General features: G+C 37.2%; 1 long non-coding RNA gene across 1 annotated transcript; it reads left to right on the top strand.

Moving 5' to 3' along the window:
- The first annotated feature begins 58,414 nt into the window (after positions 1-58,414).
- On the top strand, positions 58,415-71,813 carry LOC129148040 (uncharacterized). The gene is made up of 3 exons (XR_008555232.1): positions 58,415-58,496; positions 59,337-59,452; positions 71,539-71,813. It is a non-coding gene; the product is annotated as an uncharacterized LOC129148040 (long non-coding RNA).
- The last annotated feature ends 276 nt before the right edge of the window (positions 71,814-72,089 follow it).

Here is a 72,089-nt window from a genome sequence, read left to right as displayed (position 1 = left end):
CCTTCAATTTCATACTATTCTTTAATTACAAAGTTAATTACTGAGGCTAATATTAGCCTCAGTGGTGGCATGAAATCTAAAACATAAAAAAGTGAAAAAAAGCTACTGAGTTCTTGGAGGTCAAAATTGGGATGAAAGAAAGCTTCTTAAAATAGGCAAAGTAAAAATGTGAAGGCCTGGTACGGTTTTCTTTTTTTTTTTTTTTTTCTCAGTACTTAGTACCAAGTATACTTAAATGATTCCCTTATTTACTTAACATCCTCTGAAATTTTGAAAAGTCAGTTCAATGTCAATATCCACAATCCTTAAACCTGAGTTCAGAAGAGCAAAAGGAGCAGAGTCTGTGATTTGAGATCTCAGGCACAACTTTTCACGGTGGTGTCTTCACATGGAAAGTGAAGGATACTTGTGATACCACAGAGTGTTATGTGGAAATAAGAAAATATGTGACATGTATATAGTGCAGTTCATTTCTATAACATAAGTGCTCAAGACAAAGGCAGTTTGGCTAACTTATTGTATTTTATTAGTGCATGCCCTGTGTCTCAGGGGATATATAATGTAATTAAAAATTAGGCTGTGGTAAGAATAGCAAGCACTTATTTGAGCATAGGAGGGATTACAATCCAGATTCAGGGCACAGATTCAGGTAGCAAAATGCTCAATCATACTCTGAAGAAAACAAAAGCATGGTTTATAAAGGGCAAACCATGACAGCTATTCTCACTTAGGTCCTTCATGTAAGAAAGGATGTTGGCTAGGTCAGGGGCGGATTGATTAGGCCCATTATGTAAGTGAAGGATGCTGGCTTTCAAAATGGATTGATTCCTTTCGAGGTGAAGAAAGCAGATGGTCTGTTCACCATGATGAGAAGTCAAGTTCACATATGTCTGTATAGCAGTCCTTGACTCAGAATGTTGGTTGTTCACCATTGAGCTGAGTTTAGCAACATGTCAGTAGTTCAACAATAGTTCAAATACCAAGATATGAAACATGGATAGACCCCACTTCCTCAATGGCCTCCTGACTCCGTTTTATGTTACTTTCTTAGCACTGCTTATTCCTTTTTATTTTCTATATTATCACTAGATAACACCATGTTTATGAGTGATCAAATATGTTTGTTGCAAAGTACAAGCATTCTAGGTCTGATGTGGGATTCAAGAACACACATTTTAAATCACTCTCAGCAGGTGGTTCTAACACTGTTGAAAGACCTGTGATTAGGTGCTGAGTCATGAGATTTGACCTTCATGAGTCCATTTCATCTTTGATGCTTACTAACATGTTGCCTTGATCTAGTGATTGAAACACTCTAAGCTTATTTTAATACAGGGATAATTGAGTTGCATACTTAATATATAGTAAATACTAATCAAATCACACAATTAGAGTCTTGTGGGAATATCTACACTAATAAAAGAGAAAGATGCAAATTGACCATACCTTCACAATGCCCACCAGCCAATTGGGAGTGAGCATTCAAATCAACCCAACAAAGATGGCAGGTTAATTTGCATATGTAGGCACCAAGTGGACAGGTGTGGGGAAGGACACTTGCATCATCACCATGGTGACAATGCAGGTATTCCACACTGACCCAGCTGCTCAGGTCCTCTGGACAGCGTGGGAAGGTGGGGCCGGAGCAGAAAGAGGAGGCTCCGGGGCCGGAGCGAAGGTGGTACTGGCAGCCAGGGAAGGGAAGGCCCATTATTGCATGAATCTTCGTGCATTAGGCTTCTAGTTTCTACATAAAGAAATAATTTGATGACCTCCCCAGAGAAGACTATAACACCGAAATTAAAGAAGAAATCCTATTGTGACCAGAGATTATCTATGAATGTGAAAATGTAACAACTCTTCCATCCCCTGAACATTATAAATCCATACTTGAGTAGAAAAGTGTTTATCAAAGATGGGCTTCTAAATGTATTTTCAAAGCTCCTTTCTCTCATTTATGTGTGCTCTATGTTTTTTCTCTATTTTTCACAAAAGGATAAAACATACACACAGCCAGAGAGACAGAAAGAGATATAGAAAGAGAGACAGAGATAGACAGAGATGGAGAGAGACAGAGAGAAAGAGAAAGTTGGTCTTAAATGAATAATTGGAAACATTTGTAGTAAAATTGTTGCCATAAGAGAACATTAGGGAAATATTTGGAAAATTGTGTATTTTTTTTTAAATTTCTAAAATAGTGATATTCGTTTGATTTAAATTATCAGTGAGTGGAAAGTCTAAATACCTTAGTTCTATTTTATCTGTCCCTCTGCCCTTATAATTCTAATAATTATTTTCCAGCTTTTCACAAATAACTCATATATTGTGTAAGTTTTCTGAAAGCTATACTTCACTAAAAAATACAAATAAATATATTTTAATGACACTCACATGACCTATAGGTACCCAAATTTTAGCTATTACCTGTCTTTCTCTTAACCTGTTTTTCCTTTATGAGTCTGGATCAATACTACTGTCCCTCTTGAAAGAAGAGTACAAAGACAAGTAGAGAATGAAGAGACCAGTAGGAGAGTTTGCTCCATCATTAATGTTGTCAGCATCTAGTTAAGTTAGATATTGAAGAAGAAATAAACTACCTTCTCCTCTGCTATCAGCATCAGGAAGCCCGTGTCCTCCTGTCACTTGCTGCCCTCACAGTGAGGGAGAAAAGGAACTGGCATCAGCCAGCCTTACTGACTGTACCTCCTTTCGACTAAATAAAAAGCAAGCATTCCAAACCTGAGATTGATTTCAGTAAGACCAATCCTTCAGGCAGTACAAATGAATGGAGTTCCAGGATTCTAAGTTCAGGGGGGATAAAATTCCATGAGTTCTCACATAATAAGAAATATGAGCATGTAAGTATTGAATGGATATTCAGGAGCTTAATAATGAGCCTGAAAACAAAGGAACATTTCATGCAAAGAATTTGAAAAATACAAAGGAAATGTGACTTCTTTATAGTTAAAATTACATGTTGGCCTTGTGCTTTTACTAAAACTTTCTTCGAGATATGAGAAACTGAAATGACTAACCCAGTGAAGTGAAGTATTTGAGCCACTGAAGAGGTCAGACACATAAGCTGATCAGAGAATTAGGAGTGCCTTCCTTGGAACATCTTGCCTTTGTTAGCTTGTTATTTGTTTATTTGGATCAACAAGTCTATTCTTGTTTCACTGCTGCTGTTCCCTGGGACTGACATGATAGAGACTCATTATTGCAGATTAGTGTCTGAAAGTAAGCAACACTTATAGATAGCAATTCTTGTTTTCCTTTCCAAATATTCTCTTGAAGAAAAGCCAAGGGCTAGTTACTAGAGGAAAATTAAGGCACCTTAAAAAAAGCAAACGACAGGCTTAATCCTTTTTTTTTACTCTGGTGTTTAGAAGGAGCAGATTACCCATCCTTGGAATAGAAGTTCTGCTACTTTGCATTCTGATTATGGGAGCTGATGGCAAGGACGCAAGCATATTTCCCAAGTTTAACAACAATGCCTATTTCCATTCTTTCAAAAACAAAAACCTAAGTGCTCACTATGTTCAGCACTTTAATCTCTGCTGAGGTGGCATGCTTTAAATCCAGCAGAAAGAATACATACATCAGAATCCATGTGCAGAGAGATTTTAGCACATGAACATTTTATTACATGATGTAAGAAGTGATACTACAGGAGTTTAGCATAACGTCAAAACTCATTGTACAAGATCAGATTTAAATATAGTATCATGTTTTAATCTATTTTTGCCTTTGTCAAATTGACAATCATCTTTTGTCTTGTAATTAAATATCAGTTTGGACCCTCAGGCCTCTGAGACAAATTGGTTGTATTTTTATATGTTAAACACTGACTTAATTCAGTTCAATCTTTTAATTCTTCTTCCTTTAATTACTTAGTAGCTCAAACTAATAACTGGTTTTGTTTCTTTAAACTTATCATGTAGTCTTGCCAAAGCAAATTGCTATATCTGATTTCATGTGAATGCCAAGTTGCTTAGCAACTTAAATCTGCCTTATATTTCATCTTTTTGCATGCTCTTTAATCTCTAAATTTTTATCAGGGTATAATTTTAGTCATATATCTATATCTATTCAAATATTTTTATTCACAAAGTCAGCAGTTTGTTCTCCATTAACTTTGTAGGTGTGTGCTTGTGTGACACAGGGGTGAAGGGAGGAAGAGAAAGAGAAACAGAGAGAGAGGGAGAAGAGGCAATGAGAAAGAGGGAGAGACAGAGAGTTGATTAATATAAGATAGAAGTGGGAGTCAGAAGAGCAAAAGGAAGATAATAACATAATGCATTTATAATATCCTATTCTTGTTTCTTTTAGGCTGGTAAAATCCTATTCCTTTTCCACCTTTCATATATGGTTCACGTGTTCTGTTCTGTCTTCCAGGTCCCCAGGCTCTTGTTTCTAACCTCAAGAAGAGGGGGGTTAGTCATCTATTGTAATCCCTGCACTATTTCATGCATAATTGGCATTCGGGCTCAGAAGACTCTTAAAACAGATCCGAGCCAGAGCCTTGTGTGGCTTTATCCCCAGAGAGAAATTATCCCTTTGGGAGGTTTGTCATCTTTGGCAGGAAGAAAATGGTGTTACTATTCTGTGCTTTCATTGTGTCCTGGCAGACAGGCAGTGACTTTTCAGCCAGGTCTATAGGCTAATTGTAGAAATGATGAAAAATGGCAGAATTGAAAGAAAAAAAAAAGTGTCTTAAAGTAAGTGACAGTTGTCACTTTGCTTTTTTTCTGCTATTTGCTGTAATAGGCACCCAACTATAAGGGAACATTTGAAGGAGAAGAAAGGTTTGTTTCATACATGAATAATATTGAAAGGAAATGAGCTTTAAATATTAGGGTGCATTCCTTCAGAATGTAATTACCCTATATTACCCTATCAGTCACTCTTCTTTATCAGGGGCCAAGAGTAATTTCTCCAGCACCACCGTTCTTCCATACCCACTCTCATAAATGCATACTCAGAGGTGTGTTGCTTACAAATCAGGAAAACAAATGGCGACAGGGAGAGTGAGTGCCCATTAATTTTGTACTTCCTTTTTGAGAACAAATGCTTCAACCCAGCTATTATTTGTCTCAGGCATGAAAGCAACCTTTGAGCTTAACACTGGTGAATTGTTGGCTTCAACTTTATTTTCTCTATTTATTTTTTAGATTGGGGCTCAAATTTTAAATAGGCAGTGACGATTCTTGTTTAATGTGCACTCAATTAATTTTAGCTTTTGTTTATGGAACTTTCCAGGGTTTTTTGACATCCTAATGTTTTTCAACTCTGCTTTTTAAAAATTTCTGTTTAGAAGCTCTGCAATGTATGATTAATCCTTTTTTTTTAAATCAGATTTAATTTCTTCTGCATCTCTGCCAGTTGCAAAATTTCAAAGGTATAGTTTTTCTACTATTTTAAAAATGAATAGCACATGAAATTGTGCTTTCTATGTGCATTACAACAGAGCGCTCTGTCCAGCCCAAATGCCACCTAGCTTGACAGCTGTGTGTGGACAGCAGTCCTAGTCCTCTTCCTAACTGCCACCCTGGTGATTTGAGCAAGTAACCTAGAGGGATGTGTGTGACTTATTTTCCCTAAAGCACATTTGTCACCATCAGGCATCATGTGGTTCCTCACAAAAACCTATATGTATCTTCTTTTCTTGGCCATTTATACTTATCCTTTCTTCAAACCACTTGAAAAAAAAATTATATCTGCCATTACCTAATGTAAAACCTAATATACATCCAATGGAGCTGTATCTATCTGGATGCTCCCCAGCTTCTAATTCTTTGAGCACCAGAAAGGAGCTCTGTTATAAATGGGAGAGTACACTCTCTCCAACTTTATGCCAAACCATGCCCTTGGACCTCTACGTCTCCTTGTGCGACCCACAGGTTGAGAACCACTAGCAGGGTCGCCTAAGACCATCGGAAAACACAGATATTTACATTACGATTCATTAACAGTAGCAAAATAACAGCTATGAAGTAGCAACGGAAATAATTTTATGGTGGGGGGGTCACCACAACATGAGGAACTGGATTAAAGGGTCACGGCATTAGGAAGGTTGAGAACCACTGTGAGACTCACAATGTGAACATGCAGTATTTCCCTCAACATCCGTGTGGCCTGAGTAGAGACAGGCGCCATCCCATCCACCACTTCCCTGTGCCTTCGTCTCTTGTAGACTGAAACTTCTCTTGTTCCACCTCATACTACAAAGGCTTCCGTGCCTATGACTTGAGATGAATAAATTCTGGGGCTTGTGTGTTCAGTAGGGATGAGGGGAAGTATGTTACCTATTAGTAGCAACTGGCCCAAACCGTGCTCAATACAGAAGCATCCATATCTGTTTGGTGGTAAATGGAATTCAGCTACAAAGAAAAGCTGGAGAATGTGAGATTTAAAATGTTTTTCCCAAAGGAGTTTGGCTTTCAGCTTGGTGATGAGCTGTTACAACACTGAGTGACAAAAGTTGCTTCTGGTTCAGGATTCCAGGTCAGTTGAAAGGGTCTGTCCTCTCTGTTAGAGAGGGACACATGCTAGGAGAAATTCGCTGGGGTGAGTATATCAACTTTCTAAAAGTGCTTCCTCTCAGTGAGGATATTCTTTGTTGTAGGTTATATTTCTTTCTTATACTCTCTGCCAAGACTTTTCTGGGCTAAGACATTGTTTTTACACTGTTTTTACCTTGTAGGAAAGATTCACCAATCAGACATAGATGGTTCCAGGAAAGTCTGTTGCTAAGAATAATCAGTGAAATTCCTGGGTGGATATTTGGCACCTAAACTAAGAACATCCTGGTTTTTAAAAGTTTTAGTATCTTTATTTTTTTTTTAAAGAATATAGCTGATAGCCAGCTAGTGAATGGTTATGGGTTAGAAAAAAAATCCTTCAAACTGATATGTTTCCCACTTTTCAAAAGTGGATTTAAATATCCTATATAGTAAAAGGGTAATATGCAAATAGACCGAATTGCAGGACAACCGAACAACCAATCAAAGTGTAATATGCTAATGATATGCTAAGGCTGCTCAACTGCTCACGATGACGTGCACTGACCACCAGGGTGCAGGTGCTCCGACCAGTAGGTTAGCTTGCTGCTGGGGTCTGGCTGATAGGGACTGGGCAAGATGGCCGGACATGCCCTGGAGCCCTCCCGCGGTACCTACCTGGCCTGATCTTGCACCAGTGGGGTCCCTCAGCCTGGCCTGCATCCTCTTGTAATCTGGGACCCCTCAGGGGATGTCAGAGAGCCAGTTTCAGCCTGATCCTGCAGGCCACTCCCCTTGGGAGGGTGTCAGATGCAGGGCTCATGGCTGGCAAGCGCTGCTTCCGCAGCGAGAGCCTCTCCTGATCAGGACTGATTGGGCGTGAGCCCAAGGCCAGGATGAGCAGGAGTGGCAGGTAGGAGCTGCACAGGTGGTGTTAGACTGTGAGTTTCAGCCCGATCCCTGCAGGTCATCCAGAGGGACCCCACCCATGCACAAATTTGTGCACCAGGACTATAGTATATATTAATTGATTCCAGAGAGGGATAGGGATATAGAAACATCAATGATGAGAGGAGAATCAGTGATTGGCTGCCTCCTGCATGCCCCACACTGGGGATCAAGCCCACAACCAGGGTATGTGCTCTGACCAGGAATCGAACCATGTCCTCCTGGTTCATTGGTTGATGCTCAACCACTGAGCCATACTGTCTGGGCAAAAATGGACTCTTATAAAGGATTTCCTTTGGTTTATTAAAGCGGTCATTGTGTGCAGAACCTGGCACTCTCTGAAATGTCTCCATGCCTTCACATGTGTGCAGGGGATATTCTGTTAAAAAATCACCTCCTCTTTGACTGTTAGGCTGTACTATATGCAATTATTTCCCAGAAGTCCATTGCTTTATCACATAATTTGAAGTTGCTGTCCAGTGTATCTTTCAAATATTTATTCTGATAACTAGCTTCAATAACCCTGCAGTAGACACAGACAACAGTGTGGTGATAGCCAGAGTAAAAGTGGGTGGGGGTAGGTGGAGAAGGGCAAAGTGAGGGAAAATGGGAACAGAAAGAGACTTTGCTTTGAGGCAGTGGGAGCACATGCAGTATGCAGATGATGTTTTATTGAGTCGTACATTTAAAACCTGTATGGCTTTGTGAACCAATGTCACCACAATAAATTCAATAAAATAAATAAATAACCCTGCTGTAACTCACTTAATAATGGGAGAAATCCTGAACCTAGATATACTGTGAATGTGGCACAAGAACGATTTATTTCACTTGGCATTTGTGTTTCTTCCTAGAAACTCATGTAGAAAACCTGATCTGACAATATCATGTTAGATATTCGTTACATCAAATACAAATTTAACAGTAGAAAATAAAAAGTTCTATTCCCATAATCCTTCAAAAGATGGCCCGTTTGGGGTCTAGCTTATTTACACATTGCCCTCCTTGTTTTCATGCTTCTTGATATAGGTATGTTGTGTTTTACAGTGGGGGCTATGTAGAAGAAAATCTGTTCTAGTGTGGGAAAATTATCAGCAATTTATTTTTACTTTCAACCCATCTTATTTTAAATAGATTTTTATGTGTATTGTAATACCCATAATTAATAAGTAGGATAGTGTGTGTGTGTGTGTGTGTGTGTGTGCTTTATAAGTAAAAGGATGCACAGGTGGAGAGTGGGTAGACATTTTTTTGCTATGAATGTGCAATTGGACAAAGGTAGGAAACAAAGTTAAAGACATCTTTCAAAACTGTTTTACTAAGGGAATATATTGATATATATCCAGCACTCCCATGATGGTATCAGATTTTTGGAGCATGGCTTAGATCTTTGCTCTTCAAAGTATTTTTTGAGGAAAGGTTCATATAATTTAACTAAACATCACGTTCTATTATCTCTTATTTTTTATTATTATTTTTTTGTATTGGTCTATTCAGCATTATTCCTGAAATAACCATCTTAGGAGCACTGATGCTGTTTTCTCCAGTTGAAAAAGTTTCCCAAAAGATTAAAAAGTTGGAGGATAGAAGAAGCCAGGACAAGTGGTTATGTTAATTAAAACTGTATTATCTGTGTTTTGATTATAAATACTTGTTGATACATTGAAAAACTAGGAAACAATGTGCACAGATCTCATTCCTGAGAGGTCTAATTATTTTTAGGGAAGTTTAGTAATTCTGATTATACTGTCAGTCATAAGCCGTACTTATTCAATTGGCCTCTGGTGGTAATTTCTTTAAAGTAGCCAAAGGACCTCATGATGCAGCATTATTCCAAAATATGTACAAAGATTCAGTGAAGCAAAACTTTTCTTCTCCTTCAGCTGCCATATTTCCAAATCCATTATGAATTTGTCTTATTTTTTAAGAGATAAGTCCATTATTTTGTCATGACCCTAGGCACAAAATTAAACTACCAACTCCACAACTAATAGCACAAACCAGTGGAGTCAATTGCAATTATTGGTCTCTTTGTTGATTGCATTTTCTAAAGTGTAAAGTACAGTATATCAGTTTCCAGTATCCAGTTATAATTGTTTTTTTAGCATGTAAGCATATACTAATTAGTAGAAAAGTGCAAATTTGCTTTATTTCTAAAAGAATAAATCATATAAAAGTATACATTTATAGAACTATGATTTTAGAATAGTATATTAAAATCTTCATGTAACTATTAAAAATGACAAAATAGAACTTAGAACAACTATGAAATTAATATAAAACATGTTTTACAATTATATTATAGCTATAAAAATTCTCATGAGCACACTAACATTATAAAAACCTTTTAACAGATTGCCTAACAAAGTTAAATAATGAAAATATGGCTTTTAAAATGCAATGAACTACATTTAAAGACTATTGTTGCATTAGTTTAACTAATGTTTAGGATGTATGTTCTCTTTGAATGATCCAACACATCACAAATGTAGGTGAGAATTTTTCCATCAACCTCCCCTCCCCAAATATATTCTCAATTATCCAGAATAGTGAACAATAGTTTAGTATATCCCAAAAAATAAAAAAAACAGTAGGGTCTGTAGATGTATTTTTATAACATAGAGTCATTTAAATAGAGACATTTAATAAGCTACATGTTAAGTAGCATCAAAATTATTTATATACCATAAATTAACTTTTCTTTTATATTACATTCCCTCATGCCATAAATTCTAATTTTCTATCACCATGTACCTTGGCTCCAGCTCTTTTATGTTATTTCTGTCACCAGAGACACTTCATTTGCTTCTGTTGTAGATCATTGATGTCTTTGCTGGCCCCTTTTTCACTGTACCATTGTCCTTCATGACCGATTTTTCATACACAGAACCCACATAAAAATATAATTATCACTAGAAGATAATAACTTTTGTACTTTTCTATTATGGGTCTCCTATGTTTTAAAATGTAAATTGCAATACAAATCCTAATAGTGGATTCTATGAGTTTGGACATAGGTAATAAAGCCTCTCTAATTTTGGAAATTATAATAAGGGGATTATCCATGATTATTTCAGTTTATCAATCATGTTCCAATAAGAGGCAACTCTCACAGAAATTTACATATCACTCCATATTTTAAAATAAAATAAAACATAATCAAGAAGCAAGAAGATACTATGTTGGGAAAAAACTTACAAAACTGAATCAAATGTACTGAATATATAAAGTATGCTAGAAAGAATGTTAATATATTTTATATAAATTATTTAATCTTCAAAAATTGTTTTTTTAATTGGGGAAAGAGAGAGAGAGAGAGAGATTTGTTGTTACACTTATTGATGCATTCATTGGTTGATTCTTGTATGTGACCTGACCGGGGATCAAACCTGCAACCTCTGCGTATCAGGATGATACTCTAACCAACTAAGCTACCTAGCCAGGGCCAAAAATTGTTTTTAAATTAATATTCCTTTTTACAAGCAAGAAACTTGAGGTTAAGTTGCTAAATATTATAAAATGTTTTATCCAGAGTTTTACTTTATTGTCTATATCCAATTCTTATAAATCAAGTTATATACAGTTACTCATAACTCAGCCATGACTGTCTTTGAATTATCAAGAAGACTAAGACATACGAATTGAATTTTTAGAAAAGTGAAAATGTACAGAATCTATTACCCATCTTTTGATTTGTGTACATTTACTATACTCTTATGGGACTCATATAATTTGCTAACAAATATGTTATGTACTTGCAGAAAAAAAATAAAAACCCAGATATATTTTTTCAAGCATCTCTCAACTCACTGGAGGAACAGTTTAGAATCAGTATGCTGAGTGATAAAAGGATACATGGAGAAAGGTTACTGGTTCACAAATGAAGAAATATATCATGCATAGGAGAGGAATTTAATTTGGTTTATATAACAGATGAATTTTGACATCTGTTTTGAAGAAGGAGTACATGTTGGTGGACATAAGGGATGGAGGAAGGTATTCCAGATGGATGAGAACATGTTCAGATTAAAGAGATTGCATGAAATGCCCAACACTGTACTTTTTCATAATAAGGACTAAGTGGGCAAAGGCATTATTTCCCATACCTTATATTCCATGGTGAGGAATTTGGACTATGCAGGTGCAAAATGATTATAGTGGTGTTTGAGAAAGACTATTCAGGAGGCAAATATAAAATATCATAGTATTCATCAAACTTGAAAAAAGAAAGTCAGTTTGATTGTTGCAATAATCAAGATAAGGTATCCTTAGGATTTGAATTGGGACAATGCAATAAGGATTGAGAAGCAGAAAATGAAAGCTCTCAAGATAAAGTTAGGTAATATAATTGAGAGGTCTTGGTGACCAATTACACATGGTGTGAGGTAAAAACAATTGTTGATAGAGTTTTCCAGATCCCAAATAATATAAAAGAGAGGATGATGAATTCCATTTGTTGGTAGCTGAGTTTGAGATTCTGTGAAACATGAAGAGATATCTAGTAGCCAGCCATGTATATCATTAAAATGTGGTCTAGATCCGTGTAGAAGGGAAATTCAGAATCCACAATGATAGCTCAGTTTTGGGTATAAAGAAAATAAATAGGGATGATATTTCAAGGGAAACTGAAGGAAAAGATAGCCAAGAATTGAATATATGGAAATACAGTATTTAAGATACATTGTGGGAGGTGGGGGGAGAGTAGATAGTAGAAAGAGAACCACGTGGTCTTAAAGAGAATAAAGTAAGGAAGTGGTTAATTGTTTCAAATAGTACACTGGTTCGTTATAATAAAGATAATACATAAGAGTTCATTAACTTCAGCATTTAGATCACTGGAGGCCTAGTGGAAGTTTCAGTGAAGCAGTAAGAAGGGCTGTCATCTCTCAGTCTCATGAATTGAAAGAGACGCTGTAGAGCAATAAGTACAGTACTTATTCAAGAACTTGAGTGTGAAAAATGATAAAGATAATTTAACTTATATTACTTGAATGTTTAAGGTTTCCTTAATTGATTTATTTGTTTCCTTGAAATCTGAATGTACTATTAGTAATTCTGCATAGAATCTATATTTACATTGAAAATGTGGCTTTAAAAAATAAACATTGACACCTAGATAATGTGGTGTTCAATTGTTTCTGAAAACTAATAACACATTAGCTAGGTAATTCTCATCCAATTTTTTCAGTAATATAATATTCCGTGATTTAATAGTTTTCCCCCATATCTTAAAAATGAAATTTAGAGAAAAAATTTCTGTAATATAGTTTTGCTTTGCTATGTTGCCATCTTAAACTATTATTTATCTTTCAATTAAAAAAATGTTTTCTTCAGTGTGAAGAAAAAGTATACCATAAGTTCCTAATGTGAGCAATTGTGTTTATATATTGTAACATACATACAATGTTAATTGTATAAGTTTTCTTCAATAGCTGAGGCTTGAAGATCATATGGTATAAGAATCAGAAGGTCCAGAATTTGAATCCTGGCAGTTTTAGGAATTAGCATTTAATCTTTATAAAGTTACTTACCCTCAATGTCCATGTATAAAAATCAGGAATTACTTTCAAATGCACTTGTGAAGATTGAATAAAATAATGTATGTAAAATCTTTGCATAGTTTTCAGAATATAATACATGTTCAATAAATTAATTGTATTTTCTTTTAAAATTTTCTATCTCTGCAGAGTACTTGAATTCTAAACAACTTCTCATTATTTTTTTCCAAAATAAAATATTTTTACTGTTAAAGAAATTGGTTAAGGATAAATACCACTTAATGAGCCTTAGGGAAACACTTTTTAGAATTTCTAGTGCTTGACAAAGTATGCATTTCATAGTAAGATAAATGTCTTTTAAAATTACGTCCATAATTTTTTGTACAACTAAGTACTTTATATTGCAAAACCCTTGAATAGTCATCAAGCTGTGCTACCCATCTTTTCCACATGAGAACAAACATAGAAAATATAGATTTTTAAATTTGTATGTGTACTGGTTAATACTAGGGGATTTGAGCTTTCTATGAGTGAATCTTGGTGAAAAAATTTGTACATGTCATCATGTCAACTCTTATAATAAAAATGAGTAAAGCATTTGGGATTACAATATTGATTGAATAATATAATATAACTAGTGGTCCGGTGCACGAATTTGTGAACATTGAAAGGAAATTAATTAGAATAAATATTTTAATATCGCTATTCGCCCTTTCTCTATAATAGAAGTGTCAACCAAATTCACAATAGACAATGACAGATGGAAACACACACGTGCGATTGGCACCAGCGAGAGCTTTATATGTATTGCACATGCGAGAGTCAATTTAGCCTTTTATAGATTTAGAATAAACTTGATTAATTAGACCTGCTTTCTGATTTAGCTGAACTTTTTCCAGCCCAGTGAGGCACCCCAACTTCTCTTTCAGGTAATTGTCAGCAACACAGCAGTAAATATCAACAGAAAGCAGATTATTATCATAGATCACACAGGGAGAACAAAGGGTAACATATTTAACTGCAGCAGTGTTTGACTATATTCTGCGCAGTGAGAAAACCTGAAGTCATTTTCAAGGTCCACCATTTCTTACTTCTTTTCAGTTGGGTCAAGTTTCTAAGCTTTCTAAATCTCTGTTTTCCAACTAATAGAAAGAATATAGGATTACACTGAGTCTCCTATCTACCTACTCCAGGACTTCTGTGAGAATCAAATGAGATGAGGCACGGGAAAATGCTTCACAGACATTTAGTTACAGTGTGAAATGTTTCCACCTGGCTATAAAGCAAGTCATGTTTCTGGACCGAAGAAACTACAAGGAGGCTAGTTTTCACTAGAGAGAGGAAGCTGGGCGTTGCTATGTGATGCCATTACCTGGGTGGACACTTAGCATATTAGGCTTTTATATGTATATAGATTTTTAAAGATTTCAAGTTTCTAATCTACACTAAGAAAAGAATAAGATGCAAATTGACTGTACCTTTGTGATGCCCACCAGCCAATCAGGAGTTAGTATGCAAATCAACCCAACAAAGATGGCAGGTTAATTTGCATACTCAAGTGCCGAGCAGCCGGGGCCGTGGTGGGATGCTTGCGTCATCGCCATGGCAATGACGCAGGCGTTCGGCACCGCCCCAGCCAGTCCGGGCCTCTGGGCAGCATGGGAAGGTAGAAAGGCAGCTCAGGGCCAGAGCGAAAAGGCAGCTCCGGGCGGAGCAAAGGTGGTGCTGCCAGTCAGGGGAAGGAAGGCCCATTCTTGCATGAATCTTCGTGCATTGGGCCTCTAGTCCAATAATAATCTAGTATCAAATATTCAAAATATTGATGAATTTCTGATTTCCAGAATTTAAATGCAATTTTAGAACTGTAATTCTGTGGTTATCTTGGACACCACAGTGCTTGCACGTGCGCGCACACACACACACACACACACACACACACACACACACACAGCAGCAGCAGCAAATGGTGAAAGTTTCCTGGTTTGTTTGAAGACAAAGACTCATGGGGGCCACATTTAATAGGAATCTCCAGCTGATCTCTTCATCTGCCCTGTCCCATTGCATTGGCCTCTCCTTCTCCACTCCTAAAAGAGCAATATTCTGCAGTCGCTGCTTCCATCCTCTTGGGTATCAGTGTGCTCTGAAGAGGACTTCTGCGGAGGGCATTGAGGAAACAGTGTCTTTCTGGCCACACTCAGTGTGGACTGAGGAGCTCTGGATTACTGAACATTGCTTCTCGCATTCGCTGATAGGATCCCGCTGACCTCTGGGCACACTCTCATGGCAGCCAGAGGCTCCTCAATCCTGAAAGCCCAGGTAGGAGGCTCAAACTGCCTTTGCACCAAGAAGTCAGGGGATCAGTGCCTTCAGGACAACTGCATCCCACATGCAGAATGCTACTTGGGCAAGTGTGACCTTGAGTAAATAGCAAACACAATAAAATAAATAAACATATATCTAGAGAAATAAAACTCTGGAAAGTGACCAAAACTTTAAAACTTGACATGGACTAAAATGGAATGTTATTCCAGGATTTCCTCATGACTTGTTACAATAAATCAATAATAATTGTGGAGAGATCTACAGTTTTCTAAGCATATTTTTATCTCATAAAATACTAAAAACAAAGCTCATTATGTAGGAAAGGAGGTATATAAGTATTTTCACTTGAAGAAATGAAGAAGCGAGAGATCTAAAAATTGAATGACTCACCTAAACATTTAAAAAGCCCTCTAGGTAGCAGACACACTGCTAGAATAGAGCTAATCTCAATTATTCAAACTAATTACGGGAAATTCTGCTATGGACTATACCTGCATATAATTCTATATCCTTGAACATGTAGTAATGACCTATTTAGATTATGAAAACTATGTTAAATTCTTCTTTCTTACTCTTCCCTCAAGTCCTTCAAAAACAGTGACTGTAATGTATAATTGCTGTCTAAAGAGAAAGGACCAGAAACTTTGAAATTTCCAAGTTACCTATTCGAGGCGCACATGACCAAGGGGGCAGAGGGAAGCCCCTCTTTTGTGTCAGTTTAGACTTGGCATGAGGGAGTACACACGGACTGTCAGAATTCACTCAACGGCTGCCGAAAAGCCTGCCAGCCTGCTTCATGTTATTTTTAAAGGAATGAGCAAAAAATTCTCCTGGCCTTTCCAAAGCGTGTATGGAGACTAGCCAGACTTCTGGGACTCAGAGGGCTTGATGACTTTCTCATCTGTCATTTGAGCTGTTCTGACATTCAGAAACCTTGCACAAGTCTGTCTAGATGCAAATTTAAGGTCATTAAGTGATTCTAAATATAGTTTGAAAAATTTAAGTCCTGCTTCCTATTATCACCCCCAAAATCATTAGAGATTGGGGGCATTATGAAGGCTATTCAACTTTATAGAGCAGACAACTTCACGATTTAAGTGTAGAATGCTTCTTTTATTTTTTCCCCTTTCTTATGGAATAATACCTTATAATTATTAAATATGGAAATATTCAGATAAATACATATAGGCACTTTGCACTTTAGTTGGAGTAGTGAAGAATGTGAATTATCACTAGAGATATTTTAAAAATCTCTTTATGAAGTTCAAAACTATTCCCAACGTATAGCAAACTGAGATGAATATCCAAAATTCTGTTTTGGGGACTGTGTTGCTGGTAGTTTGGTGGAATCTTAGGGAGATTGCTGATGGAAGACATAGAGGTATCACTACCAATCATATGTTTGAGTGTCAGTACACATCTGAAATACTCAGGGATAACGCCCAGCCTCCTGTGAAGGCAGGGTGAGTGGGCATGCCCTCCACACTTCCAGACAGAACCATCAATCTCTCCTTAAGAAAAACTTGAGCCATTTTTTTTCAATGTTTCTTTTCAAAAGTGTCCTTGATATTTGTTTTAATTAAAGCTCATTATTTTTTTTAACAGAGAGAAAACAGATAGTGGAGATGGGGAGTAGACAAATGAATTATTTTTGTGGCATAGCTGGGACACAAAATCCCGTTTGAGATGCTACAGAAGAATAGGATTTTTCTAATTACGCCATTTGCTTTCCTGAGCCAAAATTTGCCTGACTAGATAGTGATGAGGATAAATATACAACTAAAGCTAAAGTGATATATGAATTAAGAAAAACCTCTGATGCCATGAATGAGTCTTTGGAAAGTATCTAACTCTTCTTTTCTGTACAATAAGCACTGACATCTCAAATACATCGTTGACTTAAATTGTTACCCTACCCCACAGAACCTACTATGGGGTTTTAGACAGGTGCTCCACAAATATTTGCTTGGCAAAATTTTCATGAAATCGTAATTGACATAACTTAGAATCTCAGAATCATTCTTCTTTTAAAATATGTATTTCAATTAGTTTAGATTTGCAAAATGTTTATGTTAAGTACATGGCAATGTTTTACATTACAAAACTATGCAATTACATTTTTAGACATGAAAAATAAATTAGTACAGCATTATGTGTTGATAAATTATCTTGTTTGTTCTAATTTCAATAAATAGCTACAGTAAGCTTCCTTGGCACAACTCAGAAGAGCTCATTTGGCTCTGAATGAGAAAAAGTTAACTTGAAGAGGCCAGTACTGTACTAAGGAAATGATACCACATATCTAAGATCCTGGAAGACAAATACTAGTATTAAGGACTTCCCACTAGGATATGTTCAAAATTACTAATGACAGGAAAAGTATTTGCCATGCTAGCAATAATGAATTAATTTATATCACGAAGGCTAAAATATTTAAAGCTACACCAAAAGTTTAGAGAGATATTCTAAGCTCTAAATTAATTAACTATATCACAATACTGTCAAAAATATTAATGAGAAGTTTGGGTGGATGCAAGTGTACTATCCTATCACCAAAGGTGACAATACTATTTGTCCTTTGTTCTCTTTGGCCCTGCCCCTGAAGCCTGGAAATTGTATTAAAATGATATTGACAAACTGGATTGCACACACAGGAAACGTTCCCAAGAAGTGAAAGGAAAAAAGTGCTAATTGTAAGGACTGAGAATAAGAAGAAAACACATTTGTGATGTTTAAAACCATTATAGTTTTAAAATATTAGAGGGATTTATTGTGAAGAAATGCATGAGTCTCATTCTAGAGGCCAATGTTGTGCAAATGAGACAAAACACTGTTTTATAAAGAATATTCTGAAAATTAGAGTTATTCTTTAAATAAAAAGGTTATTCTAGATGTAGTGGATTCTTATTCTGTGGAGGGGATTAAGTGGAATTGGGGGTCAGGTAACTGTAGAAGAAATGATTCAGATATTGGTTTAAGCTAGATGAACTTAAATGTCCCTCCTACACTGAAGTTCCCTATGTAAAACTTTTGTATAAATATGTCTTTACCATCTGGAGTGGCTGCCACCCTCATGTTTAATTGGGACAGCAAATCAAATTCTGAGGTCTCTTTTCAGATAGAAATGTTTTTAGTTAATTGAATTTCTTATTTTAACAGCACAGATTCTTGCAATCCTCATGATTGCAATGAACCTTCTGTGGTATTTCTTCTGTTAAAAGAGCTAAGTAATTTCAAATGCTTATCAAATTATCACACTAATCATCCACTGTAAGAATTCTATAGTTAAATGTGTTGTCATCAGTACTGAGAGCCTATTGTGTATAAGGTGGATATAATAGAGGTTCCTTGAAATAAGAACAGTGTTATAAAGATGCAAGGAGAAAGGGGAAAAAAGGAAAGATAAGAGAAAAGCTTATCTAATTGGAAAATCAGGAAAGCCTCATGATGAAAGATGGGGGAGATGAGGATGAAATAGGTGTGAGAGATGTAAACTATTTGAATTGGCAGAGACAAGAGCACAGTCTAAGTATAGGGAACAGCTGGATGAAATGGAAAAGAGGAAGAATATAAGGCATAAATTAAGTTGTGACTTCAATAAACTAAGAAATAACTCTGGAGAGAGGCCTGGAGGATCTCAGGAATGGCTCTGTAAAGGCTTGGCATTTTGTGCTTTCTTCCACAGGCAGCAAGGAATGATTAAGGGCTTTGTGTGGGTGAGTCATAAGGCTACCCATTAGCAAGGTTAATGTTAGGAATTATGTGTCATGGATTCAAAGGGGAAAGCCTGGATTCAGAATAACCAGTTATGAGGTTATTAACATTGTTTGACTAAGAAGATTAAAATCAAGGGGATGCTAATTGGAAAGGAGAAATGTGTACTTTGCTCCTAAGTCATATTTGAAAACCCTTGAATGTTTTCATTAGAAAAGATCAGGCCAGAATAGCTCTTACAACCATTTTGGCCACCAAATATATAGACATAGACTTTAACTTAGGGAGTATATGCAAGTATTCTTGATGATAAACAACACATGCTTGAAAACACTACATAAAACAAAACAATCACTTCTCTTAGTGAGGCTCGATATACTTGAGTAAATAGCCCCAAGTCTATATGGATCTCGAGAAAGAAATATTTATTAAATATTTGAGAGGCTTCACTGGTGTGAAAAATGATGATGACTACTACAGCAAGCAATGGATCAGGCCTCATAAATAGGATGCTTAATGTACCTCATATCAAGTGCTGAAAGGGTTTTAATTTTGTCCCTAATGCACTGAAAGCATTTTAAACTTCTGAATTTGATGGGTCTTATCACAGTCCTTCTGCCATGGCCCCATGGGACTATTACGCTGTTCATTCCTTTCAGTGCGTTCTTACTTATAATAATGAACTAAAAGGCAAGCGGCGTCATCCAAGGTTTAGATCAATGAGAAAGGGCTATGTGGTCTTAAAACTGTTCAATTGACTGTTCACAGGACGGTTTAGAAACGAGTATGACAACATGTTTTAAGGCTTAATCACAGCATATGGATCAAGGACACAAAACTATTCATGTGTCATGCTTGTTATTCCAATGCAGTCCTTGGAAACTTTCTTTTTCAAGTCATAAAAAATCTGTTTTCAGACATATCATCCAGTTAATAAAATGAAATTGCATGCATGCCTTCCTTTTCTCCCATCATCATCCACATTATTAGAAAGTGAGTGTCATCATCAAGTAGGATTTATCAAAAGCTCCCATGCACTAAGTGCTTTCATTTTAAATTCAAGTGAGGATTCTCTTACATATTGTATATTCATATTTTGGCAGTATGTCTATTATTGAGCTTTTATGACAGTTTTTAGAGTCTGATGTAATTCCTGAATTATTTGCTTCTTATCTCTGGGTGTCCATTGTAGCAGAGCATCATAACTTTTTCCATTGCAGACACCCACTTGTCTCCAGTTAGCTATACCTGCTGACTTCAATTAACTTTTTTTCCCCTTCCTTCCTTCCTTCCTTTCTTCCTTCCTTCCTTCCTTCCTTCCTTCCTTCCTTCCTTCCTTCCTTCCTTCCTTCCTTCCTTCCTTCCTTCCTTCCCACCCAAGGACATATACTTTCATTGATTGAGAGAGAAAGAGAGGAAAGGAGAGGGAGAGAAAGAGAAACATCAATGTGAGAGAGAAACATTGATCAGTTCCCTCCCACACATGTCCCAACCAGGAATGGAACCCACAACCTAGGTATGTGCCCTGTTCTGGAATCAAACCTGCAACCTTTTGGACACTCCAATTAACTGAGCCACATAGTGAGATTTCCTTTTTTTTATTTTAGAAATAATTTTAATAGGAGTTCCAGTTAATGATGGTGCCATATATTACTTGCTAGTCAAAGTGAAATCTGTGGATCAAACTTTGAAAAACGTTGGCATCACATGCAAGCTTGTTTAAAATGAATATCTCAGGCCCCAGCCCAGAGCTACTGAATCCAAAGCTGCATATTAGTTAGATCCTCATGTGATTCGTATGCCCTGTAATGTTTTAGGAGCACAGCTGTATTTAGCTTGTGTTGTAAAATAGTTTGATATCAAATTATCATAGCCAAGTTTTGTAACAAGAGATAAGTTAGGCGCTCTTCACTCTGTGAATATAAAATATAACCATATCAATGTGGTGAACATTAAAATTTTTATCTATGAGATTACTGAACCACTCAGTTGAAAGTTATTATACAAGTTAATTATTTCTTAAGTGATAGTTTCTGAGTATATGTCTAGCACTTTCTCTTCTTAATTTCCATAAATGCTTTCACCTTTGAAAGGTAAGTTTTTAAATGGTGTCATCTGTTATAGAAATGCAGTGCTAATTCATCACAAAGGACAGTGGCCATTGTGGGACAGTGGAAAGAGCACAGGACGGAAGGTGAGACGTAGTTTATAGTCTTGCATTAGTCATGTGCTGCTCTGAGGCAAATTGAACACTTCAGAGCTGCAGTTTCTTCACCTTCTTATTTAAGATGAAGGAACTAGAATGTATCTAATGTTTTTCAATTCTAAACATTTCAGAATAATATTCACAGAGTTTTTGTTCATGTTTAATTTTCTGTATCTATTGGAATCTTGATATTAACAGGGTTTCATAGATATAAAAGAGGGAGTTAAGGTTAAATATATGAGCTTTGGATTCAGACACATCTAATTATAAATCTATGCCCTGCATTTACAAAACATTTTTTAGTACTAAGCAGTTTAGTTTTGTACTTAATATGTTCACAAAGCTATTGAGAGGATTAAATGAGATAATATATGCAATATATCCCCCTGTGCAATGACTTACACATAGAGGTAATTTATAATTGGCTATTCTAAGTACTTTTCTATAACTAAAATAGCAAAATGATTAATGTATTTATTCACAGTATTTTGAAGGACATTACATTTAGACTTGAATACTCATTATTCTCCTTTACATTGGTATCTATCTATCCTATATAGTAAAACCATAATATGCTAAGTGTCCAGTTGTCCATTCAACCAATCAAAGCATAATATGCTAATGACATGCTAAGGCCACTCAACCTTTCACTATGATGTGCACTGATCACCAGGGGGCAGACGCTCTGACAGGTAGGTTAGCTTGCTGCTGGGGTCTGGCCAATCAGGACTGAGCGAGATGGGCTGGACATGCTCTGAAGCCCTCCCGTGGTCTCTCCCCGGCCCGATCGTGCACCAGTGGGGTCCCTCAGCCTGGCTGGTGCCTTCTCACAATCCGGGACCCCTCGGGGGATGTTGGAGATCCTCTAGTATTATATAATGGGTTACTAACTTGTAAATGTTTACACAACCTTGAGGAGTATCCAACAAGTAATAAATATACCTCTACTTACAAGATTTTTTAAAACTGAGTATATTAATCTGATTTGTTCTTGATCCTAGAATAGCACTTTATGATTCTAAGATATTTCACATTATTAGTTGACTTCTGTTGAGTGCTGAGGAAAGGAAATAATAAAATGTATAGATCTTTGGTTTTAAATACTGACTTAATAGAATCACCTGTGAAGGTTTTTAAATCACCCGTGCCACAGCCCTACTTGCATAGCTTCAGAATAGAACAGCCAGGGTTGATTCTTAGGCACCAGGCTTTCAAAAGCTCGCCTGCGATTCTAATGTGCAGCTACAGTTTAGAATCTCTGGTGCAGATAAGCTCTTGAATTCATTGTTGGCAAATGCTATAAATGAGCAGAATATATTGACAGATTTCTTAAACAGATGAAATGCAAGCCCTGTCAACAACTTTCATGTGAGTACACTTATTATGCACAAACACACTCACCCGTCAAATCTGAGGAAATACATGTTAAATCTAGACAACATATTTTCAGTGGAAAAAAAAATCTAAACAACAGCATAAAAAGTCATTTAAGGATAATTATTCATTAGAAATTCACCACTGTCTGAAATGTTGTGTTGTTATAGGACTGGTTCCTGTGGTGTTACAGTCCCTTCACTTAAAAAATGTTTCACACAATCTTAAATCTTACACAAATTCAGGAAATGCCTCTGGACAGTCATAACAATTATTAATTAATGATTATATTATAGTACATTCATATGGATATTTGATTTATTTTCTGTTTAAATAAATAACCAGATTTTCAAGATTTAATAGCATCTGCGATTAGGATATACTGTAGTTTCTTCATTGTGCGTGCATCTCACAATGTTCATAATTCTCCATGTTCAGAGTTGAGCAGGATGTAGTTGCTTGTCACAAATAAACAAGACTCAGAAAATTTACCATCATTTGATCCAAAGTCAAATTAGACAAACAGCTTTAATAGAGTAACTTGTAACTGAAGCTTTACAATGCAAAAAATTGAATCACGTCTTGTTTCTAGAAGACTGATGATTAGCAGGTGGTTTGAATGCAGATTGTTTTACTGCAGGAGCCTTTTTCCTAGTACACGTTAATGTGACCAAGAAATTTTTTTTTTGAGTCGTTAATGGCATTTTTACTGGAGACCCCCCCCAACACAAAGTTGGCATTATATATTTTTTCCAAAGCCTCCTGGCCCTAAGATTCATTAGTCTTAAATTGGTGCAGCAAACAATTCTCATAGAATCTTTGAATGAAATTATCATATTCTCTGTCTCTGTCTCTCTTTCTGTCCCTTTTTCCTATATGTGTATGTATACACATGTGGATAAACTTCGGAAAGAATGATTATTTGGCTGTAAATTTTATGAAGTTCAAAATTGGTTGGTTCAAGTAAACAAATTATACATTTATTATAGATTTAGCAGATGAGAACAAAACAAAAATAGTCACATGAAGTTAGAATCTCCCTAGACCAACATGAAGTAAAAAAAAAAACAGCAACATTAATGTATATATGTACATGTACATATATAAATATAAAGAGATCTGTGGATGTATGCACACACATTTATGTATCTATTTATAAGTGCCTATACTCACCCAATTTTGAGACATTTTTATGTCCATAGTTTCTAAGATTTTTTGTTAAAATGATTTTAAAAGTAGTATCAGTGTTTTCATCTTATTATGTATGGACTTATAATATAATTTGATTCCATTCTTGCTTAAATTTATGAACTTGTATTTTTACATAATTAATATATAAAAATAAGAATAAAAACATTAAAACTGCATTTCTATAAAGTCCTATGAATTCATCATAGAAAAGGAAGCGAATATAAATGGGTTTTGGATATCGGAGAACAATTCCTGTTTTTATGATTTTCTCTTTAAATATTGTAATTCATTAATATAGAATGATAATAGACACTAAGGAGTATACACAATAATTCAAATAAAGGCTTTAATCCTGATGACTAATGGAAGCATGTGGTTCACATTTTATTTTATAGATAGGTTAATTATAGTCACAGAAAATAAATTGGGAACCCACAAATGTATAGATAGTTAAAGGGAGAGCCAGGGATAAAAGTCAGTTCTCTGCCTTCATATCTCACTATGTTACTTTAATTTCAGTAACTCTAATTCAGTCATATTAATTTCCTTTGTCACACTCCCAGGGTTTCTGATTCAATATTCATGATACATTTGTGTACTCTGTAGGCTTTTATTGGTGCCAAAAGTAAATATTAGTTTATTCCTATGTAAAACACCCCATATCTCCCAATCATAAAAATTAAAAACAAATCCAGCATATATAAAGTACTTATACAACTCAACACCAGGAAGACAATAAATCCAATTTAAAAAATGGGCAAAGGACCTGAATAGACACTTCTCCAAAGAAGACATACAATGACCAATAGACATAGGAAAAAATGCTCAATGTCACTAATCATCAGAGCAATACAAATCAAAACCACAATGATATATCACCTCACACCTGCCAGAATGGCTATCACCAGTAAATCAACAAACAAGTTCTGGTGAGGATGTGGAGAAAAGGGAACCCTCATGCACTGCTTGTGGGAATGCAGACTGGTGCAGCCACTGTGGAAAACAGTATGGAGTTTCCTCAAAAAATTAAAAGAGAAACTTTCTTTGGACCCAGCAGTCCCACTTCTGGAAATATATCCTCAGAATCACAAAACACCAGTCAGAAAGAATATATGCACCCCTATGCTTATCGCAGCATTATTACAATTGCCAAGATCTGGAAACAGCCCAAGTGCCCATCAGTAGATGAGTGGATAAAGAGAACTCTGGTATAGTCACACCATGAAATAATATACAGCTATAAAAAAGAATGACCTTTTACCAATTGCCACAGCATAGATGGACCTGGAGATTCTAATGCTAAGTGAAATAAGCTAGACAGAGAAAAGTAAATACCATATGATCTCACTTACATGTGGATTCTAATGAACAAAATAAACTGATGAACAAAATAGAACTAGAGGCATGGATACATGGAACAGATTGTCACAATCAGAGGGGACCTGGGAGGGGCGGACTGGATGAAAGGAGGTAAAAGGATTAGCCAAAGAACATATATGCATAACCCATAGATACAGACCAAGTATGGTGATGGTCAGATGGGGACAGGTCTGTGTGGAGGTGGGCAAAGGGGTGGAAAATGGGCACATCTGTAATAATGTAAACAATAAAGTTAAAAAAAATTAAGAACAATTTTATTTTGTATTTATCTTATGGTGAATTGAAGTGTTTTGATTGAAAAACATTTATTGTAAGTTTTATATATTTGTGTCCAAATCAATCATTGAAAATATATACCATTCCTATATAACTCTTTCACTGAAGTTTCAAACCAAGGATACAAATCTCAGCCGTCAGACATTACAATGTTCATTTTTATTTTGTATTGGAATCTCCTTTAATATAAGGGAAGTGATTTTAAACATGTAGATAAACAGTGTTATTTTATATATTTAATGAGTGTTAAAATACCTGTTAACAATTTAGGAAAATGAATTTTATCCTGATAAATAATATTACTGAGGATACAATAGGCAACATAAAAATAAATGTGAAAAATAATGGGGATGACAGTCTTTCCTGACAACACAACTATGCTATTACTGCTGTCTTTGAACTTTTTTGGAGAATCTAGCTAATGCCCAATTACACAAAAGGTATAAAAGTTTTAAATATTTAAAAAAGAGGAATAACTGTTCATTATGTACAGCTGCTATGATAGCTTCAAAATTCCAAGAAAATCAATGAACAAACTATTAAAATTAATAAGAGAATCCATCAAGGTGGATAGATAGAAGCTTACCATCCTCAAATCAATACTGTTACTTTGTATCAACAGTCACCAGTTAAAACATAATAGAAAAATAATCCCATCCAAAAAAGCAATACTTGAGAATAAATCTGACAAGAAATGCACAAGAATTACTGAGCCAATAACAGTTACTGAACTAACTATTCATCTGTAATGATGATAATAATGACCCACTACCAGAAATGACAGATATTTGTTCCTAAAATGCTGCTTTAAAAATGAACATTTCTAAGTTGTCATACTTTCCCATTGACTTTCATAACAATATAAGAAGTGTGATTACCAGAAACTATGTCACTTCAGCATTGCATTTACTATTAAAATGTGTCTTTTAATGGGCAAATATACTACTGCCAATATGTAGTTAGAATGTTCATTGCTAGTCATGGGTCATGCAAGGGAGACCATTTATAAGGAGTTATCCTCAATAGTATAATCCACATCAGAAATGCAATATATATACTACTATATATAGTAGTCAATATTTAATTATAGAAATAAAGATGGGATGTTGTTATGTAACATTTAGTAAAGAATGAGTAGTCTGTCATCATATAGTGAAAGGGTAATATGCAAATTGACTGAACAGCGGAACAACCGGTCTCTATGATGCGCACTGACCACCAGAGGGCAGATGCTCAATGCAGGAGCTGCCCCCTGGTGGTCAGTGCACTCCCATAGGAGGAGCGCCACTCAGCCAGAAGCCGGGCTCAGGGCTGGCGAGTGCAGCAGTGGTGGTGGGAGCCTCTCCCACCTCCCCCGCCTCCATGGCAGCCAGTGCTCAGACATCCCCCAAGGGCTCCCAGACCGCTAGAGGGTGGAGGCCGAGCTGAGGGACCCCCTGAGTGCACACATTTAGTGCACCGGGCCTCTAGTTAAAGATAAAGCAGTACAGACATTTCACCAAGTTTGGTCTAATTTCTTTAGGTCTGTTCAGGGATATATCTGGCTGCAGTAACTTATAGCCTGTGAACAAGTCACAGTTGCAAGTCCTCTAAAATTTAACTGAATAGAGAGTAAAGTTTTCATTATCATCACTAGGGAGAGCTTCATTTACAGCTTTATTTTTCCCATCCAAATCCAAATGTTAGTAGTACCTCCTACTGTATCTTGGGCACATTGCTGAAGCTGTCAGAAAGATGAAGCACGTATATAATACAGGATACAGTATGGTTTATTCGTATGTGGTATTATCATGAAGTAGGTTTTTATTATATTTTATTGATTGTTTATTGACAATAAAGTTGATTGTTTATTTTATTTATATATATAAATATATATTTTATTGATATCAGAGAGGAAGGGAGAGGTAGAGAGAGATAGAAACATCAGTGACGAAGGAGAATCATTGATTGGCTGCCTCTTGCACGCCCCCTACTGGGGACTGAGCCCACAACCCGGGCATGTGCTCTTGACCGGAATCGAACCCGGGACTCTTCAGTCCGCAGGCCAACGCTCTGTCCACTGAGCCAAACCAGCCAGGGCAGTTGATTGTTTATTGAAGGAAGCTTAGCTTCATTAGTTCCTTCCCTTCATAATCATACAGTACATTTGATAGCAACAGTGTTAAAAATCTTTGGGGAAAACTTTTTTTTTTTTTTCTAAAACACACTACAACAACAAAAAAAAAACCAACCTTTCAAAGAGAAGACACTAGAGAGTAGAACATACCAGTTTATAACTGACACACAATAGTGTGTGGCTTACACACACACACACACACACACACACACACACACATACACAGAAGCATGTGGACATATGCAGACTGCTGCTCCCAACACTCATCTGGTTTCCAAACTTCTAGTCATTTGCTATTCTAATTCCTAACTTTTAAAAAGTAAAATAAACCTTGTATAATTGACACAATTTTTTAATATTCTATCATTAAATTTTTGGAGGGAAAATTGACAAATACTATTTTTTGGAGACCATTGGAGACCTTCACAAATCAAAATAAAAAACAATTTGACCAAATTTTCCCATAATCCTTTTCTACTGTTATTAATAGTACAGGTAATTAAGCATGTGTTTTTTAAATTATTTTCATAGGTATTCTTATCCTAGCAGGTTTTAAATAAATGGGAAATATTTCATTTTAAATAAAGTAGAAATCATTAAAGAACAGTCAGTAAAACTCAAATATTAATTGGAAATTATCATTTGCTTTTTAAAATAAATTTTATTTTTATTTAAAGGCACTTAGTTATTTAAAAAGGTGATATAGTGGGACAATTAACTTACTAATTAATATAAGAATAAAAATTCACTAATACAATATTTTAAGTTTTTAAAAGTGTGTAAATATGACATTATCTTACTACTTTTCAGGTTTTGAAAACTCAGAATTTTATTTTAAATGTGACAACTGTGGTAGATTACTATAACATGAAAAGTAAAAAAAATCTCATTCCAAATGACAATTTTACTGTATTCATTAAGGACTTATTTTAAAATTAAAATTTAATCTACAAATCATATCAGAAATATATCAGATATTACTTAAGTACAATATTAATTTTTAATTTGCTGTAAATAGGATTGCTGGTTACCATGGATTATTTTAATTAAATTGAGGAATTACTTAGAATCAAAGTATCTAAAAATTTTAATTCTCTACTAAGTGCATAAACAAGAGGAAATTGAATAACTTAAAACATTTGCTAAAAATCTTTTGACCTTATTTAAATTCCAAATGTATTTACAATTATAAACTACAATTAAATTTAACATTAAACTACTAAATAATATTCAATTTTTACATATACTGTAACTGCAATGTTAATTTAAAAAAAAAACTAAAATGTTTCTTACATACATTCTAAAGTAAAACTCATTCATCTCTGAAGCATGGGGATTATATATATCAAACTGCAATAAGCTTTGGTGGAAATTAAACTGAATTTTCTTGACTAATAATTTAAATAACTTTTAAATATCATGATTTAAATCAAATTCACTCTAATTTAGGATATATGTTTTCTTAATTTATCTCCAGTGACCCAATGCAACAAAATCAAAGTAAAGACTTTGGTCTGATAATCATCAAACAGTGCAGATTTAAAAAATAGAGCTAATGCCATGCACAAAATGTCATAATCACAGACACATATGAGATGACATCAGTTTTACTGCCTATCAAACTTGTATATCTTGAAACATCCAAGTATTTTGGATCATAGAATAAGATAAAATTGTGAAGTTTGAATCATGAGTTAAAACAAATGAAGAAATATGGGACAGACATTGTGGGCTCTCATTTTTGTTGGCTTTACAAAGAAATTAATCAGGTGCATTTGGGACAAACAGAATTGTATTTGAAGTGGACTATTTTATTAATATTTTGAAATGGAATAACTTTTTTTTAAAATCATCAATTATGTGAAAATGAGAACAGAAGTTCCACTTTGACAAGCAGAATGTCTTAAAATAAATACTGGAGGTGTATTAAAACTTATTAGAAAATGCTTGGAAAAAATTTCCCGTTTCACTTGACAGCTCACTCTAATGCATTAGCAGCTTCCTCCTGGGTGATGGAATTAATTCTGCCACAAATATATTTAGTACTTTTCAGGTCTCCTCCCCAGTAGGTTTCCACACTTCATTCTTTAATTTATCGCTGCTTTTCTATGTCTCGTGCTGTGTGGAGAAATGATAAGATATTGAAGAAAAAACGATAGCTTTGGATAGTTGACATAATCTGTTCAATTGTTTTTGGTACAGGTGTTTCTTTTCCCCAAGGAATTCTCAGAGTTTCTTTTCCTTTCAGAACCTTGCTCCAGGAAGCAAATTTGTATCAATTGTTATGCATTCTGATTTTAGAATGAGATGGAGTTGCACTGATATTGCTGCTGTCACTCATTCTTTAGAGGGCACTTTGTTTCATACCACTAAGAAGTATACTTTTGAGATAATTTAAAGAGGAACATTGGAAAAAGGCGTGTTCTAAAAGTGGACAAGTTACATGATTCTGACTTTAGCTTTCTTGCTCTTTTTGTTTATGCTTTACTTAAAAAATGTCTAAATGATCGACTTTTCCTTTGTGGTGGTGATCTATACTCTTTTTTTTTTTTTTTAGCTGTCTCAAATGTCATCTTTAATTGTAATTATTCAGGTAGTTAGCCAGTAGCCTAGTACATAGTAATCAGTAAATATTCAGCCCCTGAAAGAACATGAGAAATAAAATCATTGAGATAAAAATATATAACTAGATTGGAAATTCTTTTCTTTAATTACCTACTCTGATTCCAATATAGACTTGTGTTTAAATTTGTTTAATTCATTGTCTATTTACAATGGATATTTTTATTTATTTATTTTTTAAATATATTTTTATTGATTTCAGAGAGGAAGGGAGAGATAGAGCGAGATAGAAACATCAATGATGAGAGAGAATCATTGATTGGCTGCCTCCTGCACACCCTACCTGGGGACCAAGCCAGCAGCTGAGGTATGTGCCCTGATCTGGAATCGAACTGTGAACTTTTGGTTTGTAGATCGATGCTCAACCACTGAGCTCAACCACTATCCACTTACTATTTTTGTGACCTTGAACCTCAATATTCTTACTGTAAAGTGAGAGGTTTGGACTTAATTATCTTTAGAGTCCTTTTCAGCATTGGATTCCAAGAAACCCAGTTTATGAAGCTGAATAATAATGCTATTTCCAACTGCCCTTGCCCTTTGAAAGCATAGCCAGAAAAGTTATTTAAGTGGAAAAAAAGATGAGCAATTTGAGTATGTGAATATATTAAATAATCTTCGTTTCTTTTTGATAGGATTTTTTTACTTATGTTTTAGAGTAGATAAATGAAGCCTTATACAAGACAATTTTTAAAAAGTCTTTAGGATATTTCACCTTGAACTATAATTTGTAGTTCCTACTTAAAACTACATATTTTCATAGGGTTTGTAATCATAGCCACCATTTTTCTTATCTCGCCTCTTTTTGGTCTTACTTTGTTGAAGGAAGAGGAATGGCTATTGTTCTTTGAGAATAACATCCCACTGAAGGAAACTTTAGATAAATTATAAGCTTTCTGGAGTACTTAGGCAAACAGGCAATAATGTACTGGTATATTTGGTTGCTCATGATCAGACTAGAACACAATATATAGCTTTATCCTTCCCTCTTCCTTGCTGACTGACTGAATAATATATGATGACTGCTGTATGTATGATGACTGCTCTCCTAGCAATGTGGAATACAAATTCTACTGATTTAATTAGGATCTTATTAGAATTACACAGGCAACATACGCATTTTGTCTTTACCAGCATACCTCATGTGTTTTATGTTACTAGCTGGATGTGTTTTCCAAATAATACTTATGAATCAAATATCTATAGAATATAATAAAAGGGAGATTTAGGAATTTATCTATTTCCACAGACATAGAAATAATGTCACATTACACAACAGGAGTTGTAAATTTATTTTATAAGAAGTAGTTTTAAATTGTCCTTTAATTTGCAAATTAATAAACTTTTATTTATCATAGAAATAACTAGTACAACAGTGGTTGTAGTCTAACATATTGTTCCCTGATGTTTCTGTTTGAGTAATTTATATTTAATTTTGGAATTTAAAATTTATTTTATGTAGATCTACAGAATGGAATGAGGTTAAAAATAATTTTATTTTTCAAGTTAGACTGTTACACTTCAAAATATATTGACTGAATTTCATTCCAATTTAAAATTACTTTAATTAGCTCTTGATAATTGAGGTTTACTATTAATTAACTGTTTCTCTTTTTTAATCATTTCTCTTTCTGGTCTCTGGATTTCTCATTTGTAAAATAAATAGTTTGAACAGAAAATCTCAAATTCACCTTCATGCTCTAAACTTCCTTGATTATAACTGTGCTTATAAGCTGTGTCAAGCTTATAATGAACATATGTTCTCTCAAAGAATGATTTCAATGCATTTGAGGATATAACCAAGATTATTTATTTTCAGCCTCTTCAAAATCCAAATTTGCCCAGTGTTGAATGAGTAAAAACTGACCTTAAAGTTTTGCTGATACGCATCCTTCTTCCATTCATGAGCAGGTGACTTAGCCAAAAATGTATGTCTAATTCATTCTGGCTATCTTCACAAAGGGATTATTTGCCTAGCCATCAATTGCAATTGTGCATACCACAGAATCAGATGCAGAACTTTACTTGGTCCAGATTTGGTTTATATAAAAAATACAACTATTTAGTTTAACAATAACAGTATTTTCCTTAAACCTTAACAACTAATTATTTAACACCTATTCCTGTACCATGCAATGTTCTAATGGGTGGGCAAATACGCTATGCACACTATTAGCCATGTTTTTCTCTCTTTGAGATTTCATTTGAATGTGTATATATGAATGGAGTGCAACTACACAATAAAAAAGTAAGCAGGATAAAATGCCATAATACATTAAAATACTAATCTAAGGAGACAAAATAACTGACAAGCTACTTCAAATAGTGTAGTCTGGGTAGTGAGCTCTGAAGGGGTGACCTTCATACTCTCTTACTGCACGCTGTGCCATGGAGGTGCTGTCACCGGCCCTGAAGCACACAGGTGGGAGAGTAGTTACCAGGTTCTGCCCATGTCAAACATCTTTTGATTATTGTTTTGGCTTTTTATTGCCCATAGACTATATATAGCAACTGTTCCCAAAGCAGATCAACCATCATAGACATTGGATGGACCCAAACTAATGGATGCACCTCAACGAGGAGCAGAACACTGGAATCTGCACTTCAACAACTCTCAATGTGAAATGGTATTCCACCATATTTGGGAACTATGAGGTTCACACTGTTGAATGAGGTTTTGCCTTTCTAACCTGGCACCACTAATCTTTCCCTTCTCACCTCCTACACACAAGTGCTCTCCCTCCGTGCACACACACCATAGTGATGCACATACACTAATAGGCATGTACCATCACAAGGCTGACACCTTCTCTTCGACTGGATTGCCATCCTAGCAGAACACCCTTCTCCTCTTCCCCTGCTGTGTGCTCTCACACTTCACACCACCTCACTGCTTCCATGATGAAACCACATTGTTCCTTCAAAGGCCAGTTAATTTTCTCCTTTGTCACATCTTATTTGGTGGCACTTGCAACTTCTTAATACTTTCCTCCAATCTGCTTCATTAATTGGGTTTAATGATAAGCCATTACACAGTCACAAAATATTTTTAAATGAAAATAATATAAAATACTCCAATTTTTAAATAATTTGATTCACTATTTTTTACATTATTTGTTTTATACAAAATGTTGCCTTAGTAGTTTACTGAAATGGAGATATTCTGTGGAATATCTCACTCTCCTTTATTCATCATCTGTTGAATCATTGAATCTTTTTTCTAATGAGGCAATAGCTACCTTTGTCCTACTTGTTTTCAAAATATGGGCCTATCATTCACACTTTATTTGGCACTACTTTATTTTTATAGCACTGTTTTGTTAACAAGCTCCACCAGTTCCATCTAAAAATCAACCTCATATAAAGTCCAAAGTTGTATTCCAGGTTTTCATCCTAATCCAGTTAAACTGTATTTGATAAAAGTGCTTATTGATTTCAATTTAAATCCCCTTTGCAAATATTCTGCAAACTTTCCTAACCTAATTTCAGCTTGAGGTATATATTATAGACTAAGGCATTTGTTCTTACATAATTTTTTTCTCATTCACTCATTGCCTTGAGATCCTGGTGCTACAGGGAGAGTTGATTTTCATTTTACAGTGCTATTTTGATATTATTTGGATTTTTAAGGTAAGGTATTAATCACTTATTCTAGGTTAGTATATAAATAAGCTTAATAAAATTTTTGGTTATAAACCCTTTATTCCACTTTTAATTGATGTACCAGCTTATACATTTATTTTAATTTCATTCACTGATTGCATTTATTTGGCTGAATTTTCTTATCAGCAGTTGCTATCTGAATTTTCATTAAACATTTCATTAAAATTTTCATAAAAGTGTTGCTGCTTTTAGGAAAGTGCAACTAAAATTTTTGTTGTTGCCTACAGTGGATTTGAAGCAATGTGCAACAATTAAATGTGTGTGCGCCTGCATACATGGATGTGTCTATTTGTGCATGTGTTAAATATTCTGGTTCCAAAGACATTCTTTTCAAGGGGAAGAAAAAGGTGTTGGCTTTTTATTATATTGTGAAGCATTGGTTCCTAATCTATTTATTGTAAGAGTTTTAGCAGCAACACATTTCATTTAGCTTGGAAGTTTACGGAATATATCCATAATTCTTCTCTTTCATGAAAAACATGTAAAGAGGGGGCATCCCCCAGCCGTTTCACCCAGAGCACTGGGGACAGCGACACCTGGCAGCACTGTGGGCCACTGCGTTGTCTTTGAGGGAGCTGTCCTTACCTGCACAGAAGCGGCATTGGTGGCCAATCACAAGAGAGTCTTCTTTCTTTTGTTCTTCTTCTGCAGGCTTGTCCATGGAGTTCCATTTGCATTTACCATCTCTTTCAGGTGTTTGCTCAAATAATTATTTTCCATCTAGGGAGACCATTTTCTGCATTGAGGAAATAATTAGTCTAAGCTGCCTTTTATTTTTGAAATACTTATTTACATTACATTGTTTCTTTCTCAAGAAATTCAGTGACTGGAATTTTCGATAAAATGTGGAATACAATTTTTGTGCACAAGGCATTGTGACATGGTTAGGGACTATTTATTTAATCATTTTACTATCAAATGTCCCCCTGATGTGTGTGTGCGTGCGTGTGTGCGTGTGTGTGTGTGTGTGTGTTCATTTCTTTTTCTTCTTTTGTTTGGAAGGAGGAAGTTGATCCAGGTTAGCAAACTACCAGAGGAAAAATAAATTATAAAAAATCAAGGAAAGTATGTTCTTTGGTTTCCTACATATTTTTAAAGTATATTTTAGAAAATCATTTTCATAGATACTGAGCAAGCCTCAATTATATTACTTTCCCGACAGCTTTAACAATGGAGAAATTGTGGTAAGAATATCTATTTACACATCAATTCCCTCCCCCCCAAACAAAACTGAGTCAGGGTTCATCACTCTCTCTGTCAATCAGTTTATCTGTTCTACCACATACCCATTTACTACCTCCCCCAGCCAAGGGCCAGGAAATGCACACTAATCAGCTGAAGGAGCTGGGAAGGACAGCAGCAGCAAGAGTATACTCCGACAGTCTTGGGGCTGTATATGGTGCAGGGTCAGTATGCATCGCATGGAGAGCTCCATGTATTAAGTTATATCCAGAGGTTGAAATTTAACCTGGGAAACACAAAGTTAGTACTTAAACACTGGAAATAAGAAATAATCCCAATGGTCTATTTGGTCAGAAAACACATTGAGAATAATGCTCACCAATAGTTATTCAGGCCCGGTATGATCTAATGTAGGTCCACAGTCTTCCGCACAATCCCCGATGTAATGGCATTTGGGGAACCATTTGTACAAGCGATCAGATTAAAATGAGTTTTTAATCACAAACATTTAAAATATTTTGAGAAAACAAAATATTAGATATTAGATACTAGATACAGGATATATGCTTCAAGGAAGTTTGTTTTGTTTTTAGTTTTATCATTTGTTGAAAGAAATGTGTGTGGAGACTTTTTAACTTACTGTACCACGTCATTTTCTGAAGACTGTCCTACGGTAATGGATTAGCCACTTTCATTTAAGCTAGACTCAAGCTAGTGACTGGAGTAATAGAATCTTTGTCTCATCAATCTCATGAACCATTTAGTCCCCATTTCAAGAGCAGTTTTAAGTCTATTTCTAAATGTGTATTCTATTTTTATATTATGCCAATCAAATATGCTCTCAAAGGAAACTTGAGTGAATAGCTCAATTATGGCTATTGATGCCTGTACCCTCAGTTTCAGGACCAGTGCTTTCGAATTACTGTAGGCAAAACTTAGATGTTTCCCATGGGGAAGAATAATGGAAGAGAGAGAGAAAAAAGATCTGTTACTGTAGACTTAGGGCTCAGTATTTTAGTTTAAATCGTTGTTCCCTTGACTGTCATTATGGAATTATAATATTGATTTGTGATTTGCCTACAATTTTAGGACATTATATTTATTCATTTGTCCATTAAAATAATTATCTCTGCCAAAAATTTTTGATATTTTTGCCAATATTACCGCACAGATACTTTTGCATAATAGACGTCTGTAATTATAGAAGTGTGATACTGTAAATGAGAATAGTACATGCACAGTTTTTGTAAGGGAGTCAAGACAGTCTTTTATGAATACGGTAAACATGGATTATTTTCTCTGCTAGTTGTTTTAAGCTTTCTAGTAACTACCAAAATTTTTCTTTGATGTTGATTTTTAGCCAAAAGTTGGAAAATCAGTTCTGAATTAGCATATTTACTTTGACTTTCTGTACTTACTATTTGTAATTTGCACCTTATTAACTATATCTCTAAATAGCAGTTCTTCCAAAGAAATGGGTATTGGTCATGTCTTTGACATTTTATAGCTCTGTGAAGTCTGGGAGTAAAAAAAGTCTATGAATGTGTAAGCTGCATATCACTTTTCTTAATGACCAGACATGACGCAACCATTAGTACTACCTTATTTTTTTTGAGTATGAGTGTGTCTGAATAAATTGGTGTGGTAAGTCTAAACTTGATGAGGGCTGCTGGAATCTGGGCTATGTGTTGCTTTAAAAAATTTTTTTTGGCCAGGACTTGAGTTTTTATCTTCTTTTTTTTTTCTTTTTGCCAAATTTAATAATTACATGCATGTCAGATAATGGTATTCTAATACATAGAACCATATGGCAACCATTGTGTTTTGTTCAGCTTCTTTAAAATAATTGATTTTTCATTTTAGATAATCAGATTATTTTTGAAAAGTATTTATTATACTTAAATTCTTAAAGTATGTTAAATACTGACATTTTACTATATATTTTTTATTATACACTTATCTGATTTTATGTACTGGCACTCTTCTTTTCTTTCCCTGGCTAAGCAGTGCCCTTTATCTCAAAATGTGGTGATTGTGTAGGCTAAAATTATTGATTTTTCAACATATGTCCAAATGGTGGATTGTAAAATGTGAACAAACTAAAAAGTCTGTGTGAATTTTTCTTGTATCCATTTAACACAATTTGCACAATATGCAGCATGGCTGTTCTTCAGATCAAATTATTCTTATGGAAAGACTGGATCCTATTCCACTAGGTTGTCTGAAACCATGCGCTCGTTAATTAAATGGGAATATTAGTTTCATCTGTTGTCTTTTAAACTCTTCAACTGAAGGAAAACTAAATTTCAGATTTATTTGAAGAGTTTCAGATTTTAAATAAAAACCATTTCTATACTAGTAGGACAGTCTTTTCACTATATCCTGAGCTAAAAAAAATAAAATGTGGTTAAATAAAAAGGAAATGAAATGGACTACTTCCTGCAACTGATAATAAATGCCAAAGACAAATACTCCCAAGGTATGTTTCAGAAAAGAAATATAATTTAATTCAAAATGTTTTGAATAGATTTATAAACCACAGCATCATAAACGGTTCTTAAAAGAGGTTGGACTAGAACATGTGTCTAAAGCTAACATCAGGAATATAGCAGTTTCTGGATTGAATAAACATACATCAGACTTTATGGTAATCTTACAATTGAAAAATTCTTTATTATAAGTTTTCAGAAAAAAAAAACTTTTAAAATTTATTTTTCTTGATTTCAGAGAGGAAGAGAGAGGGAGAGAGAGAGATAAACATCAATGATGAGAGAGAATCATTGACTGGCTGCCTCCTGCACGCCCCACACTGGGGATCGAGCCCGAAACCTGGGCATGCGCCCTGACCAGGAATCAAACCGTGACCTCCTGGTTCATAGGTCGATGCTCAACTACTGAGTCACACCAGTCAGGCCAGAAAACAAACAAACAAACAACAACAACAGAAACTTTTAGAATAAACTCTCTAAAAGAACATTAAAAATTAAACAAATATTAAAAATATTTTCTAAGAGATTTTTGCTTACAAAATCGGAGATATGCATTTATATAACTCTTTAAGAATAAAGTATATGTGGCAGGATCAGAGGAGAATGAAAGGAGGAAGGGAGCAAGGGAGGAGAGGAGCTGAGGGAAGAGGGGAGGATGAGATGCAGGGAGAGTCAAGGAAGAGATGTGCCTCATAGAGTTGCCAGGACAAGTTCCTGTAAAATGTGGTGGAGAGGGCACATTATTTTTTCCGTAAGTAAATTTCTTATAGAGTAAATTTTGCTCATGATAAAGAAATGTGAAAACAAGGAGAAATTTCCGTTGTGCTCCCAAATTCTATCCTGTCAATTTCAGCATTTCTTTGTTCAACTCTATATTCTTTTTTTTTTATATAAAAATGTATAACCTCAAGGATTCATTAACATGTTTCCCAAAGCCCTGGTCAGTGTAGTTCATTGGTTAGAGCATTGGACTGAGCACCAGAATGTGGCGGTTCCATTCCCAAAGGCATGCGCCTAGGTTGCGGGTTGGATCCGCAACCAGGCCCTGTGAGAGAACACTTCTCTCTCCCTCTCCCCCCTCCCAGCCTTCCACCCACTCTCACTGAAAATCAATGAAAAAATATATACTTGGGTGAGGATTAAAAAAATAGTTTTCCCATCAATTACCTTTAGATGGTCTTGGGTTTGTTTCATTGTGGTGGTGAATATAAAATCACATGTACATTTGTTTATAAGGTCTTTAAATGGGGACAACAAGTATTTTTTCTTAAAAAGGGGGTGGATAATTAGGTAAAAATAACTGGTGAAATTTGTAAAAGTACAGACAAATTGAGCCTGGACTCTAAGTTTAACTCCAAAACAGCAGCATTCAACTTTCTTTTTTTTAATGTATTATGTATTGGGTATGATTCGTTGTAAAACGTGTTGACATATGGTCATTTTTTAGAGCAAAGATATATGTTTAATTAACTCTTGAATAACTTCATTTTCAGGTGATATTTATAGCCATAATCAGGGGTAATGGAGTTAGATTTTCTTCTATATGATAACAATACTATATAAGTATATAAAATAATATGTCATAATAAAATGCTAGTTTCCATGGTGTCATCTTCAAAAAAAAAAATCTCAATCTGTAAGAGGTCAATCATTTCCCAAATTAGATGATCTATATTTTTACCTCTGGTGCTTATTTTCAAATAATCTTAATTAGTATGAAAAAGATTCTTTTATCAGGTATTCTGAAGAAATATTAAATGTAAATCTATTCTTTCACAACTGTCAGAGAGGTTTTTTTCCCCCTGAAAACTGAACAATTTCTAACTCCAAAAGGACATATCTTTGAAAGATGAATGTATTTTGTGTCCTTTAGTTAGCTAATAGCTTCCACTTATTAAATATTCCCTGATGAGAAATTACTGCTTTTACCATCCAGTCTCCTATTTTAAAACCCTACTTCACAGGTATTTGGAGAGATTTAAGTGAAAAATAAGCCCAGTGAATGGCTGTTCAATTAAGGTGTAAAACCTTTTTAAGTGCCATTTCAAAAAGTGAGACTATATACTTGATAGGACTTAGAGGAGGGCATGTGCTAAAAAATTACTCATAATGATTTAATTCAATCATCTTATAGATTACAGTTTCTGCTCTTCTATTCATGCACAGTGGGTTTATGTGTCTAACACCCATTAACACTATGATAGTTCTGTGCATAAAACAGAAATACATTTAAAAGAAATAGTTTATTTTCCTGTTAACTACGTAACCCCTTTCCTTTCTAGAGCTATGTAAAAAACTTGAATTTAGGCAATATTTAAAATTTCCAATATAAGAAAATTTAAATTATTGTCAGATTTACTTTAGAGGGATCTCTTTATCATTTAAATTTGTCTTAAAATGACTGCCTTACAAATATATATACATATATATATATATATTATTTTTTTTTTTTTTTCTGAATACAGTTATTTTGGATTAAATTTTCATGATGCTTATTGAATCATTACAGGATACTGGAACCTTGAAATTGATAAAGATTATATTGTAATGGATAATTGACAGCTTGAAAATGACACCTTTCCCTTGTTTAATCATTTAAAAGAAGACTTTCCTCTTATTTTTAGGTTATATTTTGACTGCATCTAGCTTCCTAATTCCAGCGTGGCTTTAGTGTAGACAGTAATTAAGACACTGATGGCAATGTGTCCAAAATAATTTATTCGACTCATGGATTGCAAAAGCAGAATGTAGGGACATTTTTGGATGTGTTATTTGGGAATTAGCACAAAGACCTGGTACTCTGAGATTTGTTTCTGGAAATAGTGGACGCAATTTGCCAAAGTTCTCCAGAGCTACAGTGAGTTAGAACAAGGGTAACATACACTCTTTATGTGGGTTATCCTCCTCTGTCATGCTTGGATGAATTTATAAAATTCTAAGTAATATAATTGGAATGAATGATCACTTCTTTAATTACCTAAATTATGCCTTATTTGTGTTGCAATATACATAAAGTATGAATCTAAATAATGATTTACAAGAGGGATATAAATGTCACCCATAATTAATTAAGTAATTAATTTAAATAATTTATTTAAAATAGAACTAAGTCATAGCTCTTATTACTCTTTTGCTGAAAACTGGCAAAAGCCAGTTTCCTTACAATGGCCTATAGAACTTCAATAGAAATATAATAAAAAACACATAAGTGATTGATTGCACATCTAGTGATTACATTAATAAAGACAAAAATAAACAGATGCAATTATGTCTAATAATATATATGATTTGAACCAACATATCTGAAGTATCATTTCAAGCTAATCACCAAGTATCATTTCAATCTAATCATTATTGAAAATTATTTATTAGCTATTTTATTTTTTAAAACAATATGTTTTTATTGATTAATTTATTTTTATTTTTTTTAGACAGAGAGAAAGGGAGAAGGGGAGAGAGAGATAGAAATACCCATGAGACAAAAGATGGATCAGCTGCCTCCTGCACACCCCCTACTGGGGATCAACCCCCAACCTGGGTATGTGCCCTGACCTGGAATGGAACAGTTGACCTCTGGGTGGGTGGGACAACGCTCAACCAACTCAGCCACACTGGCCAAGGTGCTATTTTACATTTTTTATACTCATCTTTGAAATCCAGTGGGTAATTTTACACTTACTGCTTCCCAGAATTTGGATGCTAAATTTTACACAGGAATACTTATTTACATTTCATAAAATTTATCATTAAGAAAGTAGATTCACTTACTCAAGATGTTTTAAAATATACTTTAATTTTTTCCAGTTAACTGAATTGACTACTGGGGGAAAAAAAACACCCTATAATATCTGGGAACATAAAGACAAGTGTTTCAGTTTTAAAATATAAATCAATGAACATTATGTAAAATAGAAACTCCCTCCCTCAGCTGCAGTAGGCACAGTTACAATGCTCAGTGGCTACTTGCCGGTGGTTACCAAATTGCACAGTGCAGCTGTATTTTTTCTAGCCACAGTTATCAGGTTATCACCCTGACCCAGTTTCCTACCACTCTCTTTCCTACTTCCTCCAGCCACACGGCTGTTTTCCTCTCCCTTAGCCCTCTCCCACTGCACATTCTTTCTGCCTCGGGGCCTCTGCACTGTCTGTGTCACATGCTTTTCCTCCTGATATGGACAAGCCTAACTCCCACAACTACTTCAAATCTTTGCTCAAATCTCAAAATCTCCATGGGGCTTACCCCTACCCTGCTGCTGAAAAGTCACTTCGCAGCTCTACCCTAATCCTACTCTCATCCTTTTCTCCTTGGAATTTGTCTCTTGCTAACATCCTAAATGATTCACTCTTTTTATCTAATGTTGATTGTTTCATTTTTTCTCCGTTAAATAGGATATACGCTTTAAGATGTAAGGGATTTTTACCATTTTTCACCCTAACATATAACAAGCAGCTCGAACAGTATCTGGCGCATATTTGATGTGTGGTAAGGTTTTGTTGAATTGATAATTAAATAGCTTCCTACAGTAGAGTTTGTATTTACAAACGGAGACGTAGACTATGGATTCTATAGAAAATGAACTATGTCATGATAATTGTGTTTAAATCAGCCAGCTATGTCCTTCACTAAACATCACTTGGGGAGAGGAAAGGGTGAGGGAGCATTGGAGAGACAGCCAATTTCTGTTCTCAGCTCTGTGGCTGTGTAACTTCAGGTAGGCTATGTCACACTCCCGGGATCGAGGCTTTTCTCCTGGATGCTATGAGAAAAATTAAACAAAAACGACTGAGTTTCCTTCCAGTTCTAAAACTCCTACTCAGAGATACTCCTCTCAAACAAAACTCCCCAAAAGTTCGAATAAATATATCCACTGGGAACAAAATGCAATTTAGTGTAGCTCAGTAAGCAATCTGACGCTGTACCTATTTGCAGTGCTCTGCACTCCAGAGAGCACAGCGAAAGCTGAGCCCGTGGTGGGGAAACAAGGAACAAATAAACGGGAGGAAATTGGCGTCGCCAACATTGGAGACAATGAATAGGGGACCTATGATGGTGAGGAGCTTCTATAGTGAGAGATGTGGGTGTAAAATGCATTAAAATATGTTTAATTCAGTGCTCAGTTCCAAGCATTTTTCTATCTATCATAATTTGAACCAATAGAAATGTAGCAAAGCCTGGAAGTGATATAATCTGCTACATTATAGATTTTTCTATAAATAATTGAGTTTTGTATGCCATGGAAGATGTGAAAATAAATAACTACCTGCAATTAGAAATCTTTTAGTGAAGAAGGGAATATTTGACATGGTAATATAAGGCAGAATGTAGAAATTTATTTATGAAACATACACATTTAATAAGATTCCAGGCGGGTAGGGGAAGTTATGCATTACAGAGAAGATAAACTTCTTGTTGTCAAAGCATTTTAACTTCTGTCTGCATTATTACATTTACTTAATATCACCAGTTTGCATTTATTTTACTATCTTCCTAATTTGGTAGCAAATACTAGAATGTATTACACTTCAGGAGTAAGAAACTAAAACCAATTTCTGCTTTTATAATTATAACATATATTTTCTCCAATATGTGTGTATATGTATATATGTAATTATGTTTTATATGAATCCACTTATAATTTTAGCACAATAAATATACTTTAAACTATGCTATGAAAAGTGATTTTTCTCATTTTTTTGTTTTGTTTAACAAAGGGTGATAGTTTCATATTTGAAAAGAAAATGGAGAAAAATACAATTGATTAAATCAAATTTAGTGATGTTAAAAGTACTTGTTATTATAAAGTAAGTACAGTGAGTTAGAAGGTTTTGTAAACCAAGCGCTCCCTCCCTAACCCCAGCAGCCATTCTCATTCTGAGACTTTTAAGTACAAATTGGATTGTCCTGTGGTGCCGCAGGGGACAGTGAGGAGCTGGCAGACTGGCCTCCAGTCTTTCACTGTGAGCACAAGGCAGCTTCTGTGTGCTTGGCCAGGGCCATCCTGGGAGGGACTGAGGACTCCCCATTTGCAAACACAATTGTAACAGATGGAAAACTCTCTCGCAATCAAATGGATAAATTGTTTGTTTTCCATTTAAATAGGAAATTGTTTTTTTGAATCCTTGAATTGTCAGACAATGTAATCTCAGTTTGTATTAGTTTTTGAATGATCCCATTGAGGAGGTGTAATAATCCATGAAATGTGAATAAGTGGAAAACAAACAAACAAATGGAAAAAAGTTAGTTGATTTTTATTTATTTATTTGCTTAATCCCTTCACCTTTTTCAACCAGCTGTTAGTTGATTATTTCAATCCTTTTAGGGATGCAAGATTCTTACCAAAGCAATATTTCCATTAGTACTAATGAGGACTAATCGAAAACTGAAGTGCCCATTTAATAACTAACGTTACCTCTATTGCTAGGACTACCCATTAGGTTACATCTGTCTAAAACAGTTGTAGGCTTTCACTGAAGAATAGTCATAACCAAAAAATAAGTCAGGTTGGTATTTCTTAAATACTGAGACTCTTGTATCTACTCTCTATAGTAAGCCAAGTTTAGGACCTGAGAAAAAAATGTATTTTCAGGATATAGTGGTTATCTTCACAAAATTGCATATTTGTTGTGATTATTATTGCTGGTGTTGTTATTTTGTTTTGGGTTCTAATTTCTAAAATGAGCAGAATTTTTAACATATTAGTATTCATTATGGAAGTAAAAATATACAACTACATTACTTAACTTGTCCGCATACATAAGATATACTTAGAATCAAAAATTTAAGGCCAAAGTAACCATTATTTCTTGGGGGAGAAATGTCACATTAGAACATAGCAACTTAATTATTCTCTGAAAATTCAACTCAAGAATTGAATCAAAATTTAGTAAAATTTTGAGAGTTGATTGCATGCCAGCAGTATTTTCCCATATATCCCTTTTGACAATACCACATAGCGGCATTGTGAAGTGTAGTTGCATTATAAAGAATGTTAGAATTGACTTGAATTTGAATAATAGTTGAAATACTTAACACTAAAGAGTCAGAGTATATTATTTAACTAGTGTGGAAAAAAAAAAAAAAGTGTGGCCTGGTGTACCTGTTAGAAGAAAAAGCCAAGATTTTCATCAGTTGTAACAAATATACCGCTCCGGTGGGGGGAATGTTGACAATGAGGAGACTTTGCTTGTGTGGATACAGGAAGTAAATGGGAAATCTCTGTACTTTCCCCTCAATTTTGCTGTGAAACTCAAATTTGCTGGGAAGTCTGAGAAACTGTCACAAACCAGAGGAGCCTAAGGTTACATAACGAGTAAGTGTAATATGATATCATAGATGGGATGGTGGAACATAAAAAGGACATTAGGGAAAAAACTAATGAGATCTGAATAATGTATGGAGTTCGGCTAATAATGTATCAATAGTGGTGACCTATGCAGTGACGTAAGATGTTAACAATAGGTGAAACTGGTTCCGTAATATATGGAAACTCTCTGGGATCTTTGAAACTTTGCTGTAAATCTAAAACTATGCTATTATAAAGTCTTTTGACTACAGGGGGGGATAGTCAAGATTGTCTAGGTTTAAAAAACGTGTTGAAGCAGTTACTACGTGGCAATTCCTCTTCTGATGCTCTCTGTGAATGATCTCATTTAATCATCACATAAATCTTACGGGGCAGGTTCAATTATTATCCTTCCCAACATGAGAAAATGAAGACAATAAGAAGTGAACTTGTTCACATTAGTTCTGCAGCCAGAATTTTGTTGTTGTCATTGTTGGTTCTCAAATTACTTGGTTTCATGTTTGTTGAAGCAATAGATCAGACACCATTTGCCACAATCATGTCTGTCAAACTGGCCTGCCACAAAAACTCCAGCACAACCTTCACCTGCACGGAACTGCCAGTGAAGGTGACTGGTTTTGCCATTCGCATCCACTTTATGGTATTTAAGGACAACCCACTTAACTTTTTCCTTATGTTTATTCATCTTGAGTGTGTGTAAGACTTGGCCCCTTGGGTGTGGCTCGGCGTTAGAACCACTTCTTCAAAATAGACTCGCCCAGGCTGAAAACCGACTTCTGCGCATGGGCCACGAAGTTTCAATCGCACTGTAAGTGCGCGCCCGCACGTGGTATTTTGTGGAAGAGCCACACTCAAGGGGCCAAAGAGCCTCATGTGGCTCGCAAGCCTCGGTTTGCCGACCACTGGTCTAGGAGACCAATATTATTTCCAGATATCTCTTTTTTTCTGTATAGGCTTATCATTAGTGTACTAGAGGCCCAGTGAATGATTGAATCATGCACGTGTAGGGTCCCCTACATGCTTTCGCTTTTCACGATGGAGCTGGGTGCCTGTCCGCTGGTGTACCAGGCCTTTCAGAAGCCTCCGGCTCAGTGTAGGCTTCTGAAAGGCCTGGTGCCGGAGCAGACAGGCACCCAGCTCCCCCACTTTTGATGGTCGGCCGCTGAGGGGGGCTGCCGCGGACACCTGGCTACCCTGCCATTGAGAGGCGCAGCTGGGTGTCCGTGGCAGGCCCCCTCAGTGGCCGCGGATCTGGCCATTGAGAGGCACAGGGGGCTGGAGTCCCGCTCCCTGCACCTCTCAACAGCAGGGTAGCCCCCCTCAGTGGCAGCGGATCTGTGCCTCTCAATGGCCAGATAGGCCACCCCGAGTCCCGCCCCCCAGCCTCCCGCTGCCCAATCGTGGGCATAGCGGAGTGATGGTAATTTACATGTTACTCTATTATTAGATAGGATGTTCAGGTACTAAATTGTTTAGTCCTTGTCATTTTCTGTGTTTCCCTAAAAATCATAAGTGATTCATTTTAAGATGGTAATGATTATATATTTGTAAATTAATAATTTAAGATGGTAATGATTATATATTTGTAAATTAAACTATGAAGTCTCCAATAATTTATTTTACAAGTATACTAGTTATCATTTATTTAACTCCCTCCTAAATTTCCAATGTAAGATGATATAGTAATCTCTTATTAGATATATTTTAATAAATTTAAACATTTTAAAATGCATTCCTCACTTAAACATAAGATTAAATATTTAATTCAATTTTGACACTAAATTATGTAATTTATTATTTTTATTTTTAAAAATATATTTTATTGATTTTTTACAGAGGAAGAGAGAGGGATAGAGAGTTAGAAACATCGATGAGAGAAAAACATCAGCTGCCTCCTGCACACCTCCTACTGGGGATGTGCCTGCAACCAAGGTACATGCCCTTGACCGGAATCGAACCTGGGACCTTTAAGTCCACAGGCCGACACTCTATCCACTGAGCCAAACTGGTTAGGGCTGTAATTAATTTTTTTGCCAATTGCTATGCTGCAGTTGTGTTAATATAAATTATTTTATTTTTAATAAAAGTTAATAAGCAAAATTACATAGGAATTGCCATTCTATAGTTAAGCACAATTAAGCTTTTTAATACCATGTGATGTGCTTTTTACTATTTTGTAGAAGTAAAATTTGAGCTTCATGTTTGGTACACACAAGCACTAACAAGAAAAATAATTGCCTTTACAACTTTTGCTGGCTTGACTGTTTTCACTATTTAATTTTTAAATGCAGATTTATGTGCATCAAATATTTTATGAAATATATATAGAAATATGGTTTTTATTTAGTAAGGGATAAATGCCTGGTAAGCATTTTTAGCTCTTTGTTCCACTGCCATTCTTTAAATGATCCTATTTTTAAAAGTTGTCTTGTAGAAAGGAAAAGAACAACAAACCCATATTTAGTAGTCAACCAATAACAATTCCTTTGTGTTTTTTGATATCTCAGAAAACAAATCATATTGAACCACATGGCATTAATACAAATAAACTGTTCCTGCCACAGCTAAAAGGTAACAATTGCGATTTGGGATCACCCACCAGCTTTTCAGAGCTAACAAGAGCAAAAGGAAGATGCTCAATCTGGGATTAACATAGCATCCTGTATAATAAATTCATGTAGTCATATATAAAGCTGTGGTAAGGACACTTTTGTAGCATTATATCATCAATGTAAAGCCTTACAGGAATCATTGAAACAAAGAGCATTCATATGCAGATTTCTTATCTCCAGAAGGCCCAGAAAGTGTCTCCCAATTTTACATTCATAGTTTTCATTCACAACAGCCTAGTGAATAGATGTTCTCTGCAATGCTTCATTATTTCTCTCTTCTCCAAATGAGCCTTTATCATCTATTAGGAAAGCTATAGCCATTTCCCCCTTGGGCATACTGAAGTGCATGTAAGGCACCACCTAATGCTATTTGCAAACTTGTTTTTCTTTCCTGTCAAAGGCTTTCTTTCATCTTTACTCTTACTGTAGGGTTTTCAAAATAAACTTTAGGCACTCTGCACTTCTAGGGTGTCTAACATAACACAGAAATGTTAAGGATGTATTTTGAATTATAAAAAAGTAATGTTCTAGGTGTTCTGATTTCACCACAGGGAATTTCTGCTTAATGGTTATTTTATGTTATTGATAACTAAGAAAATACAGTAATTACAAATGGATTCTGTTTAAATTAAATTTTTAGGCATAATTTAAATTTTATTCCTCAAAAGAAAAAATAAAACAATTCTTAATGATAACTATATTTTGTAAATCTAGTTATTTTTATGTAACAGGAGAAATATAAATATATGCAACTATCTAATTTCAAAATTTAATTTAAAAAAGCAGTTTTAATGCACATGCATACTACACTATATTTTTTGTGCTACAGATATTTACATATAAAAGCTCAGATCCTTTGTGGAATAGCAGCATCATCATTATTTTTAGGGCACACAATTTCAATTTCTGTAGCTTCTTTTCTGCCTTTTTTGTGCTATAAAGACCAAAATAGTGTATTATACAGTAATAGCCTAAGGCTAAAATGGACCATCACCTTATTTAAAATATCTCCAAATTTTATTTATATTGTTATATAAAGATGTACGTTTTCCCAAATAAAAACCTTTCAGAGAATACAGTAAGTCATGGACTCAAAATGACCATCATCATTACATAATAGAAGTTGTACAGTTGTGTAAATCCAAGAACAAAGAATGTTTAAGAAGGCACACAATGCATTTTGACTCTTTGATACACTGTTGGCAACAAAAATAAAATTTTTAGAACGGGATATTGCAAAAAAAATTTAGGGGTAATTGGAATTATTGGACAACCAAGAGAGAAATTTTAAAATATCCCAAACAAACACCATATTATTTTTGTGAAATGGTGGAAAGACGTTTAAATGCCTATAAAGGGAATCTATACTAATAATAGAAGGATATGCAAATTGCCTGGGATGCTGTCAAAGTAACAGTAATGACCAAATAGCAAGCTGCTTGGGGCAGCTAGGCCGGCAGGAGGGTTAGTGAGGGATGACCAAATGACTGAACAGCAGGCTGCGTGGGGCGACCAGGCTGGCAGGGGGGTTAGTGAGGGATGACCAAATGACTGAACAGCCGGCTGCGTGGGGCGACCAGGCTGGCAGGGGGGTTAGTGAGGGATGACCAAACGACTGAACAGCAGGCTGCGTGGAGTGATCAGGCTGGCAGGGGGGGGCAGTTTGGGGCAACCAGAACAGCAGGGGGGCAGTTGGTGGTGACCAGGATGGCAGGGGGGTCAGTAAGGGGTGACCAGGTAGCAGAGGGGGCAGTTGGGGGTGACCAGGCTGGCGGGGGGGGGGGTGGTTACGGGCGACCAAGCCAGCAGGGGGGCAGTTGGGGGTGACGGAGCTGGCAGGAAGGGCAGTGAGGGGGCTACCAGGCCAGCAGGGGGGGTTTAGGGGTGACCAGGCTGGCAGGGGGGCAGTTGGGGGCAACCAGGCTGGTGGGGGTGGCAGTTGGGGGTGACCAGGTCAGCAGGGGGTGGCAGTTGGGGACAACAAGGCCGGCAGGAGGGGCAGTAAGGGGCGACCAGGCTGGTGGGGGGGTGGGCAGTTAGGGGCAATCAGGCAGGCAAGCAGATAAGCAGTTAGGAGCCAGTGTTCCCAGATGTGATAGAGATGTTTGACTGCTGGTTTAGGCCCGATACCTTGGATCGGGCCTAAACCAGCAGTCAGACATCACCCAAGGGTCCTGGATTGGAGAGGGTGCAGGCTGGGCTGAGGGGACCTGCCCGCCTGTGCATGAATTTTATGCACCAGGCCTCTAGTGTGAAATAAAGTGCATCAATTAACTTGATTGCAAACTTCCTCATTAGTCAGTTCCTAATGATCTTATATATAACATAGTTAGGAAAATAGCTCCCTTTAGAAATTTGATTATATGCCTCTTACCTACTATTTTATGTGAACATTTCAATGAATGGTCACTTTAGCAAACCATGGATTCACACTTAGTCAAAACCCTATCAAATTTATATCCTTTCTGTTTTGATGATGTGTCAAAGTGATTTGAGTGCTAAAAAGGAAGTAGGAATTCAACAAAAGCCAAATGATGTCTTCAAGTCAGGCAATTCCAAAGATAAAGGTTCAATTATATAAATCAGTGAGATTATACATCATATACTCACAGTTATTAATGCCTCAGTTCAGAATTATCAGTAGAAATATCAAAATAAAAATCATAATGAATTTAATGTTACCTCAGTTTTCTTTCTCCTTGAGTATAAACAAATATATGAAATATATATATGTACAATATTATATATATCATCATTAACGAGGGACGACCAAACGACTGAACAGCAGGCTGCATGGAGTGATCAGGCCAGCAGGGGGGGCAGTTGGCGGCAACGAGAATAGCAGGGGGGCAGTTGGTGGTGACCAGGCTGGCAGGGGGGTCAGTAAGGGGTGACCAGGTAGCAGAGGGGCATGCTGATGGCACATTCAGATAAAGAGATGTTTTAATTGCATGTTTGAATTTAAAATCCTCAGATTACTCCACATTTGTTCACTTCTGATATAGCTACTTATATTAGATAAACTTATCCTATCTATATACCACTTGTTCAAGTTTTTTAGTTCTATATTGAGAAATCTTGGAGTAGTTTGCTTTCATAAGACTATTATACTACTAGAGGCCCGGTGCATGAGAATTCATGCACTGGAGGAGGGGTCCCTCAATGCAGCCTGCCCCCTCTCACAGTCCGGGAGCCCTCAGGGGCAAGAGGTGACCCGGTGATCAGGGGAAGGCGATGCCCCCATCATACCTCTGCTGCTGCCACTGCCGGTAGTGCAAGCCTCAGCCAGCCCTGGTTACCTGAGCCTTGGGCAGCCCTGGGCAGCTGGGAAGCCACCATCTGAGGCTTGCCTGTGCCTCGGGCCTCAGCTGGGCAGCTGCCATCCGAGGTTTGCCTGCACCTTGGGATGGCCCTGGGTGGCTGAGGGGCTGAGGGGACTGGGGGACTCTGGAGGCAGGCGTGCAGAGCAGCTGGACCTGCCTGGGGGTGGGACCGGCCATGCTGCACCCCTGCTGCTCTGGGCACCGCTATCTTGTGGCTGTGGGTGCCACCATCTTTGAGGGCATGGCAGTCAATTAGCATATTCCCTCCTATTTGGCTGTGGGCACCGCCATATTTGTGAGGGTATGACGGTCAATTAGCATATTCTGTCTTTATTAGGTAGGATTATAAAATAAAATTTTAAAATATTTAAAATTAATATTTATATTTTTAAAAATTATGATGCATTTTGTCCTTATAGTAAAACTAATTATTTAAATAAAATCTGGGACTGTCTGTTATATGTAGAACACAAAAATCAGAAATATTTACTAGTAATGAGGAAAATTGAAAAACTTTTGAATTTAAGGAGTTCAAGGCACTACCTACATTTTATTTTACAATTGATATCAACATATCGTTACAATTCTGGTAAAAATCTTAAAAATGTTATAGAATTCTTTGGTTAATCTCTTCCCACCCACTCACCCCTGCCTTCCCTCTGAGATTGATCAGTCTGTTCTAAGTTCTATGTCTCTGGATCTATTTTGTTCATCCCATTTATTTTGTTTTTTAGATTCCACACATGAGTGTGATCATGTGATACTTGTCTGAATTGCATTTTTTAAGGTTCATTTTATATCTAATCACTTACTTTTCTGTTAAAGTGATAACTGTTGCATTAAACAGACAGGAGTGTGTTCAGCCAGCTACTTACCTGCTGGCTATGGGCCGTTAATTTATGTCTAAAATTACAATGTTACCACATGTAAAGTTCTGTCCACGGTGCATCATGCCTGGTAGGGACACAATATGTGGCAATGTTCTTCGTTCTGTGACTCTGTTTTGAATGTGATTTATCTATCTCTCTCTATATATTGTTTCTATATTTTGTGGATAACCGTTTTCTTTAACTTCTGCGTAGAAAATCAGCTTGTGTAGTACCTTTCCAGGATTAATCATCTCAAATAATCCTTTTGTATCTGGGAAGTGCTGTGGTCTGAATGTGTGTGTCCCTCCATATTCATGTCTTGAAATGCTAACCCTCAAGGTGGTGCTGTTAGAAGTGGGTCCTTCGGGTGTGAGCGGGATAGGGGGCTGGATTCATGCTGTCAGAGGCCTGAGAGAGCTCCCAGGCCCCCCCATCCTGGGAGGTTTCAGTCCCTGCCCAGGAGGAAATGGTCTCTCCTCAGACTGAATCTGCTGCTGCCTCCACAATCTTTTCTTTCCAGCCTCCAGAACCTCCAAAATACATTCCTGTTGTTTACAAGTCCCCCAGTTTATCAGTCCCCAGGGATGAGGCAGGAGGATAGGAGTGCCCATGGTGGGCTCAGCGGGAAGGGAAACCCCCTCCTGCCGACCTGCAGTCCCCCAGCTTCAGTCTAGCAGCTCCCCAGGGCTTTGGGAGAAAGGCCACGTGTTCCCTGCGCTCTCGGAGCTGACACGTGGGGTGGTTACAACACAGTGTGTACCGCTGTCTGTAATGCAGATCTGTCTGTCTGGATAGAAACAAGGGGTATTTCAAAGAATAAGACAAAAAAGAGCCGTAGTACACAGCAAAAAATAATTCCCGTATGTCACTGGCAAGCCTTGGTCAGCTTGATGCTAGAGCAGTTGTGATAGATTCCTGAGAATTAATGTCACATAAAAACTTTCCTAAATATCACCTGATTTTTTCTCACAATTCTGAGATTTTATTGTGACATATATATTATTCACATTTAATAGAGGAGGAAAGGAGAAGAAGAAAAGTTAAATTATTTGTTCCAGTTTGCCAATTAGGAAATGACACATTCACATCTTAGGTACGTCTTTTGCCGTCCCTATTCACTACACACACACACACACACACACACACACACACACACACACACTGAAAGCAGATTACTCTATTGAGAAACCAAGGCAAATAAAAAGCACCATCAGAGCCCTAGCCGGTTTGGTTCAGTGGATAGAGCATTGATCTGCCTACTGAAGGGTCCCGGGTTCGATTCCAATCAAGGGCACATGCCTGGTTGCAGACTTCATCCCCAGGGCATGCAGGAGGCAGCCAATCAATGATTCTCTCTCATCATTGATGTTTCTATCTCTCTCTCCCTCTTCCTTTCTCTCTGAAATCAATAAAAATATATGTTTTAAGAAAGCATTGTTAGAAGAGCAGGGAAAATAGTAATATTTAAAAGATGAATACATGCTTTGCTCAGGGCCTTATTAAATATCATGTCATATTCTTGCAAGATAAGTTAGACTGCATGCACACTGTGCAAAGTGGTTGAGATTCTTGCTGTATCCCAGCGTGCAGGACACATTATTTTTCAATACATGGACATACATGTGACTCTCTATGAAGGACAAAGTTATTTCACAGTTCTAAAAGGCCACAATCTGTCTTTAGAACAATGAGTACAGATTGAAAAATGCAAAGCCCTTTGCTTTTCATATTTTTTCTCTCAGTTAATGGCATAAGTCACTGAACTTTTCTGAAACTCAACACATTTCTTGACCTGTGACATAGAAGTGACTTGATAACTAGGTGCCTGAGTGCTTGACTACACAACAATGACGGTTTTCTTCTCGATGTGTAGACTTTAGAAAACACGGGTGGGGGTTCTTTACAGGTGCAGTGGGTAATGTTCCAGTAAAAGCCTGAACAAGGGCATTCTACACTGCGGTCTGGAAAACAGAATCTGAAAGAACAAAGGCATATTTGACTACACAGAAGTGTGCGGTAATGCCGGCAGCAAACACAATGTTTCACTCCCCCTGCCTCAAACACATGCTATTCAACAGAATCCAACAAACTGCATATGTCCTAAAGAACTTTGTTTAGAAAGATGTTTGTGCAAAAAGTTTCCAAGTTGCTTAACATATCATTTTATAACTTTGAGGATGCTGTATGTGGTAGATTGTAGCCATCTGTGTGTTTCCATATCTCTGGAAAAAAAATTAGATACTATATGATGTCTGTCACCAAGATATGAAAGTTTATTTGTCATACACTGGGATACAAGTGACAATTCTTGACCTTAATGAGGCTGGAATTGGTAAAATTAGGATGCAACAATGGTATCGCCTAAAGAATAAAAGGGGAATTTTCATATTTGTATTTCACCTTTCTTTTTGCCATCAGGGAATTTCTGATTCAATTTCAATCAAGATATGTTATTAAAATTCCATGTAACAGAACTTACTATTCATTCTCCTTTCCCTTTCACCTAAACGTGGGTAAGGATTATGGACACTATAATTGCTTGTGAAATGCTGTTTTCTCTTTTTACATACATGATCTTGAATGTAAAGGAATCATACCTGTAGGAAAGACAGTTCCTAATCAAGTCATCCTTTTCTTTCTCCTAAAGATCCAAATAAGGGTTTCTTACTGTAAAATCGCCTATTTTGGGGGAACTCAAGTCAACGATAAGAAAATAATCAAAATGTCTTTCTCTACATCTGGAGAAGCTACATTAAAATAAACAAAAGTAAAAAAGCCCTTTCTCATTTTTCTCCTGGTCTTTCTTTTTTGGCCCATTTTTATCCCAAATATTGTGTCTAAAATATTGCATAAGCAAAATAAAGGCATATAAACCCAAACTCTCACAAATTTATGTGCTTCATTGTCACAGAATGGCACAACATGCATTCCATAGAAACAGAACGGTGTTAGCATTGAATTTAAGTTCCTGTGGGAAGAAATAACCCATTAAAAATAAACCTATAATGATCGATCCTATTTCTGCCCACATTAAATACTTTCACTGATATACCGACTGAGTCATTAGCATGCAATGAAGTACCCAATTATTATATGCCCTGCTGTTCTCAACTCCTGCAGATTGTCAGTCCTCGGTTTGAAAGCAGCTGCATGATGTAAAAGGCATCACTCCTTCTGACTGGTCTGCTGAGCCGACATGCTTTCTCACTTCCTTAGGCTTTTCTTTAGTTACATGTCAATGCTAATAGCATGATCCATGCTTTTGGTTTTAAAACCATTTACATAGCAAAAGAATCCCTAGCAGTTTTTCTTTATGTGTTCCAGAGTTTATTTCCCCCCCCTCAAGAAATATCTGAAATGTTTACACTAAAATTTGCTCTTAATGGCACCTAATCTTAAGGTCCTTCAGTATCTAACTATCACTTCTGTACAATTTGTTTAGGAAAAGAAAAATAGAACATCAGGATAGAAACATATTAAACTAGTACTGCTTAATACAGAGCCACTAGCCACATTAGCAGTTCAGCTGTGGCTAATCTGAGAATTTAACAATTTAGTATGTATAAAACCAAGAATGGAATATATTCATAACTTTTATATTGATTATCTGGTGAAGTAATATTTTAATAGATTGCATTAAGTATAATACATCAATAAACACATTTACCTGTTTTTCATTTTTAAAATGTGGCTACTAGAAAAATAAAATTACATATGTGGCTTGTGTTTGCGGCTCACATTTGATTTTAATGGAACACCCCTGTATTTGACAAATGTATTAACTATGCTATAGTTTCAGTATATAATTCAATATTATGTTAATCTGGGTCCATTCTTAAGATTCTTAAAAATTTGGGGGGACTAATTACTATTAGTCAAGTAGACATACTGCTTGCTTCATATAATTTCTCAATTACTTTTTTCTTTAAAATACATGTATATTTTCTCCCATTAACTATTTAATCTTTCCTTGTACTTGTCAGAAATATCTTCATATATGGGCTTTAGTCTTAAAATACAAACTGACCATGCAGGTGTAATATATAACAAATCCGGGCCTCTATGCATATTCAATATACCAGCAATTAATTCTCTAAACAACATTATGCCATTATCTCTTCTATTTCTTGATTTTTTTTCCCCAGTAAGCCCATGAATAGCATATCGCAGTCACCTGGAAATATTTAACGTACAATTGTTCCTGAGCAGAGTGACAGAGTGGGCATGGTGACTGCAAGTAAGGGTTAAAAATGGCACATCCTTACAGTAGGAACAGTCTAGATTAGAATTGCCTTGTTTGATAAATCACAAAGACGTCCGGGCAATAGGTTCCTTATTTCCACATAGAATGCTTTAAAAAGTTGGCTGCCTCAAACCACATTTTAATGAAAGTTTTAAAACAGTGAGAAAAATTCTAGCCTAGTACCACATAAGAAAAACAAGATTTGGTATTAGACATTGCCATTAAAAATTCTCAAGAATGAACCTTCTAGCCTAGAAGTAGTTTAGGCAGAAAAAATAATGTTAAGTGTCTTTTCATGTATATTATTTTCTCAGGCAAAATTCAGTTTATATTTCAATATAGACTCTGGTGAGCTGACCAAAAAACAAAAGCAAAAACAAAAAAAGCAAGCAAACAAACAAAATAAGACAACAGAATTACTCACAGAATGAATTCCATGCCTCTCCTACCTCCCTACCCTCTCATTTCTCCCCACCTCAACCCCTAAACCAAGTCTTTTCAGAAAATAGGACTAGGCATTTGCTGTCTGGTCTGGTGCAGTCAACTAAATATTTATTTTTTTTAAAAATATGAACTTATTTCCCCTGATGAAAGATATAGCATAAAAGAATAAATGTAGTAAAATATACTGAATCCGCTTTTTATCAGAGCATATCCAAAGTCAGATATAAATGTTAATAATGTACTTGCTCTTTAAAAATTTCAATTTGCATTGGAGGACACTAAATATTTGTGTTCAGGTTTCTCACAATCACAAAAGTGCAAAACATTGCAAGCCAGCGAAAGATGATCCTTCTGTATAAGAAGAATAAAAAAGAAGTTTTTTGTTTTTTTTTATTATTCTCAATGTGGCCTCTACACAGAAAATATAAAGATGAAATTGGAATTCTAGAGCAGTTTCTTGAGGAAAGAAACAGAAAGGTCAAAAACTTCTGATGACAGCAGAAAAAGGTAATCCTTTTTGTAAGATCTAAAAGATGATCCTTCTGTCCATGAGTCTGGGTGTTAGGAAAGGTCAGTGAGTAGTTTACTGACTGTCTCCAGGGTTTTGGTTACACGATGCCAGATGTTCGGATGTTTTTAGATATTTATAGAGTCGGTATAGGATGAAAAAATTCTTGATTAATTATAGTATATTTTTTTTCTTTTCATCTGACTATGTTTGATATCATGTAAACAAATCCTATGTAACAGTCATATTATGAGTTATTCTACTCATTTCTTGCAAGAAAATATAATTATTTCACTACAACAAAATAAAATTAAGAAAGGTTTACAAAATTAGTTATTAATCTTGTAGGATACATAGATTATAGAGTTGGAAATATATGTTCTTTTTGCCCAAATTCAGTTCATTTTGGACTTTCACCACAAAAATATTATTTTGCTATGAAAAGGAAATGTTAGGAAGTAGTCTTGGTTTTGAAGACATAACTCTTGTCCATATCTATTTAATTTGGAATGTTTTTTAATGCAAATGATCATTGTATTTCTCTGGGTAATTGAGAAGTTTCACATGTTATTGTGACCATTTGTTGAGTGCACTCTTCTTGATACATTGAATCATTCATTGTTTTCAGGGGAAATTACTTCAGAGGGAGAATTCCATCTCTCTATAGAGTGGCACCTCCTCATACATTCTTAAGAATTCTATAAGGAAGCTCAGGCACAGATAGCTGCTGAGGTCTCTAATTTTTGTAACGATCCTTATCACTTTCTACATATTTCTGCTATAGCAATACTCTTTTATTTATTGTAAATGCCTGTTTGTAGACACTGCCTCTTATTCCTTTTGAATTTTCTCTACACATCATGGCATTCAGTAAATATTTGTTTATTGAATGATGATTATTTCATAACAAATCAGAAAGACCGGGTAGGTTAAACATGGACTTTTCTGTCTAATCCTGAGTGAATGCTTATTACCTACGATTCCTTTCTGACAGCTGTGTCTGTAAATTCTATGTATGTTTCCAATTTGATTAATTCTGCTTGCTGGCCCACACAGCGAATTCATATTGGTTCCTGACACTTTCCTCACAAGCAGTGTAATGGCCCAATTCCTAAAACCAGCTGGGACACATGTATCTAAGAAATAAAAATCTGTGGAAATCTTTAATTATAAAATTCTTTAGAGAGCCAACTGTATAAATTTTAAAACTGTGGATAAACACTAACTGCAATTTGGTGTGATAAACTGTTACACATAGTATTTATAATGAGCAAAATTAAGTATGCAGGCTGGCAAGAATCAGAAATACTACTTTTTTTTCCCCAATATTACTGAAGCTTGTCTGAAGTCCTCCTTTATTTGTATTGGCACATGTGATAATACCTTCAGAATCAGATGAGTAAATGCGTAATACTGGTCCTTGTTAGGTAATAGGCTCCTGAAAACAATAGCAAACAAGTCTTTATTTGGATCAAATAAACAGAAAGAGGGGAAAAACGGATTTCAAGATTATAGCTAGGACTCATATGGTTAGAGCTGAAGTACCTTATGATGTCATAGTATGCATTATTAAACAAAACTATTACATTCTGATTTGACATAAAAATATCTTTTATAAAGACAGATGGCACTGCATTATACAACACCTATTTGTCCAATAAGAGATGAAGCTGGCATCGTTGTTCTTTCTATTGATGATTTCGTGGTCCTGAGTATGTTAATTGCTACTCTTAACTATCATTAAATGTGTGCTTCCATAGCATTGTAATACTAGAGTAGTGATTATCAGGTATATTTAGTAAGCATGGGAAATGTGAAGACAACGCGACAAACTTGTCAATAGAGGTGAATTTGTTGTTGCCTTAAACAGTGGCTTATAAAATAAAGATCTAGACTATAGGAAAGATCAGTCTTCAAACCAAATAATTTCTGTATAATTACATTTAATTATTGTTAATTGAAAGTGTACTCAGCAATATTGGGGCAATCTGCTGCCTAATCTTAAACTATTGATCTCTGTCTATATTCTAAAGAAATCTTTTGATGTAAAATCTTGGACTTTATAAATGTGGTTAGTTCTACAAGCATGATTTTTATGTTAAAAAAAAAGTTTTAGTTCATTATGACATTGAACTCTCTCCTTCAGAAATTAGAGACCAGTCTTGATTCCTTTGAAAATTCTCCCATTTTCCTCTCTTGAATATTTTGCAACTGAACTACAATGAAGTAATTTGACTATTTAAAAACTTGACACAGTGCCTCATTCCTCACATCCAAGTCATTTAAATTCTTTCCTCAGTGCCTGTTTTCCACCAGAATGTGTCCAAGTTCAGACGTTTAGACCAAAAGTTCATTATCAACTGAACTTTGGACTCACATAAAAGAGTTTCTATAATTTATAATTAAATTTATATAAGAGCATTAGACCTGGTCAGAGGGGTTTCTATCTTATCGGAAAATAATATTTCAGATCTAAGGACTTAATGGTAGTATTTCCACCCTTTCACTAGAATATTTTTTGTCTTAATTAAGATGCATTTATTTACTTTTAGGCTTCCAGACTCTCCGTACTGAAAACAAGCTTCGGATTTGAATTTTTAATCCTCTAAAGAAAGCAGAGTGAAATAGGACAGCATGACTTGTTCTTACTCGCAGTTCTTTTCTATTGGTACTATGTTTACATCATATATTGAAAAATGTTCCTTTTTCTGCATTGAAATGTTGATGTGACAAACATTGAATTTCTCTCTCCTTCCACATCTCTATTGGCTGGAACAAGAAGTTTCTCTGGATTTCACCATAACTGTTGTTTACCAGGACATTTTAGTACTCTGAACTAGTTCAGCATTGCTAAATGATAACAATATAAGCTTCTCTTAGTTTATTGATATGTTCTGAATTGATGTTTAAATAGAATAGGAAATAGCTGTCATATTTTGGGTATGTATGTTTATAAGAAAAATTTTGCTTGATTTGAATCTTTCTCCATTTTAATTTTTATTCTGCCTAATCCTCTATATGAATTTTAAGAATAGTCACAATGGATTTGTTCATTTTATGTAAGCTAACTGTAAGATGCCTGTATAATATAAGTACATTTTTCAAACTCATTTTCCACTCTAGTAATACATGAAATATTAGATATAATAATTTCAATCAAGTATTGCAATTGACAATGATTATTTACAAAAGTGAATTTTTATGAAATGTTTCTTGTTTTTGTTTCAGTTTGTCCTTGCTTTTGCTTAATTAGAAAATGTTAGTGTCATAAATTAATAGTGGACTTTTCTAAGCATTAATAATGAAAAGAAAATAAATACCAGTTGCTAGCCTGTTAGCACCTTTGATTTCTCCAGTATCTGCCTTCAACTCTAGCAATTTCTGTGCTATATAACCAAAGAACACTGTTTCCACTCCACACTCCTAGCATGATGAGACAGTACCTCCAAAGTTTGAATGGGGATCACCAGGAGTAGATTAACTTGGGGTGCTTGTCAAAATGATGAATGCATGGATACAGTACTGACCCGATGCAACGGCAACTCCACTGCATTAAATCTATATGTTATTTATGTGCCCACTATGTTTTGAAATACTAGTCTAATTTACCCTTGTGACTCACCTCCTGGAAATCTAGAGTTGTATCAAGCTTTATTTTCCAACGAGAGGCCCAGTGCATGAAATTTGTGCATGGGAGAGGGGGTTGTTCCTCAGCCCAGCCTGCACCCTCTCCAATCTGGGAACCCTCGAGGGATTGTCCCGGTGGGATCAGGCCTAAATGGGCAGTTGTACATTCCTCTCACAATCCAGGACTGCTGGCTCCCAACTGCTCACCTGCCTGCCTTTCTGATTTCCCCTAACTGCTTCTGCCTGCCAGCCTGATAACCCCCTAACCACTCCCCTGCCAGCTTGATGCTTAACTGCTCCCCTGCCAGCCAGTTTACTCCTAACTGCCTTCCATAGCAGGCCTGATCACCCCTAACTGCTCTCACCTGCAGGCCTGGTTGCCCCAAAATTCCCTCCTCTGCTGGCTTGGTCACCCCTAACTGCCCTCCCCTGCAGGCTTGATCACCCCCAACTGCCCTCCCTTGCAGGCCTGGTCCCTCCCAAGTGCCCTCCCCTGCTGGCCATCTTGTGGCTGCCATCTTGTGTCCACAAGGGGGCAGCCATCTTGTGTGTTGGAGTGATGGTCAATCTGCATATTACTCTTTTATTAGATAGGATAGAGGCCTGGTGCACGGGTGGGGGCCGGCTGGTTTGCCCTGAAGGATGTCCCAGATCAGGGTGGGAGTTCCCTTGGGGCATGGGGTGGCCTGGGCAAGGGGCCTGTGGTGGTTTGCAGGCCAGCCACACACCCCGGCGACTCAAGCAGAGGCCCTGGTATCTGGAATTTATTTATCTTCTACAATTGAAACTTTGTAGCCTGAAGCGGAGCCAAGCCTTTTGCTTGCTCCTTGACGGCAGCCATTTCTGTGGGGATTTATGTATCTTCTTTAATTAAAACTTTGTAGCCTTAAGCGGAGGCCTAGGCCAGCCAGGGTGTGCAGAAAGCTTGGCTTCCTCCATTGCCAGGGGCAACCCTAGCCTCCAGCTCTTTCCTGCTCCATGGCTGCCGCCATTTCTGTTTGGATTCGTTTACCTTCTATCATTAAAACTTTGTAGCCTTGAGTGGAGGCTTAGGCCAGCAAGGACAGGCAGAAAGCTTGGCCTCCTTGATTGCCAGGGAAACCCAAGCCTCCCTCCTGCTCTCTGTGGCTGTAGCCATCTTGTTTGGGTTTATTTGCATATTTGCTCCTGATTGGCTGGTGGGTGTGGCTGGTGGGCGTGACTTGTGGGTGTAGGGAGTGATGGTTAATTTGCATATTACTCTTTTATTAGATAGGATTCCCACACCAGCACCTCCAATTCATTCTACATATAGTTACAGTATTGATCATTAACATTTACTTTCTCCATTTAAAATGTCTTACTTTTCTGGATATCCCAAGAAAAATGTCAAAGGTCCACCATCCCTACTCTATAACCCAAAGCACTATATTCCTATCATAATAATCAACTTCACTGGTCCTGACACAGAGCAGGATTTATCCTTTCAAAATAAGCCAGATGACCAAGTGAAGGAAACATGCAAGGAAACATCTTCACATGAACTACTATGTTTTATGATGACTATTATAAATTTAATTTATAAAACATAAATGAGGGAATAAAGGGGTTTTGTGAGGTTAATAAGTTATTGATGAAATATAAACCAAATATCAAATTTAAGAGATTTATACATATAAAATAATGTTTCAAAGCACTAGTTCAAAACTGTTGCTGTTATGGCCATTATCAGTTCTAATAAATGAAAACTGCTGCACATCAAAATACACTAAGTCCTATATCCACTCTACTTTTCCTTTATGAGAGTGGATATATTATTTTAAGTTTAGACATGTTTTCCCGAAAGTGGTTTTGTCGACTTTCCTTGGGGAGGGAGTGTGCTGGAAGAGGAGATGATTAGGGGAGGATAGAAATAAGTCCTTTCCTGCAGGAGGGCTGACAGGTAAAAATTGAAGGTAAGGTAATTAGCAAAGCTAGTTGGGAGGAGACATGCTTCTAGGGCAGTTCCTGAGATGAATCTCTAAGTGATATCCCCATTTGTACACTGGCATAACAGCTTTCCATTTTAAATGAAATTAAAATATAATGAAGCAAATTTGATGACTGCCAAGTTTGTTAAAATTGGGACCTACATTTACTCATACTTCTCTACTGAGCTGATGCAAAAGTCAGGAGATTGTAGTGTACTCCTGTAGTTTTTATCCCAATTTCCACAGGAAACAAACAAATATTTATGTGTATTTATTTTATTCTATGTGTATTTTAAACCTGTTTTATAAATAAGTTCCTTTTAGAAACTTACCCAATCATTATATCTATCTATGTATATAAAAGACTAAGCGACCGAATGAACGAACAGCCAAATGACTAGTCGACCAGTTGCTGTGACGTGCATTGATCATGAGGGGGCAGACACTCAATGCAGGAGCTGCACCCTGGTGATCAGTGTGCTCCGACAGCCAACCCTCCCTGGCCGGCCAACCTCCTGTGGTCCCTAGCCCAGGTGGCCAACCTCTTGTGGTCCCCCTCCCTGGCTGGCAGACCCCAAATGACCCTGATTAGGGCTGCTGGCCAACTTCCTGCAGTCCCTATCCCTGGCCAGCCAAACCTCCTGCGGCCCCTACCCCCAGCTAGCCAGCCCCATCAGCCCCCATCAGAACCTCCTGCGGCCCCTCCCCCTGGCTGACAAACCGTCCACAGCCCCTCCACCCAGCCAACCTCCCTCTGCCTCAATGGTTCTGATCGTCAGCCAGGCTGAGGGACCCCATGGTGCACGAATTAGTGTACCAGACCTCTAGTTTAGTAATAATTACTTAAGAAGTAGTTTTTAATGAGTTTAAAACAATTAATTGTGTCCTATATTCAGCTAGTAAAATGGTTCTACCAAAGCAATAAATTATTCTCTTTCTTATGGCCAACCATTTAATCCTCTCTCTATATAAAAGCCTAAGTGACTGAACGACCGGTTGATCGGTCGCTATGATGGGTACTGACCACCAACCTCCCGCATATGGCCAACCTCCCATGGTCCCTCCCCTCAGCCAGCAGGACCCCCCATCAGCCTCAATCAGGGGGACCAGTGGGACAACCTCCCACAGTCCCTCCCCCTAGCCAAGGCAGCGAATATCCCATGGTCTCTTACCCTGGCCGGCAAGACCCTCTTATCAGCCCTGATCACTGACCAGGTCAAGAAACCCTACCCATGTATGATTTCATGCACTGGGCCTCTAGACCTATACAATAAAGATGTAATATGCAAATTGACCCTCACACCCTCACAAGATGACTGCCTACAATGAGGATGGCAGGGCATTAGTGAGGGATGACCAAACGACTGAAAAAGCAGGCTGTGTGGGGCTACCAGGCCAGAAGGGGGGTTAGTGAGAGATGACCAAATGACTGAAAAAGCAGGACAGCAGGGGGGGCAGTTAGGGGCAATCAGGCTGGCAGAGGGGGACAGTTGAGGGAGTCAAGGCTGACAGAGGGGGCAGTAAGAGGCAACCAGCCTGACGGGGGAGGGGCTGTTTGGGGCAATTGGGCCAGCAGGGGAGGGCAGTTAGGGGAGATCAGGCTGGCAAGGGAGGTAAGTTAGGGGTGACTGGGCCAGCAGGGGAGGACAGTTAGGGGTGACCAGACCAGCAGGGGAGGGCAATTAGGTGTGACCATGCCAGCAGGGGAGGGCAATTAGGGGCAATCAGGCCAGTAGGAAAGCAGTTAGGCGTTGATCAGGCTGGCAGGAGAGTGGTTAGGGGGTGATCAGGCTGGCAGGCAGAAGTGGTTAGGGTCAATCAGGCAGGCAAGCAGGAAGGCAGGCAAGCGGTTGGAGCCAGCAGTCCTGGATTGTGAGAGGGATGTCTTAGATTGGAGAGGGTGTAGGCTGGGCTGAGGGACACACCCAACCCCTGTGCACAAATTTCGTGCACCGGGACTCTAGTATATAATAAAAGCCTAATATGCAAATTGACTGACCAGTGGAATGACCAGCAGAACTGCCCGTCGCTATGATGCACACTGTTCACCAGGGGCAGACACTCAATATGGGAGCTGCCCCCAACCCACAGGCCCTAGGCCAGCCAAGGCAGGTGCCAGCAGAGGTCCCCTGATTGCCCCACCGGTTGCCCTGCAGAGGGAGGCAACCAGTGGCAGTGGCGGGGGGCATTGCTGGCAAGCAGGTGGTGCCAGGCTGGCCAAGGCAGATGCCACTGGTGACTCCCAATTGCCTTGCCAATCGCCCCACAGATTGGTCCTGATTAGTGGCCAGGCCTTGGGACCCTACCGGTCCACGAATTTCATGCACTGGCCCTCTAGTAAGTGTATATTCATAAATGCACATATATATTCACATATTCATAAATGTATACATACTAGAGGCAGGTGCATGGGATTCGTGTACTGGTGGGGGGCGTGGCCTGCTGTGATCAGTCTGCTGTGGGAGCACCACTCATCCTGGTCAGCCAAGCTGCCCTCTGAGCGGCTGCTCCCTGGTCCAGCATCTTCCGTGGAGCCGGAGAACTCGCCTCTCCAGGGGACCCAGTTGGAGCTGGGCCCACAGACAATAGCACTGAGAGATGGCAGAATAAGCCTCAGTCCTAGCAGCAGCCATAAACCTGACTCCCAGCCTCCAGGATCAGCTCTTCGAGCCTGGTGGTAGCACTGCACAGCCTGCAGGCATCCAGAGGAGGTGGCAGGGAGAGAGGAGGAGGAGCATGGGTCGAGGAGGCAATAATTGCAGCCCAGGTTCCTGCCTGTCAGCCTGGGGTTCACAGCAGGAGCAGCCAGTCATCCCAATCAGCGGAGTGGCACTCCCACTGTGGTAGTGCACTGACCATCCGGGGCAGCTCCTGCATTGAACGTCTGCCCCCTGGTGGTCAGTTCGCACCATAGTGACTGGTTGACTGGTTGTTCTGGTCGTTCTGCTGTTGGTTGCTGGACTTTTATTATATAGGATATATATGTATAACCACATAGCTACATATACAGAGCATAAGTGGAAATAGGGGGTGGTAGAGCTTAACACTGCTGTGGTTTAGTGCTGATAAAATGTAAACAAACAAACAAACAAAAAAACAATGAAAAGCACTTTGAAGCCATTTTCTTTCTATATATGGATCAGTAAGTAGTTTCATTGTTTTCTTTAAAATGATGTTAACTTTTCATATCAGGTAGAATATTTTTTAAAAATGACAAATAGTTCAACAAATATTAATTTATTTAATTATGTAATTCATAGTTTGCATGCAATCACAGACTCTTCTAGGAAATTGTAGGTTGATATCCCGAGCTTTGCACTTTTGCTCAAAGATATATTTAAATGATAAGACTATCCCTAGTGGTACAAGGTGAGGACACATTAACTACTTTATCAAATGTTATACTGAATGTATAATAGCAACTTGTATTGAAAAAAAATTGAGGTGTCAATACTCAGGGGAGAATGTTTATAAATGTAGAATAGCTTCTAACATAAATTATTATTATATGCCAGATTTTAAGGGGGCATGCATCTGAATTCTTGGCTCAGTAGACAACAATATTGTGACATTTTTTCCTCTGAATTTGTTTGAAATAGACTTATCCTTTTTTAGTGGATTATTTCTAAAATATGGAAAGGCATACCCCATGGATGGGCACTAATACCTTTATTAACTACATGTGATTTTCAAAGTAATTTTAAAATATTTTATTTGTAAATAAAAAGATAGGAAATGTGAGTTTTACTTCTTCATATTCTTTGTCAAAGTCCCGAGATGAGCATACAAATGAAAATTTGGCCCTTCCCATTATGCAAAAAGCACATTAATGCTGCTCCAGTGTATTGAGGGAAAGTAGTCTCAAGCAGGATTCTCTTCAGGTTTGTATCCTAGGGTGTGGTCTAACTACATGGAGCTACAGGGTCACATTCCTTGGCTGAGTTGGCTGGGTCATCTTATTTGTCCAGTAGGCCGACAAAGGAACTAAGTGACATTTTCTCATTTTTTAATTTTTCTTTTTTCTCTTTAGACACCTGGACCTCTGTTTCATCTGTATGATTGGATACATGTTTAATATACAAATGTACCTTAAACAGATTTCTGAAGCACATTACTAGGTTTTATAGGAATGAATAGTCCTCACTTAAAAGGAGTTTATAATGTAACAAGAAAAACCAAACTCAAGGAAAAAAAAAAAAAAAAAAAAGCTCGCCCTAGTTGGTTTGGCTCAGCAGATAGAGCAGGTATCCTCAAACTATGGCCCGAAGGCCGCATGTAGGTGTTTTTGCCGTTTTTTGGTTTTTTTTTACTTCAAAATAAGATATGTGTAGTGTGCATAGGAATTTGTTCATAGTTTTTTAAACTACTAGAGGCCCGGTGCATGAAATTCGTGCATGGAGGAGGGGTTTCCCTTTGCCCAGCCGGGACCCCTCGAGGGATGTCCAACTGTCCATTTAGGCCTGATATCGATAAGATCGGGCCTAAACGGGCAGTTGGACATCCCTCTCACAATCCAGGACTGATGGCTCCCAACTGCTTGCCTGCCTGCCTTCCTGAATATCCCTAACTACTCCCCTGCCAGCCTGATTGATGCCTAACTTCTCCCCTGCCAGCCTGGTCACCTCTAACTGCTGTCGCCTGAAGGCCTGGTCACCCATAACTGCCCTTCCCTGCCGGCCTGGTCCCCCCCAACTGCTCTCCCCTGCAGGCCTAGATCCCCCCCCACCAACTGCCCTTCCCTGCAGGCCCAGTCACCCCAACTTCCCTCCTCTGCTGGCCTGGTCACCCATAACTGCCCTCCCCTGCAGACCCAGTCCCCTGGCAACTTGTCCTCCCTTGTAGGACTGTTCCCCCCCAACTGCTCTCCCCTCCTGGCCTGATCGCCCACAACTGCCCTCCCTTGCAGGCCTGGTCCCTCCCAACTGCCCTCTCCTGCTGGCCATCTTGTAGTGGCCATCTTGTGTCCACATAGGGGCAGCCATCTTTAACTACATGGAGGCAGCCATCTTGTGTTGGATTGATAGTCAATTTGCATATTACTCTTTTATTATATAGAATAGAGGCCTGGTGCACAGGTGGGGGTCGGCTGGTTTGCCCTGAAGGGTGTCCCAGATCAGGGTGGCGTTCCCTTGGGGTGTGGTGCAGCCTGGGCGAGGAGCCTGTGGTGGTTTGCAGGCTGGCCACGTCCCCCGGCGACCCAAGTGGAGGCCCTGGTATCTGGGATTTATTTATCTTCTACAATTGAAACTTTGTAGCCTTGAATGGAGGCCAGGGTGGGCGGAAAGCTTGGCTTCCTCCATCGCCAGGGGAAACCCAAGCCTCCTGCTCTCTCTCCAGCTCTGTGGCTGCTGCCATATATGTTGGGTTAATTTGCATACTCGCTCCTGATTGGCTGGTGGGTATGGCTTGTGGGTGTAGTGGAGGCATGGTCAATTTGCATGTTTCTCTTTTATTAGATAGGATAGTCTGGCCCTCCAATGGTCTGAGGGACAGTGAACTGGCCCCCTGTTTAAAAAGTTTGAGGACCCCTGGGATAGAGCGTCGGCCTGCAGACTGAAGTGTCCCGGGTTTGATTCCAGTCAAAGGCACATGCCCGGGTTGCAGGCTCTATCCTCATTGTGGGGTGTGCAGGAGGCAGCCGATCAATGATTCTCTCTCATCATTGATGTCTCTCTCTCTCTCTCCCTCTCCCTTCCTCTCTGAAATCAATAGAAACATTTTTTTTTTTTAAGAGATAAAAAAAGCTTATTTCCCCTTCCTATATACTAATGTATATCTGTTGACTTAAACCTTCTTTGGCCCAGCAAATTTCTTTGAAAACTCTTGCTAAAGAAATTTGCTTAAAATGTTTTAAATTCAGGTTTTCAAAATTATTCAACTAGTGTGTGTGATTTTCTCCAGTCTCCTTTCTTATAAGGTGCAGCACTAGGGTTTCTCGAGAACATCTGGCAGACAAGGGGTAGACCTTAAATCAAAGACCAATTATAGAATTTCACAAGAGTCACTTCAAGTCTCAGCCTTACCGTCTCCATTTGTCAGATGTCGGATGGCTGAGCTGGCTGCTCTCTGAAGGCTCCTCTAGGGCCAGGTCTGGGTGATTTCCGTTACTCTTCACTTCTGTTAGTGTGACACATCTGAGAGGGGAGAGAGCAACGTGGATTGTTTGCTGTCTAATTAGGTTTGTTCTGTGGGAAGACAGATTCTTAATAAACATTTTAGATGTTCATTCTAGGATATCAGACAAATAGGTATTTGATTGATACATTGGTGTTCAATGTTAATTTATCTATATTTACCATGTCAGAATATCAATACCATCTATTAAAGTGTTAATGCAGTGAATTAAATTTGAGGGTTTTTTGTTTCTGAAGAATAATATAATTTTTATATTAAGGATAAAACCATATTCCTGTCAAATATTGTGAACTATTCCCAAGCCAGGGTGAAATGGCTGGTGTAGAGCTCTGAACATTTCAGTTAATTGATTCTTCCCAAATACAGCAGTTCAGTCCATAGCAATGCATAATATGCACTAATCTATGACTTCTGCCTACTAGTTAATGTCTTCTTCATATGCATCTCATTTTCCTTTACTATCTTGCTTTTTATCACTAGAGCATTTGCAATGTCAATTATTATTATTTTTTTGTATTAGTTTTACCTTCTATTTTGCAGTGAGAAGAAATATGTGAAAATGGTAACAGTATGCCAGCATCTTCCTATGGAGTCCCACTTCAATTTGAAAGACTTTTTGGTTTGCATGTGTTTGATCTTATGTTCAGCCACAATTGGCAAATTTTCTCTCATAATAATGGTTTCCCTCACCCATTTTGATCTCTTCATTATCTGTTTCATCAAATAGATATACCAATGAGGAGGATAATCTTAAAAATGAATGGTTTCCCCTGTTGTCCTTTCATGCCTGTCATCTCTTTCCTTATCATCTGTAACAACCCCTAAGTTAATCATTCTCAAGTCTTATTTTTCATCAAAATCATCTGGGGTGCTTATTTAAAGGGCTTATTTCTGGGCCTCATTCACAAAACTTCTAATTTAGTAGGATCTAAATTATACCCTGGGAATCTGGTTTAAACTCCCTCTTAGCAAAACATATATCTGGGAAATGGAAGATGTAAATAATTGGAGGATGATTTTGTACCTTAAGAAATGAGATTGGTTTCTAGGCTACAAGGATGGTCTGGCAGGACACCTCCCAGTACCACTGTGTCTGGCATAAGTTTTTATTTGCCTGAGAGAAGTACATAAAGGATATCCCAGGGTGGGAAGGGAAGGAAGCACCATCTATTGCTAGCTAGAAGCAAATTACTTCTTTCAAGAAAACAAAAGTCTTGTTTTTTTTACCTGTAGTTTTACCCTAAACCAAAAGCTATGGAATATATACAGACAGTAAAAGTAAGGAGAAAATATACCAGACAAGGCCAAGGAATTTTAACTTTCTGTCTTACCCTTATCACCAAATTATATAAGCTGGCATAAATCACTTCACCTTTTTGAACCTTAGTTTCAAAACTTATTTCATGTACAATATATCAAAATGCCTTTCAACTTTTACTGAATTTGGAAGTAAGAGAGATTAGTTACTGTAATATATTTTCTCTTTGTTTTTTAGAATCAGAATATCTAGTTTTATAAGAATTATGTTATGTTGCCAGAGGAAAGGATGGCTACCCATTGCTAATTTTATAAGTTTCCTACATATAGCTTATTAATATATACATGATTTCCTTTTTGTGAACAGCTATTTTCATTTTCACAAGCTTTTATTTTTAAAAAAGTCTACTTATCTGAAAATTTCTTGAGTTTATATGACCCCGTAATATAATATGCAATGGAGTTCAGTATTGAGGCTATAATATTCAGACACTAAAGCTATTGAAATTTAGATCTATTAAACATTAACTTTGTTTTAATAGGCAAGATGAGATTATATAACCAAAAAAGCAAAGCTCAAAGAGAAAATTTTAAGCTTCTCAGAAAACAGCATTGATTGCAGCCATAATCAGAGATTCATTCTTAATAGCGTACAATGTATAGTCATCACAAGCCTCAATGTAGGCTTTTTTTCCTCTCATTCTCCTCTATAATAAAAACCTAATATGCAAATTGACTAAATGGCGGAATGACCGGTGGAAAGACAGGTCGCTACGATGCTCACTGACCACCGGGGGGCAGATACTTAATGCAGGAGCTGCCCCCTGGTGGTCAGTGCGCTCCCACAGGGGGAGCGCTGCTCAGCCAGAAGCCGGGCTCACGTCTGGCAAGCACAGTGGCAGTGGCAGGAGCCTTTCCCACCTCCTCAGCAGTGCTAAGGAGCAGCAAGCTAAGTGGTAAGGAGCAGCAAGCAGGCGGGTGGTAAGGAGAGAGGGGTCCTGGACTGAGAGAGGGCACAGGCCAGACTAAGGGACCTCCCTTGCCCTGCCAGTGCACAGATTTCATGCACCAGGCCTCTAGTACATAATAAAAGCCTAATATGCTAAGTGTCCGGTTGCCTGGTCAGCCATTCAACCAATCAAACCATAATATGTTGTTATACTAATGTCACTCAACCAGTCACTATGATGTGCACTGACCACCAGGGGGGCAGATGCTCTGACTGGTAAGTTAGCTTGCTTCTGGGGTCTGGCCCATCGGGACTGAGCTGGATGGGCCAGATATGCCCTGGAACCCTCCCACAATCCCTCCCAAGCTGGTCAACCTCCTGTGTCCCTCCCCAACCCTGCACTGGGCTGGGGTCCCTCAGCCTGGCCTGTGCTCTCTTGCAATTCGGGACCCCCCGGGGGATGTCAGAGAGCCGTGTCGGCCCAATCCCACAGGCCAGGCCAAGGGACCCCACTGGTGCACAAATTCATGCACTGGGCTTCTAGTCTATTCATAAGTACCATTACAACAATTATTTATTTTTTTACCCTGGTAAGCATTTGATACTTAATGAGATTTTTTTTTTCTTTTTTAAATGAGGGAAGGGAGGATCAGTACTTGAAACTGTTGGTTTCTGGTATATCACCATTACTTTCAAGTGGTCATAATCACAGATATTCAACAAACTGTGCTGTAATGGGAAAAACAAAACAAAACATATACTATTGCTGCTTTTGTTTTTCAGAGCTAGACTTCCTAAAATAATCTAACAGAACGTCAAAATATGCTTGTTCGGTAGAGACAACATAACACATTTACTGCCAAGGGCCTTCCTGCAAAACGAAGAGGAGAAGAAGACATTTTCTCAAAGTCCAACCTGAAATGGCACAGATCAGAAAGTGCATCCAAAGTTGATTGTTTTGCTTGCATCTAAAAGTTTCTCTGGAAGCTCAGTGTGAATGAGATAATCAAGGGGATTATGTGTGACACTTAACCCTTTGCACTCACTTGCTTTTCTTCGATTCCTTTATTCTACTCGGGATTTAATTTTTTAAATACCCCAGATTTTACAAAGCGCGGCAGTAGAATGAAACACTAGAGTTTCTTTTCATACAAACTTATTTATTTGGATTTTTTTTTAATATTTCAAATTATTGATACATTCAAAGAGTAATTTTAATCTCTATAATTTTTCATGGTGTGATATTTTTTGAAACATTCACCCACATGAAGACCTGGTTTACATTCACATGTTTCGCAAATATAAATCGTCTCTCTTCTTCCTCCTTTGTTATTAGAACAAACAACACAATCTTTGTGTTGTTTGTCAGGGTGAGGTGTGATTATATG

This window comes from Eptesicus fuscus, chromosome 3 (assembly GCF_027574615.1).
Source record: "Eptesicus fuscus isolate TK198812 chromosome 3, DD_ASM_mEF_20220401, whole genome shotgun sequence".
Classification (NCBI taxonomy): domain Eukaryota; kingdom Metazoa; phylum Chordata; class Mammalia; order Chiroptera; family Vespertilionidae; genus Eptesicus; species Eptesicus fuscus.
The sequence above is the reverse complement of the archived record's forward strand: the minus strand, read 5'-3'. Positions and strand labels throughout refer to the sequence as shown.